At 47.1% G+C, this 71,203-nt stretch overlaps 2 protein-coding genes across 11 annotated transcripts; one reads left to right on the top strand and one right to left on the bottom strand.

The window, feature by feature from the left end:
• Positions 1-25,575: 25,575 nt before the first annotated feature.
• Positions 25,576-55,780, bottom strand: BLCAP (BLCAP apoptosis inducing factor). Of its 8 annotated transcripts, none has more exons than XR_011076853.1 (7): positions 55,647-55,780; positions 47,188-47,306; positions 40,252-40,454; positions 33,227-33,444; positions 31,874-32,071; positions 29,970-30,061; positions 25,576-25,725 (listed from the first exon to the last, which is right to left on the bottom strand). XR_011076853.1 is itself a non-coding variant. In XM_068565381.1 (2 exons), exon 2 carries the CDS (start codon positions 47,128-47,130, stop codon positions 46,867-46,869), a length of 264 nt encoding a protein of 87 aa, XP_068421482.1. In that variant the 5' UTR covers positions 47,131-47,306; positions 55,647-55,780; the 3' UTR covers positions 45,325-46,866. The 8 variants fall into 8 exon arrangements, 1 of the variants encoding a protein (XP_068421482.1); XR_011076854.1 differs by having other exon boundaries at positions 31,944-32,071; XR_011076852.1 differs by having other exon boundaries at positions 29,970-32,071.
• Positions 49,131-51,549, top strand: NNAT (neuronatin). 3 transcript variants are annotated; one of them, XM_068566113.1, is made up of 3 exons: positions 49,131-49,303; positions 50,235-50,310; positions 50,543-51,549. In XM_068566113.1, exons 1-3 carry the CDS (start codon positions 49,232-49,234, stop codon positions 50,770-50,772), a joined length of 378 nt encoding a protein of 125 aa, XP_068422214.1. In that variant the 5' UTR covers positions 49,131-49,231; the 3' UTR covers positions 50,773-51,549. The 3 variants fall into 3 exon arrangements, with proteins under 3 accessions (XP_068422214.1, XP_068422212.1, XP_068422213.1); XM_068566111.1 differs by having other exon boundaries at positions 50,235-50,315; positions 50,543-50,731; XM_068566112.1 differs by lacking the exon at positions 50,235-50,310 and having other exon boundaries at positions 50,543-50,731.
• Positions 55,781-71,203: the final 15,423 nt, after the last annotated feature.

Below are 71,203 nucleotides of genomic sequence, written 5' to 3'. Positions count from 1 at the left end.
CTTCACCTGTATCTCCTGTATCTTTACCTGTATCTTTGCCTGGCACGTGGGTGCTGCCGGTTAATATCTCCACTTGGATACATTTAGCCAATCAGAAAATACTTAGTGAGAGGGACTTCCCTGGTGGTCCAGTGGTTAAGACTCCGAGCTTCCACTGCAGGAGGCACGGGTTCGATTCCTGGTTGGGGAACTAAGATCCCACATGCCACAAGGCACGGCCAAAAGAAAAGAAAAAAAAGAAAAGAAAATACTTAGTGAGAATCTATGCTGGGGAACAGGACAGCCCCGGTCCCAGTCCTCATGGAGAACCCCATGTGCAGGTGAAAAGACCCATATTAACAAGCAATCTTATAAAAAATAAGATATGAAAGAGACAGACCAGGTGCTTGCTGTGGCCTTCAAGGAAGGCTCCCCCTGAGAAGTGATGTTTGGGCTGAGACAGAACCATCGTGGGTGTTAGCTGGCTGAAGCAGAGGGAGGCATGCACAAAGGGAGGTTTGTTCAAACAGTAGAAAGAGCATATGCAAAAGCCCTGAGGCAGGAAGAATAGGATAATGTGTGAGGGGTTAATGGGCCCTTGTGGTGGGAGTGTAGTGAGTGAAGGGCAGAGTGGTGGGCGATGAGGTTGGAAAGATGTCAGAGGTCAGAATCATGCAGGTTGGATTTTATGCTAAGAGCAGTGAGGAGCTACTGATTGTCCAAAGCAGTGGAGATTGTTTTAAGCAAGAGTGGACCTGGGGGAAGAGGTCTGGGGTTATTATAGTCATGGGCAGAGTGAGAATAACACCTGGACCAAGCAGTGGGGATGGAAATGAGGGGGTGGGTCTGAGAAATATCAGCAAGACTGAACAGGTTGGATTCGGTTCTGATTGTCGGGAGAGGTGTGAGAGGAGTGGGGTTGGTGACGACCCCTACATTTTAGAGCAAGCGAGACAGGTGAGATCAGGTGGGTGATGTTACATGGGTCTGGAGCCCAGCGCCGGGCTGGGTGGGCTGGATGTTTGGGAATCGGCAGCAGTGTGTAGATGGTCTTTACAGTGATGTGTGGAGAGGGTGCGAGTGAGCAAAGGGCTCTGGGTCACCGTGAAGGGCTTCAACACTGCGGGGCTGAGGGGAGAAGAAGTCCTGGCAAGGGACATGGAGAGTGAGGGGAGAGCCAGGAGAGGGTGGCACCAGGGACCCCAGACAAGGCTGTAGAAGGGACAACGGTTGATGGTACCAAAGGCGCCGAGAAGCCAAGTAAGGTGAGGGCTGAGAGGCGGCTGTGGATTTGCCGGGACCTGGATGGGAAGGGTTTCAGGGTCTTAATGGGAGTAGACCCGGCTTGCAGGGCGGGAGAAAATGGGAAATTTGCCACGATGTTGAGAGAGGCAGGAGCTGGAGGGGCGTGGGGTCCAAGGAGCAGCTACCCAAGCATGTTTGGATGGGGTTGGGCTCCTTCGCCCAGGGAGTGAGGGCTTGGAGATCCAGGAGGGAGGGGTGAGCCTGGGGGAGACCTGCTGACATCGGGTGGAAGGGTTCAGAGGCAAGGCGGTGCCCGCCCTGGATCAGGGGCAGGACCACCCGGTGGGAAGGGAGCAGGTCCAGGAGGAAGGTCAGTGTTATGTGGAAAGTGGAGAGTGTATGGAATAGTGGCTGGGAACACGGAGGGGAAGCTTCTAGAGGGACAAGGAAGGGTGAAAGGCCATTTGTTCCTGGTGAGATGGGGCCAGTCTGCTGGGTCAGGCAATGTCCCCCACCTGACGTTCCTGTCCCTCGGGCCTCCTGGAGCCCAAGATGTCCTACGTCGAATCCACTGTCTCCCAGTGAGAACCGCTCTTTATAAATGGTCCTCACAGGGGACGCTGAAGGTACCCACCGGGTCTCCCAGGTGGGGGCATCCCAGTGCTCTCCCTCCTGCACCCTCACCTCCGGCGGGCCAGCTCATCCAGTACACCTCCAGTCCCTCCCCTCCAGCCTGACCTCAGCCCCATGAGGGCCTCAAGATTCATAACAGCCAGGTGACGGGGTGGCCTCTGCGGAAGGAGCCTGGGGCACTCACCCTGTAGATGTATTCATTTTCAACTACAAATACTAAAATGTACGTAAAGAGTGTTAGTGTCTTAGAACATTTTCCCAGGTTCCTCCTTCTCAGGGGCCATGGCACTTAATGAGGCCCTCGAAAGCCACTTTCCGAGGCAGCGGGAAAGGGGGACTGGCATCGTGAGGGTGGCAGGGACTGCACTGGCCAGAGCTCCCATCATACCGTGAGGTGGTGTAAGGCCCCCCTGTGAACCCCTGAACCCATGGACTCTACCTGGCTCCCCAAGGATGCACCACCCCAGGTTCAGGAGGAACCCTGGGCCCAGTCCTCACCCCTCCAACCGACCAGAGGCTTGTCTTTGGGGATGCCCACTGACCCCAAAAGCCCCCTTGCTCTGGTTCCATGATGCTGGTGTGTATTGGACAATGGGGTCCTATGGACAGCGACCTGGGTCCTGGTGGCCTCCCGGGCATCACTATAGATAGAGAAGGTGGCCCATGGATCCTGAGAGTCCAACGTGGTCAGGGCTGAAAATGGTGGAAGCAAGGAAAGGTCAACCAGTGCAAGCTCTCCTCAAAACCCTACCCGCTGTTTCTACAGCCAGAGGGACTGAGGCCCAGCGAGAGGGGCCACCTGCCTGGAGTCACAGAATGAGGCTGGGGGAAGGCACTGGGGGACACAGTGGCCCCTGACCCTGAGCCCATCTCATAACCCCTTGGGCCTCCTCTCAGTCCAGCCCCTGCCTCTGCTGAATGGGGGAGGGGCGCTGCTAAGGTGAGGGGAGCAAACGCCCCCCACCAACTGTGAGAGGGGCCTGGCGGCCTTGGGAATGATGGCCCTGCTGCTGCAGCCTCACTTTCTGAGGCCACAGGCAGCCAGAGATTCAGGAATCTTCCGGGTGGGCGGCCTGGTCTCTGCCCTGCCTCCCCCTCCCTCTCAGCCTCCCCCTCCCCCTCTGCCTCCCATCCCTCAGCCCTAGAGGTTCCCTTCACGTCCCCTTGACACTCCAATTGGTTTCAGTAATTAAAAAAGAAGATTGAGCTGCATTTCAGACATTTCATTTCATGTCAGAAAACGTTTCTCGAGCAGCTGGCGGGATTAATTCAGCGGCCAGGTGTGGAGCGTTTCAAAGGCAGGGCCGGGGCTCCAGCTGTGGGGCTGGACAGACTCCGGAGAGCGGGAGCTGCCACCGGGCCCGGGAGCCCAGAGGGCCCAGGAGAAGGCCGAGCTCACGGTACTTGGCAGCAGGAGGACGATTTAATTTTGTTCCATTCAATGAAACACACATTCTCATCCAAAACTAATTTCCCTACACCCCACGAGCCCCCAGCTCCTGTGTCCCTCTGTTCCATCACTCACCCTGCAAGACATCCTTCCCCTAAGAGCTTCAATACTCTGAAATTTCTTTTTTCTGTGTATTTACGGCATTCCAGAATTCCACACAGTGACTTTTTCTTTTCTATCTCTGGAAGGATATGCTGGTTGCCTTTACGGAGGTGACCTGGGGGACAGGGGAAGAGGCACCCAAGGGAGACTTTTCACCTAGCATCCTTTTGTAGGTTTTGAATTTTGAACCACGTGAATGCATTTTCTAGTTAAAATTTTTTTAATTAAAAAAAACCCAATTTTGGGACTTCCCTTGCGGCACAGTGGTTAAGAATCCGCCTGCCAATTGCAGGGGACACGGGTTCGATCCCTGGTCCAGGAAGATCCCACATGTTGCGGAGCACTAAGCCCGTGCACCACAGCTACTGAGCCTGTGCTCTAGAGCCCACGAGCCACAACTACTGAGCCCGTGTGCCACAGCTACTGAAGTCCACGTGCCTAGAGCCCATGCTCCGCAACAAGAGAAGCCACCGCAATGAGAAGCCCATGCATCCCAGTGAAGAGTAGCCCCCGCTGGCCGCAACTAGAGAAAGCCCGTGTGCAGCAATGAAGACCCAACACAGCCAAAAATAAAAATAAATTTATTTAAAAAACCCCCCAATTTCCATTAAAAAATAATACTTTCCTGGACTCTGCATGTCTTCCTAGCTTCCCTCGTCCCTCCTTCCTTCATGGGCAGACACTCGATTGCCTCCTTTTTCGGGGTTCCCACGCGTTCCCCTGAGGCTGCTTGGCAAAGATCCACACGGTCAAGTCACCTCCCCTCACCCCTGGGGACAGGGCCCACTGTCGGCCACTCCACCTTTGGCAGTGGCACTCCTCTCCTCACCTGCCCTCTGGCCCTCTTGGCTTTGCCACGTGGCTTGCGGGATCTTAGTTCCCCGACCAGGGATGGAACCCGGGCTGCCCCCCAGTGGAAACATGGAGTCCTAACCAATGGACCGCCAGGGAAGTCCCTGGCCCTGCCTTTTCAATCTCCCTGGTGGGCCCCTCTTAATACTGGCGTGGTCTGGGCCACAGTATCACCCATTCCCTAAAGCTCCAACCCCCTTCTGGACCCGGTGATCCCCAGGGTGCACCCCTCACTGGCACCGAGTTGAGGCAAGTCAGGGCACTTCCCTGCCTGTGGCTGCTTCTACACCTCCCCGCCCAGCCCCCACCCTACCCCCAGCCTAGATCCACTGGCCTCCTGATCCCCATTTGTTTATCTTGGGGAAGGGGCGGGGTGCTCACACCAACTTGTCCAGTTTGCCCGGCTTCAAATCCGTACTCTGCCCTTCCTTGCCATGGGCAACTTTCTCAACCTCCTGTGTCTGTTTCTTCATGTGTAAATGGCGATATAAATGAGTTAGTAGCTACCTTATAGGATAGTTACAAGGATAAATGAATTAATATAAGTAAAACTCTTAGAACAGTGTCCAGCACATTGTCAAAGCCAAAATGTGTTTGTTAGATAAAAATGTCCCAGACGGAACTCCTGATCTTCCTCTTTCAGTGTTCTCCACGGCTGTCCAGTCCCTTCGGAAAGCCAGAATCCTGGGGGAGTCTTGCTTGACACTGCCCCCTCCTCCTCCAGTGTGCACCCCATCACCAACTCTGGTCCATTTTACCTCCTAAATCTCTTTCCACCTCCACCCCCTCACTGGCCCACGATCCCCTGAAGTTGTTCTTATTAAGCTCATCAATGTCCTACTAATTGCCAAATCAAAAGAAAAATTTCAGCCTTCATTGGTTTGGAATTTTCTGCTACATTTGGTCCTGCTGATCCCTCTCTCCTAGAAATGCTTCACTGGCTCAGTTTCCATGACAACCTGCTCTTGGCTCTGCTCATGTGGCCACGTGGCTCTGACATTTCCTTCTCTCCACTGCTTTTGTAGGCGCCCCGGGCTCTGCCAGCCCCTGAAATGGCGGGTTGGGGGTCCTCAGACTCTGGTGGGCTCTCTTTACCTCTCAGTCTTCCCAAGCCACAGCCATTGACATGGTGACCGCCTCTGCTCTGCGCCTCCAGGTGAGATGTCCACCTGAGAACCAGACTTCTAGCCCTGACTCCCTGCTGGTCATCTCCCCTAGGTGTCCACAGGCTCCTCAAAGTCAACTCTGAACTGTGGCAATGACCCCTCCCTGGTCCACCTGCTTCTCCAAGTCCCAGTGAGATCTCTGCAAAACAAAAATCTGGCACAAGCTGTTCCCTGTTGAATTTTCCAGTCTCGTTTTCCAGCAGTGCTTCTATCATCCCAAACTCCTGGGACACCCAACTGCCCCCAAGCACACACCTCACAGTTTCTGTCCTCCATGGAGTTCACGCTTCTCCCTCTGCCTAAGAACTCTTGCAGTCTCTTTTACCCTGGTCCCGAATCCTTGAGAAATCAACTGAAGTGTCACCTTCTCTAGGCATCTTTTTCGCGACCACCTCCCAATTCTGGGTCCCCAAGTGAGGGTTACAGTTCCCTTTATCTGTTCTTATAACACTCCAGGCATTATCTCCATGCTATTCAGAACACTTTGGTTGTAAGCAACAGAAACCAAGCTTGAAACAACTCAGGCAAAAAGGGAATTTATTGGCTCAGGAAGGGCAAAGGTTCATCTGGGTTCCAGGGAAATTGAATGCAGAGATGAGAGATTGGGGATAAGTCCCTGATACCAAGTTGCATCCAATACAAGTCCTATTTATTTATTTATTTATTTATTTATTTATTTATTTATTTAATAGCTTTATTGAAGTATAATTGACATACAAATACTACACCTACTTAAAGTGTACAGTTTGGAAAGTTTTTACCTATGTATACACCCATGAAGCCATCACCAGTCAAGATAATGAATATAACCATCACCACAAAAGATTTCTTGTGTTCTTTTGTCATCTCTTCTTCCCTTCTAACCTAACCCTCTCCCTCTATTCTCCAGGTAATCACTGATCTGCTTTCTGTCACTATGTATTAATTTGCAATTCCCAGAATTTTATGTAAATGGAGACAAATATACTCTTGTTTTGTCTGGCTTATTTCACTCAGCATAATTATTTTAGATTCATCCAATTTGTTGTGTATTGATAGTTTATTCCTTTTTAATGCTGAGTAGTATTCCATTGTATGGGTGGACCACAGATTGTTTATCCATTCGTCTCTTGATGGATATTCAGACTGTTTCCAGTTTGTGGCTATTACAAATAAAACTGCTATGAACATTCATGTACCGTGCTTTGTATGGATACATGCTTTCGTTACTTTGGGGTAAATATCAAGGAGAAGAATGGCTGGATCATACAATAGGTGTGTGTTTAACTTTTTAAGAAACTGCCAAATTATTTTCCAAAGTGTTTGTACCATTTAACATTCCCACCCACGATGTATGAGAGTTCCAGTTGCTCTGCATCCTTACCAACACTTGGTACGATCAGTCTTTTTAATTTTAGACATTCTAATAGGCATGCAGTGGCATCCCATTGTGGTTTTAATTTGCATTTCCCTAATGACTAATAATGCTGAGCATCTTTTCCTGTGTTTATTTGTCATCTGTAAATCTTCTTCGGTGAAGTGTCTGCTCAAATCTTTTGCTCATTTTTAATAGGGTTTTGAAAATTGATTTTGAGACTTCTTTATATATTCTAGATACGAGTCCTTTGTCAGATATATGACTTGCAAATATTTTCTCCCAGTTTGAGGTTGGTTATTTCATTCTCTCATCGGTGTCTTTCAAAGAACATAAGTTTTTAATTTTGATGAAGTCCAACTTATCAGTTTATTCTTTTATGATCATGCTTTTGGCATCATATCTAGGAAACCTTGCCTAACCCAAGGTCACAAAGGTTTTCTCAGATGTTTTATTCTAGAAGTTTTAGATTTTACTCTTTTAGTTTTTACTTTTATTTTTACGCCTGAGTTAGTTTATGTTGGGTGTTTGATATTGCAAAGAACAGAATCCCTGCTAATGTAATCTGTCTAGAAGGAAAAGCTTAAAAATCTTCAAAGGCTCCTCATTGTCTTTAGGATAATATCCTAACCCCTCTGGTATGGCTCAGTGGTGATTTCCTACCACTGAACTTGGTCCTTTGCTCTAGATGTACTGAACAAATTGTGATTTATTTTTTTATTTAAAAAAATTTTTATTGAAGTATAGTTGATTTACAATGGTGTGTTAATTTCTGCTGTACAGCAAAGTGATTCAGATATATATATATATATATATACATATATATATATATGTATATATATATATATATATATATATATATATATATATATATACATTTAAAAATATTCTTTTCCATTATGGTTTATCTCAGGATATCAAATATAGTTCCTCGTGCTATACAGTAGGACCTTGTTGTTTATCCATTCTATATTTAATAGTTTGCATCTGCTAACCCCAAACTCCCAGCCCATCTCTCCCCCACCCCACCCCCAAATGGCAATATCTTGAGCTCAGTGGCCAGTGCAACCCTTTCTTTGAGCTGTAGGGCAGGCTGAACCAGATAACCAGGCTGAAGCAAGACTCCACTTTCCTGCTTCTCCAGATACAAAGTTCTCTGAATTTGAGAAGACAACCAGGACCCCACCCTGCCATGTTCTATGGCTCAACTATTTATTTCCCTGTCCTCCACCAAAATTGTCCTGAGTTCCATGCCTTTGGGTTCAGGGTCCCAGCACATTTCCTTTTAGTCTTTTTTAAATGTTTTTCTGTTATTTGTTTGTTTCCATAGCTGAGATCATATCTGGCATACATTTTACACTCTGGTTTCTCACTTGCTGCTCCACTTTCATATCATAAGAATTTTCCAGATCTTTTGGTAAAAATCATGATTAATTGAATAATAGTCCATTGAGTGAATATAAAATAATTTGCTTAACATTTCCCCAACAGTTGATTAGTTTTGTTGTTTCAATTTTTTTTTTTTTTTGTCATGAACAAGGCCATACTACATCTCTTTGTACATAAATCTTTGTCAATTTGAGATTATTTTCTTCTGATGGAGTGCCATAAGTGTAATTACTGGGTCAAAGGCTGTAGTAATTTACATTCCCAACAGCAGTATTGTCGGTTTCATCACACCCTTGCCAGCATGGGGTATTCCCATTAAAATTTTTTTCTTTACTCTGTGATGGGCAAAAAGTGTTATCTCACTGTTGTTTTAATTTACTTTTTAAAAAATAATTAGATATTGGAAAATAGGTTCAACCTATGAGCCATAAAAAATTAATCTTCTGTTAACTGAGTGTCCCTCTCCCTTCACATTTATCCAGCAGTGATGTGAATTTTTAAAACTCAATTTGTATGGATTCTTAAACACCAAGGATATTAACCCTCGGCGTGACATCTTTAAAAGTTGCTTTCAGTGTTCGTATACTTAAGTCTAAAATTTCAAACCTGTTTTCTCTTTCTTTTCTTTGTGAATGCTTCCCTTGCTTTTAAACCTAGAAGGTAGCACTTATCCAGAGTTTTGGATGAATATTCACTTCTACTTTATTCAAGTGTGATTTTTAATTTAAATCTTTAATCCATCTGAACTTGATATTGATGTATGACATGAAGTGGAGAATAAGGTGGATTTGCTTTTCCAAACAGCTTAGTGATCATTCCAGCACCTTTTATTGACTAAGCCTTTCTTTGTTTACTGCTTCAGGGTGCCCGTTTTTAACTGTGTGGTGTATGGTAATACTTTTCTCTTGTACTGTGTGTGCGTAGAATTCCCTCTACCTCACCACCCACCCCACTGTCCAAGCTTCCTGGGTGCACTGCTTGTGGGGGGTCCTGGGTGACATTATATAGAGTCTCTGACTTGGCTTTTAGCTTCTGTGCTGTGGGTTTTTGTAAGCCCACAGCACAGAAAATGGTTGTGCAGACTTTTGTCTACAAGGGAGCCTACAGAACCAGAGCCATAGCTTTTCAGGGTGAGAGCTGAGGCTTGAGAAAGGAAAGACTCTGGATTCCACACAGCTTAGAGGATTTGGAGTCAAAGCTAATGCAAGAGGCATCCTGGGATAAATCATAATGGAAAAGAATATAAAAAAGAATGTATATATAGGTATAACTGAGTCACTTTGCTCTACAGCAGAAATTAACACATTGTAAATCAACTATACTTCAATAAAAAAAGAAAACGGCTAACGGAAGAGGCAAAAGTTTATGCATAGATGGTAGATTGAAAAGACAATTCACAAGGTTGTGCTTGGGTCCCATGAGGGGGGCGAAGGGTTCAACCTGTGGGCAGGAGAGAAATCTAAGGGGATTGACCAGAACTTTGGCCCCAGGAGAGGCTCAGCCCCTAAGCTGAGTCCCAAGGAGGAATAAGATGGGGTCCCAGACAAGTCTGGGGGATCCCAGAGCAGAAGTCTTAAGTCCAACATGGTGCTTACGTCACAGAGAACACTGGCAGAGCGCCTGGTGCAGCCTCGTGGGGGGCATCTGAGAATGTCTGGGGTGCCCACAAAGGGACTAGAGGGGCCGAGTGAGCTGGTGGGCCGGGGAAGTCAGGGAAAGCTGGGGAAGATGCAGAACTCGTGGAGACAATGGCCTGTGGCTGCCAGCATGTGAGGACGGGCCCAGGAGAGGTGAGGTCCTGCCGCGTAAAGCTGCGCTGCCTATTTGGCTGGCCTGCGATCACGTGACATTCCCTGAGTCTAGGGCCTGGACCCACACTTGGCCACCGCAGCCTCACTGATGTGGTTTTGAGTTATGTTTTGATGTCCAAGAGGGCTGGTCAAACCTCAGGCTTCAGGAAGCCTTCTGCTAAATGTCTTCTCTTGATGATCCACAAACTCTCTGTTCATCTTTCGTAACTTTTCCTTCTGATTCTGGACTTGATTTCTGCTAGCAGTCAGCTTTTGAACAGCAGCTCCCGTCGGAGCTCATCCTGGGATGGAGAGAGGCTGGGATGCTGGAATCAGAGGCAGGGACAGCCGGCCAGCAACACATTCTGAGGTTTTCCACAGCAAATGTCCCATGCTGGTCTCAGCTTCCTTCTCTGTAATATGTGCGGCGACCCATCCCTATCTGCCTCACAGCGTCTGTAGCAACCACATGGGATGATGGCTACGACCCCACTGTGTAAACTGTAAAGACCTGTGCCAGCCATCTCATCCATTCCTCCCCCGCCCCCTGCCAAAATCCCTCTCCTAACCTCTCATTCACTCTCCCATGCGGAACTCAGCACACACACACAAATGTTTTTCTGATTGTTCCATTGATCACCAACTCTTTTTGGCTAAAAGGTTTTGATCCTCCATTTCAGATGTTTTATTTCAAGTCAGAAAATAATTTATTCAGCAGCCCCCAGCCCCCAGGCTGGGGGTGATTCCAAAATGAATGAGACAGAGTCCCGGCCATGGGCAGGATGAAAAATTCCTGCTAATGTGAGACACCGTTAAGTCACAAAGGTCACATACAAATTCCCTGAAAGAAAGTGGGATGCAGGTAAAAGGCTGAGTATTGAATTCTCTCCCGGGGGTTGGATGCACATTGTTGCTCAGGATGGATCCCTCTTGTCCACGTGGCCTCGTTTCCTCGGAGGCCTCATTTAGCTAATTGCCCTGTTCTGCAATGGCTCACATCCCACAGGTGCCTTCCTCTGGGAAAAGTAATAGGCGGATATTGCTCTTCTATTAAAACCAAAGCCAAATGAAAAATCCTGCGCACTTTATCTACCCTTCCTCCTTCACAGGTAGGCCCTGGATCACCCTCAACCCTGACCCCCCCAAAGAAAACTGGCAAAGGGCCCGAAAGGCCAAGTCCAGAGTAGCCAATCAGCCTTTACCTCCCCTGACCCTCTGTCCGTGGCCCACGAGCAGCCACTCTGTCCTTCCGGAAACTCTTCTCCCTGGGCTTCTGGGGACTCCCCCCATCTTACTTTTCCCCCTCCATCCCTCCTTCTCAGCCTCTTTTTTCTATATCCAGCCCCCTAAATGCTGATGCCCGCTGGGGCTAAGCCTCTGTCCTCTGCTCGTTCCCTCCATACTCTATAGTCTTTAATTTCACCCATTGCACGAGCTGCTTCAGTACCCCTGCACCCCCCATGCCGGAAGCCCCCTGCCAGTCCTCGTCTCCAGCCCAATCTCCAGAATCCAGAAGTCCAAAGGCACCTCATACTCCACATACTCAACAGACAACTCTGTTTGTCCAAAATCTGGTCCTTCACTAGAGTCCCGCGTCTCATGGAAAGACACCACCAGACACCTGGGCTCTTCCTCTCCTGCTTACTTGCACTTGTCCCCCATCTACAGGCTGGCCTTGTGCCTTGGAGACTTGACCTCCCAATGGCTCCTGAATCCTTCCTGCTCTCTTCAAGTCTACTGCCAACATGTTAGTCCAAGCCACAGCCCTGGTCTGGATCATGGACGGGAAGTTGCCCTCTACCAGGTTTCCCTTCACCCCTGCAATCCTTTCCTCACTAGAAGCCAGAGTGATATCTTCCACATGCAAGTGGGAACATGTCACCACTATTTTAAAACTCCTCCATCCAGTGGTTAGGACACCACGCTTTCACTGCTAAGGGCCGAGTTCTATCCCTGGTCGGGGAACTAAAATCCTACAAGCCGCATGGTGTTGCCAAAAAAAAAAAACGAAAAGAACCCCTCCAAAACCCCCTCCATCACTCTTGGGATCAAGCCTCAAACCTTCCCAGCCTGCTGAATTCTCCAGCTGATTTCTCACCCTCTTCACCATCACTCACCCGCCTTCTTTCCCTTCCCTTCGCCCGAGTCCTGCCCCTCCCACTGCAGGGCCTTCACCTGGAACACTCATTCTGATTCCCCTTAGTGGTCGATACCTGTTCATCTTTCAGATCTCTCTAGGAAACATCAGCAGACCCTCCCATCCCTGACTTCGGGCCCCCGGGCTGCTCTCGGCACCAGGCACCTCCCCTTTGTGATTATCATTTTTGTTATTATCCACTTACTCCTATGACTGCTTGATTCATGTCTGTTTCCCCGTTTAGACGATCAGCTCCACGTGGGCAGGCATGTGTCTGCCCTGTTCACACCATCTCCCCAACAGCCAGCCAGCACATAGGAAGGAGATACTCAGAAAATATTTGTTGACCTGAGTTGAAAACCTTCCCCTGAGTCCACACTTCACTTTCTAGCTCCCAAACAATCCTTGAAACTTTTCTAATTATCTAAACTTAATTATCTAAACTTCGGCAAGAGGGGCGTCTTCGCCAACTATCTATTATCCTCAGGCGCTGCAGTCAGGGTTCTGCTCCATCTCACCCCTGAAACCACTCTTGCTGAGGGCTCCGATAACCTCCTAATTACCAACTTCAGTGGGTGTTTTTCCATCCCTGTCTTATTGGAATTCTCTGCAGGGTCTGATATTGTTGATCACCCTCGCCTTCTTGAAACGCTCGGCTCTCTTGGTTTCCATGACAACACCCTCTCCTTGTTTTTAACCCGTCTCTATGACGCCTTTTCCTTCCCAGTCTCATTAATCAGAGCCTCTGACTCAACCACCCTTGAAATGTTAGGGTCCTGAAGACTCGATATTGTGAAGATGTCAATTTTCTCCAAATTAATGTACAAATTCAATGCCTTCCTAATCAAAATCCCACCAGGGTTTTCTAATGGGAACTTAATAAGCTGATTCTAAAGGTCATAAGGGAGAGGAGATGGGCAAGAATAGCCAAGATAATTTTGAGAAAGAAAAACAAGTGGTGGGAACACAGTAGGAGGAAAAGGATTGAGTTTGCCCTACTAGGTAGCATAGGATAAAGCAACAGTGATTAAACAATGTGGCCAGGAACAGACACATTGATCTATAGAACTGAAGCGTTCTTACCATATTCTAGGACGGGCATTTCAAATGATGGGCATTGGTTGCCAGGAGCACGAAGCCCCCATTCCTCGACTCTTTGACAGGGGCCCTCCCAAGCAGCCTCCCTCACGCTGGACCATTTTCTTTCCTTTTCTGATCATCCCTCCTCCCTACCTTCAAAACTTGTCTGATGCAGGTACCATTCCCTTAAGACTTGTTTTTTTTCTTTTTTTCTTGGTTTTTGTTTTCTTTTTTCTTGGTTTTCCTATTATAAAAGTAATATATGATCTTGGAGGGTGAGTATATTGTATACGGTGTTCATTACGCTATTCTTATTCTCGTCTGTATTTTTGAAATCTATTATCATAAGAACAGTGGTACCTGATCATTGCAGAAAATGTGTACAGTGACTAAAGCATGAAGAACAGAAACATCTCGAATCCCAGCACCCACAGTCATGTTCTGTGAAAACGCATCTGAAAAACACATCTTTTCTTAGCCTTTTTACGCGTTTGTTTACAATAAATACTTTTATTATATATATAATTTTGCGCCATCCTCTTACACTGATTATATGCTAAGCACTTCTCTGTGTTAGTCAACATTCTTTGTAATTATTATGTTTAATGGCTGCCTAATAATCTATTTAATGAATGAAACATAATTTGGTTAACCATTCCCCTGGGGATGGAGATTTTGATAGCTTCTTTTTTTTTTCCTTTTTATTTTTTTCCCTCTCATAAATAAAGCCACAGTGCAAATCTTTCTGCACTAATCTTTCTTTCCTTTAGATCATTTTCTTGGGATGAGCTTCCTGTAAATGGAATTCCTGAGCCAAACAGTATGAACCTTTCTGAGGCTCTTCACACGTCTTAAGCAAATTGCCTTCTAGAAAGGTTTTGCCACTTCACAGTCCTGCCAGCTGTGCATAAGAGGTCCCATGCCACTAGGACCGAGCCAGCACTGCCAGCCTCTTGTTTTGTAGTGCCTCCTTCAATGGGCCCAAAGTGGTATCTCTCCATCCTAATTTACATTTATTTTATTATGACTAAGTTCAACATTTTCAACTGAATTTGCCTTTTGAACTTCATCTTTCATAAATGGACTCTTGCTGCCTTTTATTGCCCCAACATTTCATTATGAAAATTCTTACTGCTCTGTGAATGTTTTATTTATGAGAATTTTCAACACACAGAACCTAACATTTCCTATAGTCAATTATATTTGTATTTTCCTTTATAATTCTCTCTATGACTGTGAAGGCTACAATGGCCTCCCTCAGTCACAGTTTAGATAATGAATCATTTCTACTTTTTTTTCTAGTTAGTAGTATAATTTTTCGTTTTTTTTTTTTTTTTTGCATTGAACTCTTTAAATCACCTGACATTGATTTTGATCGTTAGGACAGAGGGAGGGTAAAAATTGCTCTGGGTTTCCTAAATAGAATAAAGATCATTTTGCTGCCCCACTTAGTGACAAATCCTTCCATTCTCCATTAATTTGTGATGCCTCTGCTCTTCTCAGAAGGCACAGTGATATTCTAGGGATCTCCATCTGGGTTTTCTATTCTATTCCACTGAGATGTTTTTCTATTTTTGAAAAAAATATTGTTTTGTTTTATACTGCAATATCTGTTAGGGTTAGAACCCTTGAAATCTCTGTTTATTATCAGATCAGTTGCCCAAGCATCCAACCCCCACGTCCAACTTCCTTTTGGGTATCTCATCTTGGGTTTCCCACAACACCACTTGTCCACACATATACACGTTTTTCTAGCTACTTCTTCTCCCTGGAAGTCAAATTGTATCATTGTGCTCCATAGGGGCAGGCCAGTGGCGGGTACGGCCCTGAAATCTGGAGGCGGGGTCAGGAGATCTGGATTTAGCACTGCCCCTGACAGTTAGGCACTGTGACTCTGGATGCCTCAGTTTCCTTTTCTGTAAAATGGGCTTGCCATAACCAAATGAGGTGGAGAACATCAACATAGCTTCATTCTCCACTCAACAAATGTGTGTGAGGAGCAGGCACACCAGAAAGGGCAGGGAAGAAATGGTCTCTGAAGTAACGGCCTTCAGGGAGCTTTTAGGAGAATAAGTAAGAGTAAGGACTCTTTCAGGGGAGAGCCTTTCAAAACAGAGGAAAAAGGCCACTACTGAAGAAGTGGTTACCAGGCCCATGAGGGAAATGAATGGAACGTTGAGGGAGGAAGTGGGGCAGGGATCCTGCTCTGGTGGCCAGAGAGGGCCTCCTCTGAGGGGACATTTAAGCCCAAAAGGCTGAGAGGAGGTAGGGGAGAGCTTTCCTGGGACGAAGGACGAAGTGAGCAAAGCCTGCAAGAGAGGACTTGGAGGAATTCGCTGTAGCCTGAGGATGGTGAGTTGGAGCAGCCAAGGGGATTGAAGAGATGGATGGGCAGATCGGGCCTTGCTGGCCTCGAGAAAGAGCCCGGGTTTTGTTCTAAGGGCGCAGGAAGTCACAGAGGGCTGCTGATGGGGAGGAAAATGACGTGACCTCTTTTACTTTTTAAGCGTCTGCTTTTACTTCTGTGTGATAAGTGGATAGGTGAGGAGCAAGAAACAAGGCTGTTTTCCTCTTTCTGACTTACTTCACTCTGTATGACAGACTCTAACCGAAAAACAAATACAGTATGCTAACACATATATATGGAATCTAAGGGAAAAAAAAAGTGGTTCTGAAGAACCTAGGGGCAGGACAGGAAAAAACACACAGACGTAGAGAATGGACTTGAGGACACGGGGCAGGGGAAGGGTAAGCTGGGACGAAGTGAGAGAGTGGCATGGACATATATAAACTACCAAACGTAAAATAGATAGCTAGTGGGAAGCAGCCGCATAGCACAGGGAGATCAGCTCCGTGCTTTGTGACCACCTAGAGGGGTGGGATAGGGAGGGTGGGAGGGAGGGAGATGCAAGAGGGAAGAGATATGGGAACATATGTATATGTATAACTGATCCACTTTGTTATAAAGCAGAAACTAACACACCACTGTAAAGCAACTATACTCCAATAAAGATGTTAAAAAAAAAAAAAAAGAAACAAGGCTGTGAGGCCCTTGCGGCAAGGAGATGGCAGGCGGGGGGGGAGGCGGGAGGTGGGGGGAAGCAGGTGGGGGGCATGGGCGGAGGTAAGGGTCAGACTGGGGATGATTCTGGAGACAGAACGGCCAGGATTTCCTGGGACTCCGTGGGAGGTGTGAGGGCAGGGGAGACTCAAGGCTGACTCGAAGGGCCGGGTTTGGGGAACTGGGTCGAAGCCCGGGCCTTTGGCAGAGAAGGGGAAGGCAAGCGGGGAGAGAAAGTTTTGGGGAGAAGGAGGTAGCATCCTGATTGGCTGTGGCAAGTTTGGGGTGTTGGTGAAGGACATCTGAGTAGAGATGTCAGCCAGGTAGCTGGGCAGGCCAGTCTTAAAAGGGCAGGGCTGGGGTCATTAGTGCCCACCCAGGGTGAGAAGATAGAGGAAGATGGAAAGGGCCCAGATGTGAGTCTTGAGGGAACCCTACACTTAGGTGGTGGGTGGACGAAGCCAAAGAATAGACAGTGAGGAGGTAAGTTAACTGGGAGGTCTTGGTGTCATGAAGGCCAGGGAAAGGTGTTTTCAGGAGGGGGTATCAGCTGGGTCAGTTGCTGCCACAAGGCCGAGTGATGTAAGGAGAGAAAAGCTGGATCGGGCAATGGGAGTTGTTGAAAAGAGCAGGTGGGGATGACACCTGGCCAGTGGGCAATGCCATCACCTGTGAAGAGCTGGGTCCACGTTGGGAGGAGAAGTCCCAGCCCTTCCTCCTGTGCACATCCTCTGAGAGCCTCTCCCAGCCTCCAGCCATGGAACTAACCTGGTGACATTTCCAACCCCCAACCCTTCCACCCCAACCTACACTAACAGCTTCTTTTGCCTCTAATCTCACTCCCTCAGAAGTTCTCCCAATGTCTTTTTGGTAGAAAGAAAAAATTCGGAACCTCCACTTCAGACATTTGATTTCAAGCAGAAAACAATTATCCTGCCTCTACCTAGCTCGCCGCCTGTTGCTATGTACCAAAAGGCACAAAAAAAAAAAAAGAATAAAGACGTGGCCCCAGACACGAGGCAGGATGAAACCACTGCTAATTAGAGCTGTAGTACTACTCAGAGGGCAGAGACAAAGCCTCCAGAAAAACATGGAGATCAAGTTACTTGGTAATATGTACATTATTTAATTTGCCCCTTTCCACAAACACAATTAATCCCGTCACCTATACACTTAATCCCACTGCTCTGGGACCCCTTTTACCTGTCCCTGCTTTTCAAACTCAGGCTCATACAGCCCTCCGCTCTCCAAATGTCAACTTGAAAGAAACAGCACCTTCTAGAACCTTCTTTCCCCCCCCAGGTCCCCCTTTCCCTCCTGCTTTCTCAGCCAGTCTCCAGGTCATCCTCCACCCAGCTGGGCTTTGCCTCTTCCCCCAAAGTTGCAGTGGCAGAGGTCCCCAAAGTCCAGGTCCAGGGCGTGCCCTCACCTCCCCCGATATCTGTGCACCTGGCCCACCAGTGGCTACTCTGTCCTAGAAACTCTCCTTCTTTGGCTTCTGAAGCCCGTCTTTCCTTATCTTCTCTTTCTTACACTCCACTTCCATGTCCAGACCAGCCCCGTCCAATGTCAGTGTTGGCCAGGGCTTAGTCTTCTCTTTCACTGAGTACCTTTCCCCTCAATCCTATGCATCCCTAATGCTTTGCAGACCTCCTGGGAGCTGATTCTCCGAACTGACTGTCCAGTCCAAGCCTCCTTTGAGCTCTAGACCAACGCATCCATCCTTCTCTTTAATGACCACCCTCCCATGTGCAGTGCAGAGCTCTACCTTGAGCTCCAGAACCCGAGAGCCAAACATCTACCAACATCTCAGACATCTCAACCCTGTGACCGAAACGAAACTCCTGGTCTGTTTTGAATCACTTGATTACCCTTTTTGAGTTCAAATTCCTAATCCTTCTTCCCCACAGTGATCCTCATTTGCTGTTTCCTACTTTTTAAAAAATTAATTAATTAATTTTTAATTTAAAAAAGATTTTTTTGGGCTTCCCTGGTGGCGCAGTGGTTGAGAATCTGCCTGCCAATGCAGGGGACATGGGTTCGAGCCCTGGTCTGGGAGGATCCCACATGCCGCGGAGCAGCTAGGCCCGTGAGCCACAATTACTGAGCCTGCGCGTCTGGAGCCTGTGCTCCGCAACAAGAGAGGCCGCGATAGTGAGAGGCCCGCGCACCACGATGAAGAGTGGCCCCCGCTTGCCGCAACTGGAGGAAGCCCTCGCACAGAAACGAAGACCCAACACAGCCATAAATAAATAAATAAATAAACCCAAAGTTTAAAAAAAAAAAGAACTTACCTGATAAAAGTAGAGCAATAATTTAAAGCAAATCTGATTATTTGTGAATGTATTTAAATAAATAAATAAATAAATAAAAAAGATTTTTTTGGTGGCATTGGGTCTTTGTTGCTGCGTGCGGGCTTTCTCTAGTTGCGGCGAGCAGAGGTCACTCTTCGTTGTGGCGCAGGGGCTTCTCACTGCAGTGGCCTCTCTTGTTGTGGAGCACAGGCTCCAGGCGTGCGGGCTTCAGTAGTTGCGGCTCGCGGGCTTTAGAGCGCAGGCTCAGTAGTTGCGGCGCACGGGCTTAGTTGCTCCATGGCACGTGGGATCGTCCCGGAGCAGGGATCGAACCGGTGTGCCCCGCATTGGCAGGCGGATTCCCAACCCCTGCGCCACCAGGGAAGTCCACCTATTTTGGAGAATGACAATGCCGCTATGGTAGGAGACACTTGGCAGTCACCTAGAATCTCCTCCTACTTCACCTGAGACATCCCATTGTGAGGCTGGTGTATCTTACCTCCTAACTCTTTCCGTCATCATCACCAGTAGCTTAGTCCAAGCCATCATCTCTCATTTGGTCCACTGCAGTTGCCTGCTAATTGGTCTCCTCAAATCCACCCTTCCTTCCAATGATCCAATCTTCACAGAGCAGCCAGATGTGGTCTTTTAAGAATACACACCTTTTTCATGCCCACCTCCTACTTGAAATCATTCAATGGCTCTTAGAGAAAGATCGACTTTGATTTCTCCAGCTTCACCATACACCACGGTCCCTCGCTCTCTGACATTGTTCCTACCTGAGAGTCATTTCTCTTTGGTTCTTGCTAACAGAAACCACTCCAGGTGATATGGACTGATCTATGACAGTCACGAAGGGCAGGCCTATTTCTCTCGTCAGGGACTGGCTTCTGAGTGGGCATGTGGTGCAAATCTAATCAATAAGAGTTGGTGGTGGTAGAGTCTTCTGGGAAGGGTTTCTTAGTCCTCAAAAAGAAATATCAATTTAAGGAAGAACCACTTTCTTTCATCCATCTCTGGATGTTGGTATCGTGGATACAATGCCTGGAGTGGCTGCAGCCATCTTGTGACCAGGGGGACAGGAGCCCATAAGCAGAGGATGGGAGAACTGAAAGATGGACAGAAACTGGGTGCTTGATGACATTAGAGCTGCCTCCCTTGGGATTCCTCATTATGTGTGATAATAAATCTCTTACTGTTTAACCATTTTTGAGTTGGGTTTTCTGTCACTTGTGTCAAAATCGTTCTTCCTGATAAGTGCTGCAGCCATGATGGCCTCCAGTTTCTGGAACGTACCACCCTCCTAGCACAGGGCTTCACACATGCTGTATCCTTATATGCAAAGCTCTTCTCATTTCTAGTTAACGTCCACTCCTCTGATCAAATATTACTTCTCTGATCTAGGAAGATTTCTCCATGGCATCTATCAGAGTTTAAAATTAGGGATTTCTTTATTGTCTTGATTAATATCTGGCTTCCTCGCTGGACTGGCAGTTCTATGTGGGGAGAGACAAGGTCTGTCTTTGCTCAGCATTGTGTACCTTCCCACACATCTGTCCCAGTGCTTCGATGAACCACTGATTCAGTCAAGATTCTGGTAGGGTGGTGCACCCAAAGGATTTAACTGAAATTATTTTAATGAAAGGACTATTCACAAAGTGTGGCAGGATTAAGGGTTCCAAGAGATGACAAAGGACCCAGAGATGAGCGACAGTTGGAAGCCATCAGTACCTCTAGGCCTAAAGAGATGAGAGGAGGGTGTGGGATTTCAGAACCTGGAGAGACAGCTGTGGCTTTAAGAAAGGGACCCCACCTGTGGCCATGAGTAAAGGATGGTAGTCACTGCCAACCCACAGCCCGTAGGAAGGCAGCCAGGAGAACCTCACTCTCCTTTCCCCTCGACTCTCCCACTGGTTCCTCCATTGGTCAAACTCAACTAGAAACCAGAGGGCAGAAAGCATGGGTGGTATAAAGGTTGGCCATCCAGGGCATGGAACAGGATGCAAAATGAGGATGGCTCTGGAGGGGCCAGTGAAGAATATCCAGAACAGTCACCAAATGACCCTCTAGCTACTCAGTTCAATGCACCTTTCCCCTTTCTTATCAGTCTTAACCACCCTGCAGAATTTGACAGTGTAGACAACCCTGCCATCAAGTTTTTCAGGATCGGAAAGGGCATCACAGGGAGTCTTCTCCATGGCTCGCTCTCCTTCCTCAAGACATCTCCAATCATACCCACTTGCTTCCTTTCAGCTGGGTTCAGAAGATGGATCCCAGCTCACAAATCATTCCTCTTTTCATCCTCTCCCTCTCTGCTGATGCCCTTTTTCAAGAAGAGAAAATTCTAGGGTCTCTCATTTTCAAAACTCCTCCATTGATCCCTCGCATTTTTCTTGCTGCCACCCAACTCCTCCCCTAGTCATCCAGCCTCAGGAGAGGTCTGCGTCTCCTCCACCCATTCACTCCATTGCCCCTGTAAACTAGCTTTTACCCCTTCACCCCCCAAAACAGTACTTGCTGAGGTTCATAATAGCCCCCTGATTGCTAAATTCAAAGGGCTTTGCTTCTTATTTTTCTGAGATTTGGGCCATATCAGAGTGTGGATTACTTTCTCCTTGAAACTCTTCACTACCTTGGTTGCCTTGGCAACCCCCCTTCCTAGTTGTTTATCTCATCCCTCAGGTCCTTCCTTCTCTCTCTCCTTTGTCGACCACCCACACCTCAGTCAGCCCCTCAGATGTCACCATAACTCACGATTCTGCCCTGCGTCCTCTCCCATTCTTTCCCTGGTGATCTTACTCCTAGAGTCCCTGTTATCCTCTGTCCCTGGGTCAGCCCCTCCAGTCAAATCTCTTCCTGGACTGGGATCCAGCTGCCTGTTGGGCCCCACCTGGCTGTGCCCCCAGCCCAGCTCTACCCGAGACTGAGCCCATTGTTGCCCCCTTCAAACTACCCCCCATGCTGTGCTTCCCCTCCCAAGCACCTCCCCACCATCCACTGAGGGCCCCACCCAAGAAACATGGGAATCACCCTTGGTTCTTTCATCCCAACAGCCAACCATCACCATGCATTTCTGACTTTACTTTCTAAAGTTTTTGGGTTCTGTCCATCCCTCTTGCCATTGCTCCAGGTCAGGTCTCATCCTATCTTACGCGGACCATAACCAGAGTCTCTTAATTGATCTCCCTACCCAGAGACTGTCACTTTCCAAATCTATCCTTCACACTGGCTCCCACAGTGATTTTCCCACACCACAAATCCGAACACATCCCTGGTGTAAAAATAGCACCCACTGGCTGCAGGATGGTGTCCAAACTCCTTGATGCGGAGGGCATCCAAGGCCCTGAAGGGTCTGATCTCTATCCACTTCTGCAATCCACTCTTCTCATTCCATCTTTCTTCTCTAGTATTCCAGGAACACCAAATGCCCTGAAGCTTACTCTTGCTACTCCTCACTTCTGGGGCTTTGCTTGTGCTGCTTCCTTTGCTTGGAATGTCCTTCCAGTCCCTTCTACCTTGCTTATTCCTACTCATCTTTAAGAAATCAGACCAGTGGTCACCTGCTCTGGAAAGTTCTGTACATATCTATGTTTCATTATTGCACTTACCATACTGTATTATAATGGTCCACTTACATGCTGTGTAGTAGGACACTATTCTGTACGTTTCTCAATGTGTTTCCCACCCCCCCCACACACACTTCCTTGCCTGTCACTGTTTTAATGCATAACAAACAGGTCCAAACTTTAGTGACTTAAAAACACAATTTATTATTTCTCATGGTTCTGGGTGTTGACAGGGCTCAGCTGGGTGGTTCTTGCTTAAAGTTACTGATGCAGTTGCGGTCAGAAGGCAGCTGGGGCTTGAGTCATTGAAGGCTCAACTGGGCGTACTGTGCAAGATGGCTCATTCACACAGCTGGCAGCCGGGGCTGTTGATCGGAGCGCTTACATGTGGATTCACCATAGGGGTTGGACTTCTCACAACATGGCAGCTGGATTGCAAGAGGGAATGTCCCAAGACCAAGTGTTTCAAGAGGCCTGTGCGGAAGCTACAAAGCTCCCAATGACCTAGTCTCCCAAGTCACAGAATGTCTTTTTTGTTATTGGCTCTATGTTCTAATGGCCAAGTAAACACTAAGGGCAGCCCAGATTCACAGGGAGGGAAAGTATATAGACTCTACCTCTTGATGTGAGGAGTAGTAATGTGCATACAGGGAGGGCAGGAATTGATGGTGGCCATCTTTGGAGACTAGCTACCATGGTCACTCTCTCCCCATTCCGTCAGAGCTTTGGGGGAGGATTTGGGTTGTTACAGCATGAAGGCAATAAGAAAGACAGTCAGTGGTTTCAAATAGTCTCTTGAAACCTACAACAGAGACACGGTGTTTGGTTGTGGTCACTGGTCTTTTGTAAAGAGAAAAGAACCCAAGAGACTCAGAACTTGAAACTGATGCCATGAACAGGAAATAGGGAAGAATGCAGAAGCTGTCTTTCTGCCTGTAAGGGATAAAAGTTTGACCACCTAGAGGGAGGAGGGGAATCACATGGAGACAGAACAGTAGATGCTAGATCTCCCAAAAGAAATTTGGGGGTATCCCAGAGTAGAAGGGGATATTGCCTGGTTCCTCATGGTGTTTCCCAGGAGACCAACACCTCCCAGCAAGGGCTGGAGAGGTTCAGAGCCCTGATGGGAGCAGGTGTTTGACAGATGGGCCTGGGCGTGTCCTCCACAGTCCTCTGTGTCCCTGTAGCAAGGTGATCATGATGAGGGTATAGGGTAGAGAGTGAGTGTAGCTGGTGGACTTGGAAATGCTTTGTGGTCAGGGCAAGGGTTCGGTGGGGACGTCTTGGTTCAGTGGATGGCAGTAGATAGAGCCTGATGATCCAGAATCAGACGTACACCATGGGACCAGGGCAAAATAGGAGAGCCCAGAACATGGACCACCCTCAAGGAGAAGGGAAGCAGCGGTGGAAAGCGGAGAAGCTGGAAGTGGACCAAGAATCTACTTAAGAGAGACTCAGGGAACGTCCAGATGCGACTGCATTTACCTCAAACCGACTAAGTTTGTGCTACTGAACAGAAAAGGAGGGGGTGGGGTAAGAGTGACCTTGAGTCATGGAGAAATAAAGAAACTGTATTTTGGCAATACAGCTGTATCTGTTTGTGGCAGTTTCTGGGCCAGCAAACTGGGGCTATCTTCAACTTTTCATCTTCTCTCATCTCTTGTGCTTGGTTGGCCTCGGGGCTCCTATTTCTTTTTTTTTTTTTTTTTTTTGGGCCTCCTATTTCTACTTCTAATCGTCTCTTCAATCCACCTCCTCGCCACCTGCCGCGTTGTTTAGCTCAGCACTGCATCCCTTCTCACCTGGACAGCTGTGGCGGCCTCTTAGACATTCTCCCTGCCTCCAGGCTTGTGGGGGGCCCCTTCAAACCCTTTTCTGCAGGCAGCCAGAGGAGTGACAGGACATATTTATTGTTTTCTTTACCTAGACCAGTGCAAACTCTCCTGGAAAATCATTTTGCTGTCCCATTTTGAATGAAGTTCACCTTCTTATTACATTACCCACCTTATTGACCATCACTGATTGACTCTTAACCAAATTCCTGCACTCTCACCTCGGGATCTTTTGGTCACGAACTTGAGGGATGCAAAACATCGGTAGCCATGAATGCCAGCATGTGGAGAAGCAGGTCTGGGTGGGTGGGGCTGGCATGCGGCGAGACACGGAGACATGGAGATGGGAGAGGAAGGGTCTGACAGTCAAGTCTCTGGCTTCAGAGGACCTGGATGCCCAACTAGCCTGCCTATGGTTTGGCTACAGAAGCCAATCAAGTTCTGTTTCTGTCTGAGCTGGTGTGAGTTTTTTTCCACTGGCAAAGAAACATGACTAAATGAAAACGTGATCACATCGGTCTCTCTGCTTAAGCACGTTCACTGGTTCCTCACTACCCTTGGGATAAAAGCCCAAATTCCTCGGCATGATGCACAGGTCCTGCTCTCCCTCGTGTTGCATCCAGGCCCCAAACCTGTGTGCCCCACACATGCTGGACTCATTTCTGTCCTTGGTGTATCCCATGGAGGTTGCTGGCCTCATGGGGACCAGGTGAGAGATGAGATCCACGCCTATTCTGCCTGCTCCCCTCACCTCCCCCCAATCACGCAGCTCTCAAGTCTTTTGAATCCAAGTCTTTACCTAGGATTTCACCTTGGCAGTCTCTTCTAAACTCTGGGCCCTTCCTTCTCCTATATCAAAACTTACCTCTCTCGGGCTTCCCTGGTGGCGCAGTGGTTGAGAGCCCGCCTGCCAATGCAGGGGATGTGGGATCAAGCCCTGGTCCAGGAAGATCCCACGTGCTGCGGAGCAGCTGGGCCCGTGCGCCACAGCTGCTGAGCCTGTGCTCTGGAGCCCCTGAGCCGCAACTACCGAGCCCGCGTGCTACAATTACTGAAGCCCTCGTGCCTAGAGCCCGTGCTCCGCAACAAGAGAAGCCACCTCAATGAGAGGCTCGCCCACTGCAACGAAAAGTAGCCCCCGCTCGCTGTAACTAGAGAAAGCCCGCGAGCAGCAATGAAGACCCAATGCAGCCAAAAATAAATAAAATAAATTTATTAAAAAAAAATACAAAAAAACCCCAAAAAACTTACCTCTCTCATGTTTTATCTCCTAAGAACTTGGGTCTTTGCATTTTTTTAATTGCAAAAATAATTTGTGGACATCTTAGAAAATTGCTAAGTACCCAAAGTACCCAGAGGCAACCACTGTTCACATCTTGATACACTTCTTATCAGAACTGTTTTAAAACAAGTCTTCTGTTTCTTTCCATGTAATACATACACATTGTTAAAAAAAAGAAAAAAACCAAGAGGATAGAAGAGCAGCCTTCTCTGCCTTCTCCCCATCCCCAAACTCTCACCCCAGAGTATGTGATCTGTTCCTTGAGGTCACCTCTCAGCTCTAAGAAACAATTAGATCCCTTGCATTAGGAAGGATGCTTTCACCAGCAACTAACAAAACACCCGAGAGTGGCTTAAACAGTAAGACCATTTTATTTATTTCAAAGAAAGTCCAGAAGTCAGTGGTGCCAGGTGTCCGAACTGAGTCAGCACAGAGTTGCATCTCCTGGCCTTCCCCTCCTGGTCACAAGATGGCTGTCAGAGCTCCAAGTATCACGTTTTCACCCAACAGCACCTAGGCAGAAAGGAAGGGGCAGGACCAATAAAGCTCTCCAGATGCATCTCTTTAACCAGGGAGGAAAGTGCTTCCTTGAAGCTGCCTGACAACGTCCACAAGATCCTAGTCAAAATCGGGTCATGAGAGTTTTCTGACCAGCATCTAGGATACCCTATTTCTAAATAGTTCATAAGACCCACTGATATCCCATGGGGCAGATTAGGCTGTGGGTCACTTGGAAACTACTCCCCTCCATCCCTGCTTCTCCCACCACAGTTGTCAAGTACCTCTGTTGGTTATCTTTTTAATTTTAAGAAACCTATTTGCCCCTTCACTCCTGACTCCACTGTGTGTCCACAGACGCTCCTGTGCCTCCCACTACCGTCCCTGTCAGTCCTCTGACCCCTTCCCTCCACTGCTATCTCCCAGCTTCTACATCTTTACTTTCACATCTGCCTATGGTTTGGCTACAGAAGGTCACTGGTCATCATATCGTGATGGATGATAATACTGACATTCCGTTCTGTAACCATAATAAAATCCAGGTCAATACAAAAATTGAGTATCAATGAAAAGTGAAAAGGAAAAGATAAAATTCTCGTTACTTGAGACAACTATACCATGTAACTTCCTGTGGGTACCTACCTATGCATTTACAAATTTTTAGAAAGTCTAGAAAAGTGTACATTGGGCCCATTACAGTAGCAGCCTCTGGGTAAGAAGGAAATGGGATGGCAGTGGGTGGCCAAAAGGGACTTTAGATTCATCTGCAATGTTCTATTTCTTAAAAAGGAGAATATATTCATGTTGCGCTTGTGTCATTAAACTTTAATTTGAAAAATTCCCATTCATTTTCAGCCAATTATGCCAGCTCTGTGTGTTTGGCAGTGCTGGCACGTCTGTGTCCAGGAAGGAAGAACGTTTACTTTGTGTGTGTCTATGAATGAAGTACAGTGATTAGTGGATTAAAAAAAAAATGTAGCAAGCAAAAGAAAAACAAAACAGGGGGTGCAGAGAGAACTCATTCACAACAACAATAAAAACTATAGGAATAAACCCATCAGGAAATTGGTAGGTTCGTTATGGAGAAGACCATAAAATGGGACTAAAGGGCAGACAAGATGATCAGAATGAGTGTAGGGCTATACTGTGTTCATGGATTGAAAGACTCAGGATTGTATTGATGTTGATTTTCCCCAAATTAATCTTTAAATTCACAGAACTTGACAAGCGGGTTTTAAAATTCATGTGGAGGAGTTAACGTGCAGTAATAGTTAGCTGAGTTAATTGAACAGGAAGCACAATGAAATGGAGCATTTTACTTAACAGATATCAAAAGGTGGTCTCAAGCTAGAGCAGATAAAACAGTCTGATGAAGACAGAAATATATAGACTGGTGAAAGAGAACCAGCGCCTCAGACCTACCTAGACATGGCAATTCAGTATACGAGGGAGTTTCACTTCAGATCAGTGGAGAGAGAAGGAACTAGACAGTCTGTCATGTTGCAATAATCAGCTGTATGTTTGCAGAAAGGTTAGATCATATCTCATTTCAATCATAAACATACATTCCAGTTGCATTCAAGACCCAAATAAAAACAAAATTACTAGAAAGGAATACAGAGTATACTTAAACCTTAGGAGTAAGAAAGGCCTAAACATGATATATAAATACAAGGAATAGAGGAAAAGATGGATAAATTTGATTACGTCAAAATTGATAACTTCTAACAAAAGCCCCTACAAAATTTGAAGGCAACAGACAAGCTGGAAGAAAACATTTGCCATATATATATATATATATATATATATATATATATATATATATATATATATATATATATATATATATATATACACACACACACACACACATACACACACAAAAGATTAATATCCAGATTATATTAGGAAACTCAAAAATCAATAAGATAAAGACAAACAACCTAATATTTTCAATGAGCAAAAATAAACAGATCATTCAGAAAAGAGAAAATACAAATGCCTAAAACACATATGAAAATCTCACTAGCAAACAGGTATGTATAAACTTTAAAAAATGATTCAATTTTTCACCCAGCAAATTGGCAAACATTTAAAACAATCGCTGATGGTGTGGGGAGTCCTCCCATACCCTCTGGCTAGAAGTTTAAATGGTACAGAAGTTATGGAGGACACTTTGGTAACGTCTAAAACTAAAAATGTGGAAACGCTGAGAACACAAATTCCACTTCTCAATCACTACCCTAGAGAAACATTACAGAAGAGGCACGTGTAAGGCTGTTTTCTGTGGCGCTGCTTATGATGGAGGAAAGAAAAGGATGCAACTAGATGTCCATGGATCTTAGGAAGGAAAAATGTAGCACATTCATGGGAATGAATGTAACACAGCTACTAAAAGGAACTGGCAAGAGCTATTTGTATCAGTATATCTTAGAAATATAAGATGGAATGAAAAAACACAGCTTACAGTAAAATCTTTATAGAGTGGGATGATTCATTCAAAATACCTCCATCGATACTTACATTTCTACGGAAGGAGACACATAAAACTGTGAGGGAGGGAGGGAAACTAGGATTTCAGAGGGTGGCAAAAGGAAACTTTAGTTACATTCGTATTGTCCTACTTTCAAAAGGAAAATGTATTCATGCTTTACTTCGTTAATTAAAGTATAATCTGAAAAGATTCTAATTTGTTTCCAGGCAATTATGCCGGCTCTGTGTGTTTGGTGGTGCTTGCATATTTGTGCCCCCGGAGGAAGAATGTTCACTTTGCGTGTGTGTCTGCAAGTCAAACCCACTGATCGGTAAACAGGTTGAAATGAAATATGGAAAAACAAGGGCCAAACAAATAAAGGGAGAGGAGACCCTATTCACAGTTGACAACAAAACCTGTAATAAACCTAGGAATAAATTTATCAAGAAATATGCAAGACTTTAGAGAAAACCATAAAACTTCCCTGAAAGACATGAGAGTGACCGGAACTGAGAGATAATAGCAACGAACATTGGCAGAAGACTCGAATATGATAAAGGTGCCAATTTTCTTCAAACTTACCTAAAACTCAATGTGATCCCAATTAAAATCCCAGCAGAATTTTTCCTGAAACTTGACAGGCTATTTTAAAATTCATGTGGTGGGACAAATATGCAAGGATGATCAAGGCAATTTTACAAAAACAACAAAGAGGGTGGGATTTGTCCTGCCAGTTAGCAAAGCATATTATCAAGCTCAGGAGTAGACAAATAGATCAGTGGACCAGAAAGAGCTCTGACATAGACCCGCATTGGAATTTAGTGTCAGGCAGAGGCAGCAATTTTAAATTACTGAAGAAATGACAGATTATCCAATAAACAGTATTGAAAAAATTGGTTATCAGTTTTGAAATTTATTAGAATAAAGCACTGATATCACACTTAAAATTAGTTTCATATGCAGTAAAGACTTAAATGTGAAAATAGTAAAATAATGTAAAATATATATGCAAGAAAGAAAACTACAAAAGCTTTAGAAAAAATACAGGAAAAATGGTTGTGATCTTAGTACAGGGAGGGACTTCTTTTTTTAAAAAATATTTATTTTATTTATTTGGCTGCATTGGGTCTTAGTTGCGGCACATGGGATCTTTAGTTGTGGCATGTGGACTCTTAGTTGCGGCTTGCATGTGGGATCTAGCTCCCTAACCAGGGATCGAACCCAGGTCCCCTGCATTGGGAGGGTGGAGACTTAACCACTGGACCACCAGGGAAGTCCCCAGGAGGGCCTTCTTAAGGCAAGATAAGATTCTAAATTTGACAAAGAAATGAAAAGTTCTGTAATGAAAGATACAACACAGCTAAAATGACAAGGGTCAGAATGGTAGAGAATTATGTGCAATGCATAGAGTAGACAGGGAATTAATATAAAAAATACATAAAGAAATCCCATAAGTCAATAAGAAAAAAACAACACAGAAGAGAGATGGACAAAGGAGATGCACAGATGATCCCAATGAGAAGAAATATAAATGGTCAGGATACCCAGGAGGAGACCACAGCGTGACCAGGAAAACACAAATGAAACCAAGAAGAAACCACTTTCTTTCATCCATCAGATCCATAACCTTTAAAAGCTGGCAATGGTCTGGAAAAAGGAAGATTTACATTTACTTGTGGAAGGAGCTTAAACTGGCAGTGCAACTTCAGAAGACAACCTGGGCTGTGTCTATTGAAACTAAAACAGTGGACATCATAGAGACCAGAGTTCCACTCTCAGTACCTACCCTATAGAAACATTTCTGGAGCAGGCAGGTGCCAAGATGTTCCCAGCAGCATTCTTCATTATAGGGGGTGGAGGGGAGGAACCGCTCAGGGTCTATGGATGTCAGAGAAGGGGAAACATGGTACAGTCACAGGAAGGAGTACTATACTGTACGGCTGTTAAAAAGCATGAAGAGCTGCTACATCACTGTCATGGGTAGATCCCAAAAATATAAGATTAAGTGAAAAACACAGGATACAGTTTAAAACCTATGACATGGTATAATTTATTCAAAATACCTCCATAAATACTATCTATACATTTACTATGGAAGGCCAAACATAAAGCTCTGAACAGTGGCCACTCTGTGGAGGGGGAAGGCACCAGGATCTCACGTGACCAAAGGAAACTTTAGTTACATTCATATTGTCCTATTTTCAAAAGGAAAATGTATTCATGCTTTACTTCATTAATTAAAGTATAATCTGAAAAGATTCTAATTTGTTTCCAGGCAATTATGCCGGCTCTGTGTGTTTGGTGGTGCCTGCATATTTGTGCCCCCGGAGGAAGAATGTTCACTTTGCGTGTGTGTCTGCAAGTCAAGCCCACTGATCGGTAAACAGGTTGAAATGAAATATGGAAAAACAAGGGCCAAGTAAATAAAGGGAGAGGAGACCCTATTCACAGTTGACAACAAAACCTGTAATAAACCTAGGAATAAATTTATCAAGAAATATGCAAGACTTTAGAGAAAACCATAAAACTTCCCTGAAAGATATGAGAGTGACCGGAACTGAGAGATAATAGCAACGAGCATTGGCAGAAGACTCAAATATGATAAAGGTGCCAATTTTCTTCAAGCTTACCTAAAACTCAATGTGATCCCAATTAAAATCCCAGCAGAATTTTTCCTGAAACTTGACAGGCTATTTTAAAATTCATGTGGTGGGACAAATATGCAAGGATGATCAAGGCAATTTTACAAAAACAACAAAGAGGGTGGGATTTGTCCTGCCAGTTAGCAAAGCATATTATCAAGCTCAGGAGTAGACAAATAGATCAGTGGACCAGAAAGAGCTCTGACATAGACCCGCATTGGAATTTAGTGTCAGGCAGAGGCAGCAGTTTTAAATCAGTGGAGAAATGATATATTATTCCATAAATGGTGTTGGGACAATTACCTATCCATTTGGGGGGAATGGGGAGGAATTAAAGTTAGATCCTAAGATTTGTGCATATGGAATTTATTGTTTGTATATAGTATAAGGGCTTAAATACGTATGTATACAGAAACTATAAATTTTAGAGAAGGAAATACAGTAAATACTTATGACCTTGATACAGGGAACACTTTCTTAAATAAGACTGTAAAAATGGCCTAAAAGTAAGATTAGCAAATTTGATCGTATCAAAGTTAAAATTTCTCTAAGACAAAAAGATACTACACAATTAAATGACACAAATCACAATGTAGAAAACATCTGCAATATACATGACAAAGTATTAATATTCAAATAAAGAACTCTTAAAAATCAATAGCAAAAAGACAAAAAAAACCTTAAAAAAAAAAAAAAAACAGGCAAAGGATATGCACAAGCAATCCAGAGGAGGAAATGAAAACGGACAGTAAACACATGAAGACTTTAGTCTTGCAGGTAATTCAGAAAAATGCCAACTAAAGCAAGATACTATTTCTCACTCATCAGACTGGTTAAAAATGGAAAACTTGGACATGGTCTGGGGAAATGAACACACACACGCTGCTAGCAGGAGATTACATTAGAAGGCAATTTGGAGAACACTTCAGAAATTTCTATTAGAATTTAAGATATGAATACCCTATGACCCATCAGTTCCATTTCTAAGTATCTATCCTGGAGAAATACTTGTACATGTGCAAAATGAACAATTATAAGATGCTCTTACAGGTTTGTCTTAATGGAACGACACCGGAAACATTTTAATAGTCAATCAATAGGAAACAAGAAAATCTAACATGGTGTAATCCTAAGGCCGCCAGTCGCCAGCTGCAAGGAACACTGCGGCAGAGCACGTCGGCTACACCAGGAGTCCCACAGGGCGCACTAAGCTGAGAGCAACACCTCCAGCTTGTACCCATCATGTCTGTGCAAACAAACACAAGAAAAGAGAACAGAAGATGTGTTTCAATGGGCATTGGAAGACATTTTGGATGAACAGCAAAAGCCTAAGAGCAGCTACCTCGGGAGGGGGAGAGGGATCTAAGGGCAGGGGGGTGTTCAGTAGAGACTTCTTTATCTGTAATACTCTAATTTTATTGAAAGGAAAATGTATTCATGTATTACTTGCATAATTAAATTTTAATTCAAAAATTCTAATTCATTTCCAGCCAATTAGTTCTACTTTATATGTGTGCTGTGCTCTCATTTGTGTGCCCAGGGACAAAGCACATTTACTCTGAGTGTGTGTCTGTGAATGAAGCATCGTGATTAGTAAATTGATTAAAATTTGGAAAGAAAAAAGAAAAAAAAAAGAAAAACCTTTTACACTCACAAAAGGAGCAAAACTGCTAAGGTACTCAGGAATAAACCTAATAAGAAATGTGAAAAACCTTCATGACAAAAGCGACCAACCTTTATTAAAAGGCATTAAAAATCAAACCAAACAAATAAGACGTTGATTAAATGGAGACAGATACCATGTCACGGATGGGAAGAACTGATATCCTAAAGATGTTATTTCTCCCTTCAATGAAATCCCACACAAAATTCCCACAGGATTTTTTTCATGGAACTTTGACAAGCTGATTCTAAAGCGTATATGAAAAAGTAAATGTGCAATACGACCAAGGTAATTTTAAAAAAGACTAAAGGACAAGGAAGGGAGGGGTGCTTAACTTACTGGGTAGTAAGATAAAGCTTTTGCTCATTAAAATCTGGTATTGGCCCAGAAGTAGACAAACAGATCAACAGACCTGAACAGAGTGTACACATAGGGAACTGGGAGAAAAGATAGTGTTGGGACAATAAATGGTGCTTAGCCAACTGGTTATCCATTTGGAAAAAGATCAAATTAGATCTCTGTGCCACACCATACATGGAAATCCGTTTCAGATGGGTTAAAGATAAACATTTAAAAAAAATACAGAGGGCTTCAATGTAAATACAGAATGTATGTATCATTCATGTGGGGGGGAGGTTTCTTAGACAAGAGTGCTACCTGCTCTAGTGCTAGCACTGCAGATGTTATCACCACAGTTTGATATGATGCTTTAATATCCTGTTTCCAGTCGGACCGTACCTCCAACCTCCCGCACGTGCCTGCGGAGCGTCTCCACCTGGACCTCACAGACCCCTCTTCCTCTTCCTCTCAGCTCAGCCTGGTCCTGGGAAGAAGGACTGTGATCCTGGATGGGCTGAGGTTGAATCCAGCTCCTGCTACTTGGGCTCTATGTCAGAAAGGCACTTGCTTCTCCAGTTTCTGTTCCCTCCTCTATGATGTAGGGTGATGCTCTGTTGCTTGTGGGGGAAGGTGAAGTTCACATGAGATGATGAATGTGAACATGCATAAATGGCACAGAGCTTATAAGGATGAGGAGAGCCGACTTCTCTACTTTTTCTCCACCTACCCACCCGCGCAAACCCCTGCCACCATGACTTAATACCCCAATTCTTTCCTGCATCATAATTCCAGAGAATCGTCACAGATTCTTTCTGGTCAAAAAGTGTGAATGTTGACTTCAGATTTTTTCATTCCAAGGCAGATAATATTGATTCAGCACCCAAAGAGCTTACTGCATGTTGCTAGGTGCTGAGAAACACAAAAAATAAGAAGACAGGATCCCAGCCATGAGACAGGATAAAAATGGTGCTAATTAGAGCTGTAGTTGGTACATAGGTCAGATAAAAGCTCCCAAAAGAACATGGAGATCAAGTTACTCTCTAAAAGGTAAATAATTAAATTTTGCCCCATTCAGTCAAATACACATTATTGCCCCAAACTAATTTATCCATCACCACACTTGAACCCAACCCCTGTGGGAACTCATTTCACTAATTGTCTCCATCCTTAATCACCCCATTACTCAGGCTCCCTTCCCTCAGAATATTCATATGCCAGCACTGCTCTTTCCTTGAAGACTAAAATTTAATTTAAAGGGCCTAGACTTTGCTGCCTCTCTCCTTCCTGCCTAGACTTTGCTGCCTCTCTCCTTCCTCTCCTTAATCACCCCCTGCACAAGCTGCCTCCGTTAAGGTCCCCAGAGGTCTCCCATGGGCCCTGGGGGTGGCAATCAGCAGGGACACCAGGCTGCCCAATTCCAGGGGCACTATGGTGATCGTGCAGTTGCACATCGGAGGGGCTTGTGGATGTGCCCTTGACCCCTGACCTTTCTGCACATACCCACTGATGACCACTCCATCTTTCTGCTGAAAGACCTCTCTGGCCCTTTCTTTTATGTACCTTAGGAGGATCGTTCTTTCCTTTTACAGGCTCCACTTGTTGGTGCCTGGCCTCTTCTTCCTCAGCCTCCCTCATCCCCTCAGAATGCTCCAGAAACCTGATACCACTTCAGTTCACATTTCCACTCAGGATCCCTCAGGAATTCTGAACCGGTCTCACTCAGTGTTCCAGGTCCATGCATTTCATTCAACCACCTCCTCCCCATCTCCCAGCTTGGATGCCTCAGCTGTCTACCACCAGACTTGGGGGCTGCCTCACAGGCCTAGTTTCTTTGTAGAAAAGCACTGCCACGCCACCAGTAAGGCAAGCCAGAAACTCAGGGGACTTCTGGAATACCTCCTCCTCTCCCTCCACCTCTTCAATCCATCCAGCACCAAGACTGACCAGAATGTGTTTTGTCCAAACAGACAGAAGCTTCCTAACTGGTCTCCCTAAGTCTACCCGTGATTCCTCTAATGACTTCTCCATGGACCAGCCAGAGTCTCAGATGACAGGAAATACTAGGGCAGGCCTCAGGCACACGTCCCTCACTCTCAGGATGGACACAGGAGCTCAGCCCTGGCCTCTAAAGCTCTGCCCAGCCAGCAATGCCTGCCTGCCTCTCTGGTCTCACAGCACCTCGCTTTGCACACACTGTTCCCTCTGCCCCGAATGCTCTTCTCCAATTTATTCTGTCCAGTTAACTCTGTCTCCTTAGCTTGGTTCAAGTGTCACCTCCTCAGGGAAGCCTCCTGGAGTTGGCCTAGGGCAGGTCCCCTTGTTGTGCACCCTCCAGCACTTGGTACCTTTCTTTTGGAGCGCCTGTCAAAAGTTATACATTTATGTGTGTGATTATCTGATTCACGTCTTTCTCCCCTACTACCATACAAGCTCCATGAGAACAGGAAATCTGCCTATTTTAACTCATTCACCACAGAATCCACAGTGCTAGGCACAATGCCAGGCACAAAATAGGTGGTAAACTAGACTATGCAGAACGAATAAACTTTTGTCGTCACTAAACAACACGTCACATTTGAGCGTTGACATCTGCCTATGAACTTGCTCCTGTCTTTCCTACGCTCAACTTTCCCACCCCTGTCCTTCACATCTCCAAGTCTTCTTTCCAGATTCCTCAAAGGACTCTTGGCGACAGATTCACCTCTCCCTCACATCTCAACATTATTTAAGCTTATGCCCCATCACTCCTCCAAAATGCTCTTATTAAGGTCATCAAAAGCTTACTCATCATCAAATCTAAAGAAAAAAATCCTGTCTTTATCTTATTGGAATTCTCTGCTGCATTTGACAGTGTTGATTACTTTCTCCTTGAAACTCTTCACTACCTCGGTTTCCATGGCAACCCACTCTTCTGGTTGGTTGTCACACGTCTCAGGCCTTCCCTTTTCTTTCTCCTTTGTCGCCTACCCACACCTTGATTGGTTCTTCAAATGTCACTGTAACTCATGATTCTGCCCTGGGCCCTGCCCCATTCTCTGGTGATCTCACTCATTCTCCGGGTTCCCATTACTCAAGTGGTCATGGCCCTGGGCCAGTATTTCCAGTAGAATCTCTTCCTGAGCCCCAGACCCTTGATCCAAGTGCCTGCTGGGCTCCACTTGGCTATGACCCTGACCCCTTGGCTGTATCTGAGACCACCGTCTTGCCCCTCAAACTGGCTCCCCATGCTGCGGTCCCCTTCCCAGAGGTCTCTCCACCGTCCACCCAATACACATGGGAGTCTTTGTCTTCACGCTCTCTCTCCCCCTAACAGCTAATGATCCATCATTTCTGGTTTTTATCTTCTACAATGGATCTACTGCCATCTCCACTGGTCTAGTTCAGGCCTCTCCCTCTCTTATCTGGACCCTGGCCTCCTAACAGGCCTCTGCCTGGTTACTTCCTATAATGGATGCCTGGGGGGGCTGGGCTTTCTAGCATCCCTTATTCCACCCTAACAACGCTTGTTACATTTAGGGAGATTTCCTGTTCCCTATTTTACGTGGCTGTGGTGGACACGGGATGCTCTCTCACACAGAAGCCACAGAGGCCTCTCCTTCAGGTCTTGCCTCTCACCACCCCAGTCCTGTCAGAGGATGGCATGAGGCCCGAGCTCAGCCAGTTAGACCAAGGCTCCCTCTTGACTTTGGAAGAAATAGAATTACTCGATGTCTAGGAGACACCACCAGGTAGTGGTGGTGAAGACCCTGAATGAAGCATTCAAGACTGTGCCCTATCCCCACCGACTTCAATGCCCATCATTCCTTCCCTCTATCCTGCCTCTCTGGGTCTCAGCTTCCTAACCTGAGAAATGGGACTAACGGTAGCTGTCTGCCTCACTAGGGGAAGGAGAGTGGGTTTGCCATGACCAGATGAGACAATGGTCACAACCTCACCATAAAATCTATAAAGAGCTGTGCCCACACCAGAGTGCAGAGTGCACTTCCTGAGACCCAGACAACCTCACATACAGACAGCTTGACTTTTATTTCCCTGTTTGTTAATTCCTTGGTATTTGTCACAAAATCTTTGTGGTTAAAAAATTCTGAACCTCCATTTCAGACATTTGATTTCAAGCAGAAAATAATTATTCTGTCTCTACCTAGCTCGCTGCCTGTTGCTAGGTACCGAAAGGTACAAAAATGAATAAGACACAGCCCCAGACATCAGGCAGGATGAAACTACTGCTAATTAGAGCTGTAGTCAGTACTCGGAGGGCAGAAAAACCACCTCCAGAAAAACACAGAGATCAGGTTACTTGGTAAAATGTACATGATTTAATTTTTCCCCTTTCCATGAACACAACTAATCCCTTCACCTATACACTTAATCCCACTGCTCCGGGGGCCCCTTTCATTACCTGTCCCTGCTCTTCTGTCCTCGCATAGCCCTCCTCCCTCCAAATGTCAGTGTGTAAGAAACAGCACCTTCTAGAAACTTCTGTCCTCTCAGGTCCCCCTTTTCCCTCCTGCTTTCTCAGCCAGTCTCCAGATCACCCCCACCCAGTTGGGCTTTGCCCCCTCCCCCAAAGCTGCTATGGCAGGGCTCCCCAAAGACCAGGTCCACGGGATGCTCTCACCTCCCCCGACTTCTGTGCGTCTGGCACATGAATGGCCACCCTGACCCCTGGAAACGCTCTCCTCCCTGGGCTTCTAGGGCCCCCACGTTTTCGGTCCTCTCCTCTGGCCACTCCTGCTCAGTCTCCTCGGCAGCATCCTCTTCCTGCATCCGTCTCTTAAGTGTCAGTCACAGCTCAGAGTCTGGCCCCGCCCCATGAACTCTGCACCTTCCCCTAGTTCTCCATCTACCCCCTAGGCAGATGTCCACACTTCCTCTGTGAGCTCCAAACTGGCATGTAGACTTTCTTGACAACAGCTCTAGTCAAGGTCACCAATAGCCATTTTTCCTCCTTACCACCCATGCCCTTTGATCTTGCCTCTGATTTATACAGACAAGAGGACTTTAGGTGACAGCCCTTTCAACCTCTTTTCCATCACGTCTATCCTTGTTTCCTCTCAGCCCAGCCCAGAATTTCGTCCTGACCCAAATCATAACCCTAGCAGCTTCTCCCCCATATTCCAAACTCCCCAGGACAGGTGCCATGCTGCCTGCTTTCCCTCCCTCTTTCACTTTCCTCTGCCCACCTTGTGGGGGCTTCTGACCCATCTCTCACAGGAACTGCTCCTGTGAGGATCTAGGGGGCCCCTAATTGCTCCATCCAGGGGGCCCTCAGTCCCTACCCAACTGGCTTTTCTCTTTTGTTGGCTGATTATTCTCTCTTGGAAATGCTCCACATCCCTGGGTTTCCATGCCAACACAGGCTCCAGGTGCTTTTTCCATCTCTTTCTGCTTTCTCTTTTGCCTTTGTGGGCTTTTCTTTCTCTCTGCCCACCCTTAAATGGGGGAGAGGTTCTCTGTCTTAGACCCCCTTCTCTTCTCAGCTGCCACATTCTCCTAGGGCAGCTCACAAAAGTCCATGGCTACAACTGCCATCAGTCACAACCCAAATCTTTCATTCAAATCTCTGCTGGGATCCAAGCTCTCTCCTAGCTCCTCACAGGCCATCTCCACCTGGATGCCCACGTTTCATTCAACTTGTCCAAAATTGAGCTCAACGATCCTCTTCTAGCCCCCCAAGCCTGCTCTTTCTCCTGGGTATTCTCCTATCCGCCCAAGACACAAACAGGGAAGGCATCCTTGACTTTCTTTTACCCCAGCAACAGTCAGTCAGCAGCTTCTCCTAACTTTACCTTCTCTTCATCCTCTTGGCCCCCACCCTAATTCAGGCCTTGCCCTCTCTACCTGGACCAAAGCAATCATCTCCTCACTGGTTCTCACACCTCCAAATGTCTCCAAGTAACCAGAGTCATCATCTTAAAACAGAAATCTAACCATGGCGCCTGCCCACTCAAAATGCTTCAGTGACTCCCTGTTGTCAAGAGGAAAAAGACCAAACTCTTCAATTAGACAGTCATGGCACTAGGTGATCTGGTCCCGCCTTCTCCATCCCCTGCCTCTTATTTCACACTTTGGCAACCCTGTCTATGAGTTTATCCGTGATGCCTCTCACTTCTGTCTCTGCCCTCTACCTGAATAACTCCTACTCATCCAGGCACCTCGTCTAGGAACCTCCCTGGATACTCCCATAAAGCTTCACACTTGTACCACCCACCCCAGCTGCTCCATGCTTTGCATGTGTCCCAAGCATATCTCTGGCCTTCTTACTACATATCATTTTAGAATCTGTGTGTTTTTCTACCTCTTTGACTGTGTGCCCAAGAGCAGACAATATATCTTATTTATCTTCACATTTTAACACCCAGCACCATGCCTGACACAAAGTAGACACTCAATAAATGTTGTATAAATATATAGGCCATTTGCCCTTTCTTGAAACTTTCATCTCTCTCCTCTCTTTGACTATCATATTACTTTCCAAAAAGTTACACCAATTCACATTCCCCTTCGCACTTAGTGCCTCTTCCACTGTATCCTCACCAGCATTGAGTATTCTTAAATTTTTTCCCCCTAATTTGTTGGTGGCACTTCTTTTTCGTTTTTTATCATTGATCTTCTGATATTAGTGAAATTGAATATTTTTGCAAAAACTTTTGTCAGTTCTATCTCCTCTTCTGTAAACTGTTTACATGAATTACATACCTGTCTGTTGCATTTTTACTGTTAAGGTTTTGTGTGTGATCTTTTACACAGTATGGATCTGCAAATAGTTTACCCACTCTGCCTTTTGGTTCTGTTTGTGACATTGTTTGACTTTGGAAATACTTAGTTTTGATGTATTCAAATTGGTTGGTCTTTGCCTTCTTGCATTTTGTTGCTTTTTAGCTTAGAGGGGCTCCCCCTTTCAGACACGTTAAATATCCAATTCCTTTTCTCTTTGGTTTTTAATGGGTTTATGTCTCCTTTCTGATCAAAAGTTTTTGAATTTGGGGGTGTGCTCTGAGGTGAGGTTGAAAAGGGATTATTATTTTTCAATAGTCAGAGTTCCAACTTTGGACAAGTCTTCCCCTTGTGGCTCTGACACTGAGCTAAGTTATTCCTGGCTGATTATGGCATCAGGACCACAACATCCTCAGAGAATATGCCACCTGGACAGGGAACCAAAAGGCTATGGGAAAGTATGATTCTAGACACAGTAACAATGAAATGCAGGGAAGCATTTAAGGGGTGGCAGCAGAAAGCCTTTCTGCAAGCCCTGCCAGGACAGTGTGTGGAAAGATAGTTCACCCACTTTGCCTATATGAGTGGCTGAATCAAGCTGGCACCCAACAAACAGTCCTGGAAGCTTCTGACTCTGCAAGGAAATGTTACTCGGGGACCACGAGGGAGGGAGAGCCCAATCCCTCCCCTCACCTGCATCAACCTACCTGCATAGACTCTGCCAGGACATTTCACCATCAGCAAAAAAATCTCTCAGCCAGTTCCTGCCACGTTCAGCTTCCAGGGGGCTGCAGCCATCACCACGATTCCGCCATGCTCCAAGATGTGGACTGACCCAGATCCTGGGGTCACCATGCCCCTTGTCCAATTACTGTTCTGGGTACCAGGGCATCTGAGGGTGATGCTAGAGCTAGAAAGGAACTCAAGGATTATCTAGTCCAACTGCTTCATTTTACACATGGGGAAAAACTGAGGCCCAGTGAGGGGAAGTGACTCACAGCCACCTGTTGCCACAGGAAGGATACCAGGCTATAGAGCCTTTTACAAGGTTCTTCTCACATATCTTTTGTGACATATTAGTGTCTGTGATATCTGTGTGTAAAATATTAGTCTAGAGGCTGGAAAATACTGCCACCTCAGAGTCGCCAAGAGGAGACTTGGGAGGCAAACTGAATTCCCTCACTTCTAGGAGAGTGAGGGCCACTTAATTCCTTAGGGAGTCTAGAGATTGACTGACTGAGCCTTCCACCCATCCACCCCCTTGGCCAGCCAACCAGCAGGTTCTATGCCAGGCCTGGCCAGGCAGGTACTGTGCCTGGTCAAGGGACAGAGATCAAGCCCCCACCCTCAAGGGTGGTACAGGGCTCTGACAGCCAAGCAGGACCACAAGCAACAGGGAACCACGGAAGGGCCGTGTTTGTCTTCCTCCCTCAGAGACCCTCCCAAGTCTGCTTTGACTCTAAGATTCTTGACACTTCTGCACCCCAGAGATGTAAAGTTTATTCTTTAATGCAAAAAACCCTTTGATTAAATGCTTGCTTAACATACTTTCAACCAATACCTTTAAGACTGAAGTAACAAGGATAAAGTTCACTGATATTTCAGAGAAGATGGCTTTGGAAACGTTAAAGACTTCCTGGGCCAGCCCCTCCTAGGTGAACAGATGTGGAAACGGGGCGGGCGTGGGGGGCGGTGCCTGGAGAAGAATGAGCAGAGGAGAGCAAGGTCACATGGAAAGGGGGTGGGGATCAGGCCCAGGGCCTCAGCTCCCCGCCCTGCCCTAGAGGGCGGCCACTAGCAGTGTGGGGCGGGGATTGGAAGAATTTAGCTTTGGAAGAAGCAGCGAGGCGTCCCCCTGTAGACTCTCCACAAGTTGTCCAGGAAAAGAGGTGAGGGGCCAGAACCGCTCAAAGGGTTAGTCTGTGGAGAAGATTCGTGCTTACCCCGTACCTGACGGGGCACTCTCAAACATCCCCACACCAGTTCCTCATGAGGAGGAGGCCCAATAGGCAGTGATTTCTTTCCAAGAGGGAAAAATCCATGGACGGTCCTAGGCGAGCTGGTGGCCAAGCAGGGGTGCAAAGCCAGGGTTCTGGCCTCTCAGGAAAGAGCACCATCTAGGTGCTCCTCTCCCTTTTAGGATCTTGTCATTTCGGGGCTTGTAAAAAATAATTAAGGGAACTCATGTCGAGGTGCTGACATACGGCCTCGCAAATGAGGTCTCTCCCTAACTCCGCACAGCCCCGATGACACAGCACGGTCATCATGCGCCTGCAGGACTGCCTCGATGCCCTGCCCCCTGCTGCAGGAGCTCCTCATGGAGGGCATGGTCTTACCAGGTTCTGGGCTGGGCACAGGGCCTGGCAATGCTCCCTGCAGGAATGAATGAGTGGGAGAGCTGGATGATCAGACCGCATCCCTATGAAGCCTGAGCCCAATAAGGCTCGGTGGAGGGTGGTAGGGCACAGAAGAGAGGCAGTAACATTCGTGAAGACCTGGCCTTGAGCCAGGCTACAGGGGGTGTTACCACCTCTGTTTTGCCAGTGAGGAAACTGAGGCTCAGAGATGTGTGGTCAAAGAGGCAGGGGCGTAGGGCCCGGGCTCCCCGAAACCTCGTCTCTCAAGGTTTGCCGGTCCTAAACTGTTCCCCAAGCCCACGCCCACTGAGTCCCGAGAGGGAGACCCAGGGCTTCTGTCTGAAGCCTCCAGCTGCTGCTCAGCCAGCTCCTCCCCTTCATCTTGAGCCCGCTCTATAATCAAAGTTTTTCTCGCGATATGGAATTCTCTCCCTGAAGCCTGGCAGACCAAACTCTGCCCTTCTTCTGGCTTTTAGTCAGGATCACCTTCCCTGGCTTGCTGAGAGCACTGCTTAGTTCCTCCCTCTTTTCAGAGCAGTGACCCTTTCTCCCTTTAGGGGGCTGGGGGATGAGGGGTGAGCTTTGCAACAGACGCCAGGAGACTGGGTTCTGGCTCCGGCAGTCAACTGAACACAAGGGACGACCCCTCCCTGACCTCACTTCCTGCAGCTATTCAACGGGAGTCTCTCATCTTTCTCTGTCCTCCCTCCCCAGCCTGCTCTTGCTCCTGCCTTCCCCTCCTCACCCACCATGGCTCCTTGGATCTACTTCTCCCCATTCCCAATGATCTAGACAGGCCAGTGGCCTTCTTGACAGTCCTGCTGCTGTTACTGCTCAAATGCTATCCCGTTCCCTACTGAAAAAAATCCCACCTTAAATTAAGTGCTGCTCTGATTGGGCCACCCCCTACTCCCATCAGATCCTTGTCTATGATGGTTCCAGTCAGTTGGAAACTGAAGACTGCTCACTCAGGACTGAGTTTGGGGGCCCGCCACCAACACGTCAACCTTAAACCCCCTGACTATCTCCCAGTACAGCCCTCCAGGGCAGCCAGATACTGGTGGTCCTTCATTTTACTTTCAGCCCAGTCTCTTTCGCTGTAAGCAGAGATGCTTGATTAGATGGTGAGAAATAACATCTCATTTATTATTTCACTGCTCCAGCATTTACACTTGTCCTCAGGTCTCAGCCTGAACATCAATCCTCCCCAGCCCACACCAGGTCCCCCTAGACTCCCCTAGACTCCTCTTAGGGCACCTGCCACAGTCCATATTCTGTCTATCTGTGGGATTACCTGCCCAAGGTCACCCCCTTTCCCATTAGCTTGGATGACTCCCTGAAGGCAGAGACGCTCCACCCTGTCCACTGTGTGACCCCAAGGCCTGGTCCTGTACAGGATTCTGACAAGCACCTCAGGTTAAACAACAATGCAAACCCCCTAGGGAGGTGGGGGGAGCCCAATCACTGCGGAAGAGAAAGTCTGCATGACCACTAGCACTAGCACTCAACAGAGGGCTGAGTGAAGTCATCTAGGCAACTGGATCTCTAGGGAGAGGGAAGAGTCCAGGAAGGCTTCCTGACAGAGGCATATCCAGGCTAATGTGGTACAATCATTAAAGCATAAAGCATACGCAGGCTGCCCTGCAAGGGCAGTGCCACCTTCCCAGAGCTCAATCACCCTCCTCAAATGTATCCAGGAGGACCCGAAGATCCTCGGAGAAAGGATTCCCAGTATATTAGGGGTAGGAAGACTGTGTTTGCTCCAAAGCGCACATCTTACCTACAAGGAAACTGAGGCGCAGAGCAGGGCACAGACCAGTTCCTAAAGAAGCCCAGACCTAGGCCTCATGGGATCTTGTGGTTACCAGGTGCCACGTGAGCAACATTTCACACTAGGAGCCACGGCGACTGGCAGAATTGCAGGGTGTGGTTTTCTAAGACCTGGTACCCTGCTCTTTTCCAGAAGAGGTATCATCCACTTCTCATTTTCCTGAAAGGCATTTCAGGAAGAGGGGGCAGGGTGCTGCTGGTGCTGCCTTGGCAGGTGGAAAGCAGTGCTGGGCAGACAGAATGCTGACGTGGCATCACCTTGGGAAAGGGTGGGCTGCAGGCTCCCTGCTGGAAAGGGCCACAAATCTTTCAGAGGGAGGCCTGTTTGTGACTCTTTAGTGAGCTTGACCTATGACAGAAAGCTGCTTTCGGAGGGAGAGCAAAGTAAGCAATAATCTTGGCTTCATTTATCATCCAGGTGCCTCCACGGGAGAGCGTGGCCACAAAAGCCTTGTTTGTTTGTTTTGTTTTTGGAACTTGCAGTTGTCTATTTTCTTAAGTCTTCCCACTAGGCTAGAGTCATGCGCTCCTGGAGAGTCAGGCCTGGGTCTTGCCCCTGAAATCCCCAGCAAGCCCAGTACAGGGGCTCAATGTTTGCTGAACAAACCATCCTTTCCACGTGTAACACTCCTCAACTTGTCAAGACTTTGCTGAACCACAAAATACATCCAGAAACACACACACAAAAAAAGAATGCAGAGGTAAAAACACAAAAGCATCAGAAAGGAAAAATACCCAGCAGACATAATCAATAAGTTTGGTTCTCTGAAAATACCTTTAAAATGAACAAACCTTTGGCAAGTTTTGACCAAGAAAAGGAAAAGCACTGATAGGCGATGGTAGGAACGAAAAAAGGGATGCACTGACAATGGGGAGATTGCAAAGGGCAGGAGAAAACTACACAAAACTTCATAGCAATAAATTACCAATCTAGGTATAACAGATGACCTTTTATGAAACAACCCAAGCCCTTTTACAACAATAAACTCTCTCAACAGCCCTGTGCCTTGGACAGGCAGTGCTCCTGTTGTTTTCTAGAAGGAGAAGAGATGGAGAGGTGGACACCCAGCACAGGGCCCTGGCAAGCCACCCAGCTTTGTCTCAAAGGTCACGGCCATGGGAGCACGTGCACATTGACGGCACAGAACCACGCCACTCCCGCACTTCCAGCCATCGCCCGGAGCCCCCTGCGTGGACGGCCAACCTTATTTATTTTTCCACTTGAAATGCCATAAGGGGTTTCACTTTATTTTTACTTCAAAAGCAGCACCATAAAAATTCTTGATGATTAGAGCTCCAGCTGTCTTAAGTTGTTTGTCAAGGGATCGGTTACTCAAATCTCCTACGGAGGGAAACAGTTTCAGGCGAGAAGCCATGGGAGCTGAGAAACGCAAATGTCTCATCTCTGAAAACTTTCAGACTCCCTCCTGTTCACCGCCTGGCCTGCCCCCTGCTCCCCCTCCCCCAATCCCACCATCTGCTCTCCAGAGAGCAGATCAAATTTTCAGCCTAAGGTACTGTGGCGCCAAGGACTCAGCCCCTCCATGCTACCCCCTGCCCCCCACCAACTTAGAAATCCAACACCACGACCCAAATGGACTGCAGCCACATAAAACCACAGAGTAAAGTTTATAAAGCTTTATTAAACATTTCAAACAGCTGTGCAACGAACACACCAGAAATAAAAGCTCCAGAATAGCAGTCCAAATGTTCCACAAGTGTGGCCTCGCAGTCCCATTCCCTAGATGGACTGCCTCCAGTTCTGTCCTCTGCCTGGCCCACCTCCCTCCCCCCCCTTCAGGCAAGAGAAAGATGGATGGTTTAGACTGGAAGGACAACCATGCTGATCCCCAGCGGGCAGGGGCCAGGAGACAGTCTCATTTGCCAACACTTTTACTGAAGCGCAGAAAAAGAAAAAAGCAAGTGACAGTCACAAAGTCTTCCCGTGTATTCTTCATAACGTATACAGTCTATACGCGCAGGACCGGAGAAGCTCCTGGCACGAGGACGATGGCCACTGCTCCCCTCTGTCTCGTCTGAACCACCTCGGAGTCCAGTGTGCTGGTCACTCTGCAATCCCCATACTAAATACCAACTGTAGCGGCCCCTACAAGCTAGCTATTGCTACACCTCAAAATCAGAACACGTTCGATAAAGCTTCTTTAAAAAGGATTTACACATGTACTTGTACACGTACGTATGTATACACACACGCGCACGCACGGCACACCACACCAAAAAATATCCAAACACCTATCAGGGGATCATGGCTGTTATGAAACACACAATACTCTCCCATTCACTCGGCTGGGGACCGCTAGATCTACGTAAACACACCACACGTCAATCCTGCAGAGCATGCATGGGAGACAAAATGAGGCCCCCTCCTTGCGACAGTTGAGAAAGGCAGGAGGAAGGGCAAAGGAAGCGAAGCTGGGCTGCTGAGCAGGAGCCCAGACCCCCAGGTGAAAGAGCAACATGTATCTGTTACTTCTTCCTTCAAAATGAAGTGGGGAAAATACTGAAGATTTGTGGACAGCAGTCAAGACACAATTCTGTCTAGCCTGCTGGCCAGGGAAGAAGGATGAAAAAGCGAGGCTCTCGGGCATCAGCAATCTCTTTATATTCGAGATAAGTGCAAAACTGAGCCCTGTCTTGGACAGGTGCTCCCCAAAAAAGGAAAGGGCTAAAGAGAACTAACAGGAAGCCAAGAGAGGGACGGAGGAATCAGTAACACTCTGAGAAGGGAGGAACCCCTGACAAGGAAGGGTCACAGAGGTGACAATGAGACTGGCATTTTATCTGCCCGGATCATGCTGGCGCAGTTGACCAGGATGGGTGCAGGCTCCTCGTGGGAATGAGGCGAGGGGGGTGGCCATCCTGCCAGTCGGGGGCCAAGATGGGGACAGAACACATACAACCACAAGACCACCCACGACTACAGGACTCTACGATAAAAGCACCGGTCAGTGCTATTATTCACATTATAAGGATAAAACGTCACAGGCCAAAAAGGCGCCATTAGGAATGTGGCACCCGCAGGGCCGCGGGATTTGAAACTCCAATGCTTTATGACCTATGTCAGTGCCTCCCCTCCCGTCTTCTGCTTCCTTGGAAAGCTAAATGGGCTGGCTGTTAGGTGCCCACAACGCCGGGGTCGTGTGCCGATTCCGGAAGCGGGGAATCGGAGCAGTGGTACAGGAAACAGTTTCCCCAGCAGCTATAGCAGATGAGGAACAGGGCTGCCAGGAAAACCAAGGCACAAATTGTGCAAGGCTTCCGTTCCAGGAGGAAGCTGAGCAGGTAGAAGCCCATGAACATGGAGTGGCTGAACCACAGGGCGGGGTTGAGGGGCTTGGGGATGAGGAGGACGGGCAGCAGCCACTGGAGGCAATACATGATCTCTGCTGGACAGGGCCTTCGCCAAGGCCACCGGGCACCGCTGCAGGAACCGACCTAATGGGAGCCAGCGGGCGCGGGCGGCTGCCCTCTGCTTTCTTCAACCCTCGCTCTCCAGGAGCTGAGCCGCTGTGGTCTCTGGCTGTCAGCCCGGGATCACCAAGGCAGCAGGGATCCTGAAGAGAAAAGTCAACACAACAGACAAACAGACACAAAACAGACAGACAGACAAAAAAAAAAAAAAAACAGGAACAGAATGTATACTTATTTGGAAAAATGGATCATGGTTAACAACAGCAAATGTGAATGCCCTTTCCTCCCTGCCCACCCATGGAAGTCTACTCCTCTCCAAGTCACCCTTTCCAGAAGCATCCTGGGTGTCTCCCCTTCTTGGGGGCTAGGCCAGAGGGCTCTAGGCAGGTCCGGCACAGTGGCCTGGCTTTGCCTGGGCCCTGCCCAGCAGAGATCATGTATCGCCTCCTGGGGCTGCGGCCCGTCCTCAAGGGACCCAGACCTCACAATACCGCTCTGTGGTTGCCACTGGACGGCCATGGGCTCCATGCTGTGACCCCTGAGGAGTGAGAAAAGGATTCTGTGTCTAGTATCTCTCACAGCAGGTGCTCGGTGGAGAGTTAAAGTAGCTAGCGGCGCACTGCCGGCGGGAGATTGCCGGCAACGGATCCTTGCAAGCTCTGGGAAGCCGCCGCGGCAGCATCACCGAATATTTTGTTTTCAGATGGCAGCCTAGAATGAGCTTGCCTTTTTCAAACAATCCGGCGTCATTGTGCCAAAATCAGCCAACTTCTTCGAAAGTCAATGTAGGGGAGAAAAAAAAAATCACCATGCTACTTCGTCCAAACTGACCTCTCTGGGTTCACTTGCGCTCTCCAGCTGCTGCCGGCACTGTATAGAACTTGACCTCTATGAGCTTTTAATCAAAATTAATTTTCTATCCACATAGGGGCAAATGCCAGTTGGCCCCCGTGCCAGGCAGTTTGCTGGAGAGAAGAAGTGCTCTCGAGCAGCGGTCCACCGGTGCGCCAGGGCCGCGCTCGCAGACCGCATTCCGGTCTTCGTGCCGCGCCAGGAATCGGAGCGGCGGCAGCCACGACCCTCTGGCAGCGGTAGCAAAACCCTCCTCCAAGCTCCAGACGCCCAGCGCAACGGGTACAAAGAACCTCGCTGGCTGAGGAAGACCTACCAGCGCCTGGGGGGTAGGGGAGCAGAGGTTGAATTACCCGCCTAGCAGAAAACTATCCCAGAGCGCATTCAGACCACTTCTTTGGAGAGCTCATCCCATCCCTTCCGCGCATACAAAGGCGCCATCCCTCCTACAGGGTAGACACCCGGTGACTATCGCTTCTGCACCTAGGGCTCAGTGCCCTGGCTCGGCTCCCTACAGCCGCCACCGCTGTAGATCTAGCAACCGTAAGAAGCGGGATGCGGGCATCAGGGAAAGGTTCCGCGCTCAGAGGCTCTCGCAAAGCAGAGGACGTGGTCTTCTAATACATCGAATATTAGAAAATGAGTGCTGAGCGGGGAGCCTGTGAAGCCAAGGCTTCTGGAAGGGGCACCTGTTTTTGCTCCGTGGGGCAGATGATCCCTCTCTAAATTAGGTCCTCCTTCTTTTCCATCCTTGCCCAGGTGTGATCTGGCGCGGCACCGGACACTGGGCTCGAATTTGCAGGCCCGGGCTCGGAGAGATGGGCTCCGCTACCAAGCGGTGCGCACCCCTACTCTTACCCTATGCGCTAACTCAGAGTTGCATTTCCCCTCCATTTTACATTAAAATTCAAACGCGGGCACAGCGGAATCTTCTGGAAAGGGGCTAAGATGAACTCAGGAGGCGGGGGTCGGTGTGGAAAGAGCAGATGGATTATTTTTTTTCCTCTCCTGACGAATGAGGAGCGCCCCCGGCCACCCCTCCTCACGGACCCCCCCCCCCCCCAATAGCGCGCATGCGCACTTGGGCGGTGGGCGGATACTTAAGGCGCGGCCACCGCGGCTGCGGCAGTGCGCCCAACAGCGGACTCCGAGAGGCCAACGGACCTCGGAACCGGCAGCACTCGCTCCCAACCACCCACCCACCACTCTCGGAACCATGGCGGCAGTGGCAGCAGCCTCGGCTGAACTGCTCATCATCGGCTGGTACATTTTCCGCGTGCTGCTGCAGGTAAGTGTGCCCGGGTTCTGGGTGGGAGAGGGTCGCGATGTGCGCCCCCTGAACCGGCAAGTCCGCGTCACAATTGCCGCATCCCGACCCGTCCTGTCCTGATTGCCGCGATCCCTGCCCACCCAAGTGCCGCGGCCGGCACCGCACGCCCCCGCCCGTCCCCTGCGTCCTCCTCCTTGCGTAGACCCTTCCCAGTGCGCCCGCCCGGGAACAAAGAGTTGGGGCGCGGCGGGCGCCAGCCGCGGACGATCGCCGAGGCGCTTAGCGACCAACGTGGTAAGAAAATACCGCTACGTGAGACTCGACCCCAGGAGGGAGGCGGGGCACTTCTGTTTTGCGAAAAGAGACTTTACCGCTCACACAGCGGAATTTTTCCGCCTTAAAAAAATTGCGCATTGCGGGGAAATTTTCCTTCAGAAAATACAGTACTTGCGGGGGTGGGACAAAAAATAAGTTAGAAAAAGGCACTTCTCAGGGGGAAAAAAAAAACCCAGCACTCCGCCATCAAGATTGTAACAAATCAGAAAAATTCGCGGGAAAAAATGAATTAGAGAAAATGCGCATTGCAGGAAGAATAAATCAGACAAAAGCACTTGGCAGAAAAAAATGCATTAGATAAAAAGCGCCTTGCAGAAAAAATATTAGACAAAGGAGCTAACAAACTATGAATCGATAAGAGCGCTTTGAAGAACAATTAGAGGAAAAGGTTCTTTGCAGGAAAAATAGAACAGAAAAAAAGCCCTTCCGAAAAAGGACAGTTCGCTTTATTAAAAAAAAAAAAATCAAATACAGCAAAGCGCTTTGTGTAAAAAGCAATAAATCAGAAGAAATTGCTTTGCCCATAAAATCATCTACCCTAAAAGCACCCCTTGCAGGAAGAATTCCCTGCTAAAGGAATCCTTTGCCAAAGGAATCGCATATTTCCTTCAAGGTGTTCCTGGAATGCTGCATTTACTGGGTAGGATTCGCTTTTCGAAATCCTCCAGGGACACAGCCCATTGCGAGAAGTGAGGTATACCTAAGTTGTGGGTCCAATCAGCTTGCGGCCATGCAGCCTTCAGCACAGTTGGAAAAGCTCCAGCTGCCCTGACTCGTGGACAAGCTGCGCCCGCACCCGCCTCTCCTCATTGGACAGGCGGGCGGGGCAGGGGGCGGGGCGGGGGCGGGCACGGCAGCACTACAGACACGCTGCGGGTGCTCGCCTCTAAGGGCAGGTCCTGGGTCTCTCTCTCGCCACAGGTGTTCAGGTACTCCCTGCAGAAGCTGGCATACACCGTGTCGAGAACCGGACGGCACGTGTTGGGAGAGCGCCGCCAGCGGGCCCCCAACTGAGGCTCCAGCCCCCTCCCCTGGGCGGCCGTGTCACCAGGTGCTCCTGTGCAGTTCCACCAGCATGGGAGCCAGTGCCGCGCAGGAATGGGGCGTCCCCTGTGCCCTCTCGCCAGAGGAGCACTTGCCAAGGTCAGTGAGGGGCTGGTAGGCCCCCGGAGAAGCAGCACCGACAATGACGACAACACCAGATCCCTTCCCCGCCCCTTTGCACCCGTCCTACTGCGGGTGGCGTAGAGGGAGGAGGGGGGAATGGGGGAGCAGACCCCTGAGATCTGGGCACAGGCAACGCATTCAGATCTGGACCAAGTCGGGACAGCGCCATCCCAGCCCCACAGCCACGGCCATGCCAGCAGGCCGCACCACAGAGATCCAGACAACCACACCAGCCAGCAGAATGGACATTCCAACTTCACCAGCCGAAGCCCTGAATCTCCGTGCAGCAGACAAGTGACAACTGCGTGCCTGTGTGGCGGGACTGGAGGGCAGAGGGTGAGGGAGGAGGGTTAAGAAAGAGAGCAGGGCCCTCTCACTGTCCCTTGCCTACGGCATGTGCATTCCAGCCTTGCTGCCTTTGCTCCCTCAGTTCCTCTTTCCCCCCACTCCCACCCAAAAGAAATGTCACTCAATTTGGACCTACTGAACAAGAAAACGAATCCCATCGTTACCAAAACACCTCCTCCAAGCCCCCAGCCCCTCACTGATCTTGTATCCCCCAGGTCTCACGCAATTGTGGTCAATATTGTGGTAATCGCTAATTGTAATGATTGTATAAGTGTGCATTAGTTGTGTCTCCCCGGCTAGATTGTAAGCTCCTGGAGGACAGGGACCGCCTCTACAAAAAAATTAAAAAAGTACCTCCCCTGTCTCGCACAGTGTCCCAGAACCCTGCGGGGCGGTGGAGGCGCACCAAAAAGTTTTGTCTCCTGTGACTTCTTTTCCGGCTTCAACACATACTTCTAAGACTGGGCTGATGTGCCCATTGTGGAGTGGGCACTCTACTTGGGAGAGGGACGGAGGGGAAGCAACAAAATGGGAATAAACCTTCACACACCCAGTTCCTTCTCAACACTGTCCTGAGATAAAGGACCACATCCCCGCACCACCACCCAAAGAAAAAGGTGGACATCTTCACTTGTGGTCTCGGAATAAGGGACCACTTATACCTCCCCAAAGGTGTGGGTGCCTTCAGTTTTCCTGGGATAAGGGGCCTTGGCAAGTAATCAGTGGGAAAGATGGAAGGAGGGAAAAGATAGGAGGGGGAAAAGTGGGAAGAGCCCTCAAAATGGAGGTACTAGGGGCCAAGAGGGTGATCAGGAATTCAGAACACAGTCTTATCTCCATCCAGGATCCCCAAGGAAATGAGCACGGGGGTGGGGGGGTGGGGTGGGCACTGGTTTGGACAATGACTATGGGGTAAAAGGTGTGGTGTGGCACCTCCCCCGCCCAGTTCATCCCTCCAGGCCCTATAACCTCTACCAGGACCACTACAAGGGCATCCTGCCAGGCCCGCCTACTTTCCCAGGGTCTCCTCCCCCACCCTCAGGAACCTCTCTCCAGCTCACTCTCCCCACTACTGGGTCCTGTGCTTCTCCCAGCACTAGCCTCCATATCCTTAAGGGTGCTTACCGGGTCCCTGGCCCTGGGCTCTCCCCTGCCATCATGCCAGGGTGGTGGGGTGGGCTGGCTGCTCGGCTCCCAAGGTCTCTCTCCCACTCCTCAGTGAGTCAAGGCTTCTTTTACGTGGGGTCAGCTGACTGCCTCACCAAATGGCACTGCCGCCTGGCCTGTTCAGCCTCGTCTCTGGCTTTATGTGTCCCTGTCACCACACACCTGTTCCTGGGTCAACATCCAGGGAGTGAGTTGGAGGGCTATAAATCTTTCTGCCACTTCCTCAAATCCCTTAGTCACAGCTGTCACAAACAATTTTGGAGCACAAAGGACCTCAATCCCTTGAGCCTGATGTTACCCGCCCCTGCGCCAGACCCTAGCGTTTCTCAGCCCAACCACTAGCACCTTTAGAGGCACCTATAACTTCAGTTCAAGATAAGAGAATTATGGGGGTGGGGGGTGTAGACCTCAATTCCACTATTGGCTTTGCCATCAGTCAGCCCAGGGAACCTGGTCAGGTCACTCCTAGCCACCTTCGGTTCCCCTCTGTAAAAGGACTGCTAAGATCCCAGTGAACCCCAACACACTAGAAACATTCTGCCATCAAAGTGGCAATCAGGACTCAATGGGACTAGGGTGCGGATGTGCGATCGGAGCCTCATCCTCCTCAGGCTGGGCGGTCCCAGCCCCTACCGTAGCCTGTAGGTGGGGCAGGTCTCCTCTTGCCCCAGGGTGACTCAGCAGCAGGCAATGCCCACACCTCCCTTCTGAAGCCTGTACCTTGGCAAGCCTCAAGACTGGGAGTTTCTGTGGTTTTCCACACTAAATGCATAGAACCATGAACATATTTCAACATGTGTTCTCAATAAAGGGTGCCCCTCCCCTCAGAGCCCTCAAGGGGCGTGCCCACGGCCCCACTGCCCCAGATGCTCTAATCTCAGCCCAGTTATAAGGTAGCTGGGTTCAGGGGGACAGGCTGCAGTAGCGTGGAATGTCTGGCTGCTCTCGACACTGTAGGCCCCCTTTTAAAAGGCAGGAGGCTGCTGGCAGCCCCAGGGCTTTCCAGTTGATCTTGGCAAAGCCCAACTGCAGGGCTTTCTCCATCCCTCCATCAGCAGGGCTCTGAGTGTGGCATGATGAGATGACAGACTTCCAGGCAAGGGCCGCCCTGATGGGCTGCACCCGCATGGGTGGCTTGAATGTGCAATGTCCACTCCCCCCTTCTGTGCCCCATCCAAACCCTCATGTTATGGCAGGAAACACAGTCCACCAAAGAAGATGGAAGGAATGTGTTCACTTTCTATTCCTGTGCAATGCTTAGAAGTCTAGTCCAAACACATCTTGTTTATAAAATTTTTTCCAGAAGCAATACCATTAAAACATTTTATTCTGACAGAGAGCAACAAAAAGAGTTGAAAATGACTACAGTTTTGTTGCAAAGCCCTTAGTCCACAGGCCCCCCCCTTTGCTTAAATTTTCTCTACCACATCCTCAAGACTTTGCCCCCACGAGGCCAAGGATAGAGCAGTTGAGTTATGAGGGAACTGGAATGGCTTTGTGAGACTCCAGAAACAGGCAAGACTCTTGGGACTAATGCCCCCGAAGGATGTTAGTTTCTTAGCCTAACCAGTTGAGGTTAAACCGCAGAGGGGTTTAGGTACCATGACTGTTGGAAGTGTGTGGTGCTATGTGACACTGTTACCTCTACCTGTGGAATATTCGGATTGCGACTGAAGGACAAGTTTCTTGAGCTTCAGCTGCAGGACAGCAACAGCTTATTACATGTGGGTTGGATTGGATGAGGGAGCAGGTGTGCTGTGAGTCATTTGCTAGACATTTATTTTCAAACTTCTACCTACTCAGAAGCCAGTACCCTACAGTGAGATTCTGAATTTGCAGTGAGTTTTACCCCCAGAGATTTAAACATGCACACATATACAAAACATTAGTCTAACAACAGTCTCTTTTTCCCTGGAGACCTCTGATTTCCTCTATATACCCCAGAGACATGTCACCATCTTCTCTGGTTATGATCCTGCTCCCCCTCCCCCTCCCTTTCTCCCTCCCACGGGGCCCATTCCCCAGCAGGATCCAGATTCCAGAGCATTCCCAGAACAGGAAGTCAGAGAGGCAGGCAACACATGGTCCTTGGTATATCACACAGGGACAGGCTTGAAATGGGATGCATATGTTTCAAAGATAAGAGAACAACAACAGAAAAAGACAGCCAAACCCAGACTTCCAGATTCCTCTTTGAAACAACATGTTACAGATAAAAGGTTAAACTGTTTTTGGCAGCAATTCTAACAAGACCAATTTCAGATACGGAAGCGATCTGGTCACTGGAAACCGACCAGGGCTCGGCAATCTTTCAACAGATTTGCTGACATTAATTAGTCTCTGATTTAAAACAAACAAACAAATAAACAAGATCTAACACTTGGCATTAGCACTTAAGCTGGAACTTTGTGTGTGTGTGTGTCCTGGCTTTGGTGTTGCCGTCCAGAAGGCTGAGGGGATGGTTGTACCATGTCAGGCAGGGCAAACAGAAGCTGTCCCCAAAACACCAGTTCCCTGAAAGGGATAAAACATGATCCGAACCTATAAACAGAAAGGCCGTTTCTTTCCCAGGACAGACCCCAGTCTGCCCCAACATTTAGCGTTGAAAAGGGACACGGAGGCCTGGAAGGAAATTAAATAAGGTGTGGAAGAGGGAAGGAAAAAGCAACTGTCCCCTATCCCCCATTCTTCTCTCCAGGCCATTAGTGTTCCAGGCAATCCATTCCTTCAGCTGCCCTTGAGGGCCACTCCCCACATATATTGTAGGAAAGGGAACGGGTGTCCAGACTTGGTGTAAAATTAGAGGGAGTAAGAAGCACCCGCGACCCAAAGCAGAGCGTCAACCTATCACCCCAGACACCAAGGCGGGGACACGGGGAGGGAGACCCTTTTCTCCCCTCTCCCCCACGCCCCTTCTGGTTTAAAAAAAAAAAAAAAGGCAACTTAAGTGGCGGGGACAGAGTGACAGGCATCTCAGAAGCTGGGCCCCCTGCCACGGGTACCGGGGCCGGAGAGAAGGTTGTCGCACCCCCAGCCCCGAGCTCCCCAGCTCTGCCTGCCCCATCCCAGAAGCAGACAGGCGAGTGCTGACCTTGGAGGCCTGAACGAGAACCCAGGAGTCCAGTGACCTGCCCTCGGGCCAGGAAGAGACCCCCAAGGCCCAGGCTGGGGGCCAAACAGGGCAATCACGTGACACCGGACAGGGGCGGCCCCCAGGGTGCGCGGAAGGAAAACCCCAGAGAGGGACCGGACGACGCCTAAGGTGACCCCGAAGGGACAACATGGCGGCGCGGCCGCATTGAGGGCCTCTCATCCCGCCCCCAGGAGGCCGACGCCACGGTACCTGCGAGCCCTGCCATGGCGCCGCCGCCACCGCTGACGCCTTCGCAGCTGCAGCCTGCCTCCGCCTCAACTCGCCTCCGACGCCGCAGGAAGCAGGGGAGACGCCCCCTTCGTCTTCTAGTCGAGCCGACCGAGGACCCCTTCTGGGATCGGGCTGCCTACGGCAGATGCCTGATAATACGACCTAAATTGGGGGCGTCTTCTATGCCCGATATCCTCCTAACATGTGCCACAGATGACTATTTGAAGACTCTTTGCTAACGTGTTCAGAAATCTGGGGGTTCTGAAGTCTTCAAATCCGAAGAATTTTTGATCAGGCGCATCCAGGACAGCCCCTAATCACGCCCCCCCCCCTTGGTCCCCTCATACATATGCAGTAGATTGTGATCTTTACACATTTAGAGCGGAGGGGGCGTACCCTAGTCTCTGTAAGTGAACGTTTGCTCGCTTTGATTCTCGTGGATGACCCATGTAATCTGTGAAAACGTTCCCGTGGCTCAAAGTCCGCCTCCTCCCTGGCCCCTTTACCAAGGCCAAAGGTCAGGAGCGGAAATATTCCGGCTCAGAATTTAGGATTTGACTTGGGTCAGGACCTGACTCTTCTTCTTGCCCTGTACTTTGGGCGAGCCACTTGCCCACCCCGGCTGTTAGCTTCCCCGAATCTGATGAAATGCCTACTTCACAGGGTTGTTATAGGGATTAAATGAGTCAATGTATCGATTTATTAGCTAAGTAAGCACATTCCTTGAGCGCTTACTATGTGTAAATGCAGTGCTGAAGACAAGAGGATAGAATGGAGCGTGAAATAGGCACTGTTCTAATTCAAGGCGATGCTCGGCTACTGGGGGAGAGTGGGGGAGGGGTGGAAAAACAATCATCAGATTACTTATATGTGGAATCTGAAATATGACACAAATGAACATATGTACGAAACAGACTCATAGATATAGAGAACAGACTTGTGGTTGCCAAGGCGGAGGGGGTGGGGGAGGGATGGATTGGGAGTTGGGGATTAGCAGATGCAAACTATTATACTGTATATAGAATGGATAAACAAGGTCCCACTGTATAGCACAGGGAACTGTGTTCAATATCCTGTGATAAACCGTAATGGAAAAGAATATGAAAAAGAAATGTATATATAGGTATAACTGAATCACTTTGCTGTACAGCAGAAATTAATACAACATTGTAAATCAACTATATGTCAATAAAATAAAAAATTTTTTAATCATCAAATGATCACTATCTGTTAATAATTTTAATCAAATCAATATATAATTATGCATGATGGGAAGTGCTGTGGGGGAAGATGAAGAGCGCTATGAAAAATTAATGGAGGGGAATTCCCTGGCAGTTTGGTGGTTAGGACTCCATGTTCTCACTGCCGAGCGCGCGGGTTTGATCCCTAGTTGGGAAATTAAGATCTTGAAGGCCACACCGTCTGGCCAAGAAAAAAAATTAATGGAGCCCTCATGTAGTGCGAAGGGTAAGGGTGGAAATTCCTTGGGAAGCTGGCATTTAGGCTTAAAAAACAAAGATAGTTTTGTAGGGCAAGAGTGAGAGGGGAAATGTTGTAGGCAGAAAGAACCACTTGTCCCAGATGTGGAGGTGGGAAGGAGCAGCTGAGGGTGAGGAAGGAGCAAGTAGGGCAGGTAGTGCTACCTAATGAATTTAGATTTTATCTTTATCTTTTTATCATTTTCATCAGGGGAATGATACCAGGTTTGGGTTTCTGAAAAACCACCCTACATGGCTTGGAAAGCACTTTCGAGTGGGTGTGGGGAGACCAGCTAGAAGGCTGTTGCAGGTTTCCAAGTGCAAAGGAATGGTGACCCTGGCAGGGCGGTGGCTTGGGAAGGTGGAGAAGTAGAGAATGTAAGATGGAATGTGGGTGGGTGCTGAGGCATTGGCAACGACACCTAGATCTTTGCCTTGAGTATGAAGGACTGAAAGAGCCCTTGACTAAGGTGGTAAAGCCTGCAGAAGGCTCAAATTGAGGGGGAAGATCAAAGTTTGGCTAAGAAGGTAAGTTTGAAAAGCCTGGGCAATGATTGGGTGGAGAGGGTCAATAGGCAGCTTTATATGAGACTGGTGCTCAGAAGAGAGATCTGGGCTGGAGATACATATTTCAGTAACATCAGCACACAGTACACACATCATGGTGCTGGATGAGGTCCCAAGAAAGTGAAGGTAGATTAATAAGTAGGCAGAGGAGGAGGAGCTAAGAAAGGAGGCTGAGAAGCAGTGACCCGTGGGGTCGGAGGAGGACCAGGTGAGCATGGGATCCCAGAGAGGAGGTTTCAGGAAGGAAAGAATGTTCAGTGGAGCTGACTGCTATGGAGGACAGAAATGGCACCATTCGGTTTGGTTACAAGGGGGGGGCTTATGGACTGTGTCCTTTATGATTCAAGTTCCAAAAACAAGACCCTAAGTCACTTGGCTTAAAAAAATAAGTACCCTGCCACTCAGTGGCAGGTTAGTTGAGTGGCTTGACCATATCATCACAAACATTCCGTCTCTTAGGTTCATTCCATCTCTGCTGTGCTGTCCTCATGTTGGTTTCATGCTCATGGTCATAAGATTGCCACCCCAGTTCCTGGGGTCTCATCCACATCAAGGAGATGACCATTCCTCCTGTAGCTGAGACTCAAACAAACTAGATGTGACCTCTGTCTTGCTGCTTCTGGGCTGAGGGATCTATGCACTCATGCCAGGCACACCCAATATCCAACACTGGAGGAGAAGAGGTAGATTCCTCATAGTGGAAACTCTTGTTTAGAAAAGAGAAAGGCTAAGCGTTGGCAAGGATGTGGAAATTCTTGCACACTGCCTGTGAGGAAATTGGTACAACCACTTCAGAAAACTGGCAGTTTCTACTAAATGTAAACAGACACTTACGCTATGACCTAGAATTTCCACTCCTAGCTTTTCATTCCAGGAGAAATAAGTGGCTATTACAAACAGACTTGTGCAAGGATTTTCATAGCAGATTTATTCATAGCTCAACGTGGATACAGCCCAATGTTCATCAACAGGAGAATGGATAAACAAATTATGGCATGTCCATCCAATGGACTACTATGTTTTACATATAAAAGTACAAATTGCTGGGAGTTCCCTGGTGGACTAGTGTTTCAGATTCCAGGCTTTCACTGCCGTGGCCCGGGTTCAATCCCTGGTCGGGGAACTGAGAACCCGCAAGCGGTCCGGCGTGGCATAAGAAAAAAAAGTACAAATTGCTGACACATGTGACACTATAGATTATACTCACATATGGTATGTGGACTAAAAGAGTCCAGACACAAAAACAGTACATATTGTATGATTCCATTCACAGAAAGTTCAAGGGCAGGCAAAACTAATCTATGGTTCTAGAAATCAGAAGTCACCTGGGTCGGAGGGGGCATAGATATGGGGGAGGAGCAAGAGGGACTTTTCTGGGGTGCTGGAAAAGGTCTATATCTTAGTCTGGTTGGTGATTACATGGGCAAAAATTCAAGTTGTACCTTAAGATTAGAGGACTTTACGTACTTTATATATGTTATACCCCGAGAAAAATAAAACATAATAAGAGAGGAGGAGGTCCTGCCATCCATGGCGTGTGATGTGTGCTGCTGAGCAAGAATCAGAAGGTCTGTTTTTGGAGGGACTTCACCCTCCAGTAAACTTCATGCCAGGTCTGGGCATTGACAAAGTCATGGTAGCCAACCCTCTCCCGCTCAGGGCCCCAGAAAACAGGAGAAGGTGAGGCAGGGCCTCTTATTCACATGGAACTGACTTCTCTTCCCTTCCCCTGGACCCACAAGACTGCTCCACCACCGCCCCCAGCTCCGTTCCAGGTGGGAGAAATGACACCAGAGCTGAGCTCTGACTTGAGGGATCTGGAAGTTCCTTCTGCCCTACAGTTTTGTTCAACAGACCTTAACTTCCTGTCAAGGCGTCTCCAGCCTGCCCCCTCCCCCAGACAGCTGGACGCACCTGTGACTCCTGCCCTCTCGTGCTCTGCGCTCCCCATGTCTTGTCCATCCCTTCAGAATCCCCCTTTGGGCCTTTTCTGTCCCCACTCCCAAAACCTTGGTCCAGGCCGCAACCCTCTCTCTCCTCGGCCCTGTACCAGCCTCCTTGTTGGTCTCCCTGCCCCCCGCATCTCCCCCAGAACCATTGTCCTCCACACAGCAGCCAGGATGATCTTCCTAAAATGGTCCTGTCACTCTTCCTCTTGAGGGAGTGTCCCCTCTACCCTGTCTTCCCCTGTCAATAGCCTCTCCAGCGTCCAAGCCCCAGGTCAGCGCCACCTCCTCCATGAAGCCTTTGCATTCATTCAGCAAACATTGACTGAGCACCTAAAATGTGGCCAGGCACTGTGCTAGGCATGGAGGATAGAGACGTGAGTAAGACAAACTCGGTCTGTAGACAGTCTGGGGAGACGGGCAATCAAGCAACGCCTATGTGTGTGCACTCCCTGTGTCTGTTAACTCTGACTTGGCTATGAGCTCCTTGAGGGCAGGGCTCATTCTGAGGTCACTCCTTGGCCTCAGAGCCCAGTAGAGGGCCTGGCAGGGAGGAGGGGGCAGTAACTGTTGAATGAATGAATATGTGAATGAATGAATGAAAAGCTAGGCCAACCTCCTCCCTGTTTCACTTTCCTCCAAGCCTCCAATTTAGCTGGTAACCAGGTCCATGGAATTCAGTTGGAACTGGATGGCAAATTTGGAGCTAAATGATAGAGAATCAACAAAAGGTTGGTATTTATAGAACAAGGTTTTGTGAAGCCATAATACCTACTTTCCTACATCATCACTCCATTTGACAATATTTTTTTTTTTTTTGACCACACTGCACGGCATGTGGGATCTTAGTTCCCCGACCAGGGATCGAACCCACGCCCCTTGCATTGGAAGCCTGGAGTCTTAACCACTGACCTCCAGGGAAGTCCCTAACAATTATGTTTTTTGAAGATCAACATTATTTCCTTACCAAGACTTAGGTTCAGGAAATTTTACTGTAATAGAACAATAGTTATTTGTTAGATCAGCAAAGAAGCTAGACGATATCAAAAGATTTAAAATGTAATGAGAAACAAATGAACAAATATAACAAAACAGAAACAGGCCGACAGATATTGAGAACAAGCTAGTGGTTATCAGTAGGGAGAGGGAAGAGGGGAGGGACAAGATAGGGATAGGGGATTACGAGATACAAACTACTATGTATAAAATAAATAGGCAACAAGCCTGCTCGAAGCCATGAAGACCCAACGCAGACAAAAATAAACAAATAAATAAATAAATAAATTTAAAAAAAAGTGTATATTGTACCACACAGAGAAATACAGCCATTATTTTGTAATATCTTTAAATGGAATATAATCTATAAAAATGTTGACTCATTATGTTGCACACCTGAAACTAATACTGTAAATCAACTATACTCTAATTAAAAAAATGTAATAAGAAACATTGTTACCAAGGTGACCAAAGAGGTGAGCTCTAGGGTAGTACATACTGCAGCCAGAATGACTTTTTGTTTTTTTTGGTTTAATAGTTAGCCATTCTTTTAAAAAGAATATTTATTTATTTGGTTGTGTGGGATCTTAGTTGTGGCAGGCAGGCTCCTTAGTTGCGGCATGCAAACTCTTTGTTGAGGCATGCATGTGGCATCTTGTTCCCTGACCAGGGATCAAACCCGGGGCCCCCTTCATTGGGAGCACGGAGTCTTACCCACTGCACCACCAGGGAAGTCCCCAGAATGCCAGGGTTTTAATCCCACTCTGCATTTACTAACCGTGTGTCCTCAAGCAAGTTACTTAACCTCTCTGTGCCTCACTTTTCCCATGTGTATAATGAGGAAAACTTGAGACTCTACCCCAAATGTTTATTTCTGGGAATTCAGTAAGTTCATGTTTTAAAGAGCTTAGAATAGCACCTGTCACAAAGTTAGCACTCAGCGGGCTACCTATTAGTACAAATGGATAAAACAGGCTTTCCCAAGGGCTGGATGAGCTGTGGGCACCCAGAAGGGGAAGGCCCCTCCCAACCATGGCCCTTAAGTTTGCCATCCTTAAGGAGGCAGGACAAGTAGGTTCAAATCCCGGCCCTGCTTTCACGACCTCGAGAGGTCCCTGTGTCGCTGTCTTCAGTTTCTCCAAGGTCCTTTTGTTCCAGACTTAGGGCTTTTACATTTGGGAAGTTAGTGCTGTCGTTTTAGCCTAGTCCGTGGCGACATCTAGTGGTAATATGGGGAAATGCCTAACATTCTTGTTAAAGTGTCTTCAACCTATTAATGATATGAACAATAACAGTACAGTATATTAAGTTCTTCCTATGCTAGACACTGAGTGTTACATGAGCTGTATTAGTTAATTTTAAATGTAATTCTATAAATAATAGACTGTTATTAACCTTATTTTACAGAAGTCAGTTGCCTAAGACTACACAGCTATAGGTGACAGAACTGGATTTGAATTCAGGCCATGTGGACCTGAAGTTTGCATTATTAATCCCTCTATGTCAGGCCCCTGCATGAGTACTGGGAAAACACGAAAAATTATATTCCTGCCTCATGCAGAACATAACTATAATCTATAGTTATTTTAGGGAGAATAAATGAAACTTAGACTTCCATGTTTGAATAAGCTGTAAAATGTCTCCCTAATAATCCTTGGAGAATTTAGGACCTAGGGAGCTCTTCCTTCCCAATTGGCTAAGTCAATCCCAGAAGATTATGGGATCCTGGCAAGGACTATCTATGAAGCCTAGGTTCCAGAGTCCCAGTTGTCATTCATTCATTCAAGCCTACAACAAACACTTATCGAGTACCTAGTGTAAGCCAGGCGTCGTGCTAAGCTCTAGGGATACAGGGGTGAACAAGAAAGAGAGAGAGCCCCTGACTTCACTGAGCTCACAGTCTGACGGCGGAGGAGCCAGACATGGAACATGAGATTATAAACATGTCACTGTATCATGGCGAAAACTCGTAAACAGGGGAACCTAAGTTAGTGTGGGGATGGCCAAGGAAGACTTCCTGAAGGTGATAATATCTAACCTGAACCCTGAGGATGAGTAGGGAGTTTTCTGGATCATGAAGGTGGGAGACAGCATTACAGGGAAAGAGAATAGAATTTGAGACAGCCTAGCAGTGAGAGATTAGGGCTGGCCCAGAGAACACAAACAGGTCAGCGTGGCTGGATCTCTGAGGGTGAGAGGGGATTGACCTGGTCGTGGTCATATCACACAGGGTCTTACAGGCCAAGGAGAGGGTTTGGATTTTATCCTAAGACAATGGAGAGCCAATGAAGGGCTTTAAGCAGAATATTTGTATATTTAAAAGATCACTCTAGGTGAAGTAAATGGATTGAGAGCCAGAGAGATTGTGTGGAGATGGAGGGGAGGCTGAGGCCGATGTCTGGGTGGTGGTGGTGGCTTCGTGGAGGGTAGAGGCAATGGTGATACAGGGGGGTGGACTAGTTTGTTTCTTTGGAGGCAGGGCTGTCAGAATTGACTGATTGCTTAAATATGAGGGGGAAAGGAAAGGAATTGAGGATGATTCTTGGGATTTGGGCTTGAAAAATGGATGGATTTACTGAAATGGGTAAGACTGCGGGAATAGCAGACTTGAGGAGACTATCTTGAGTTCAGATCTACCCCAGCAGGTAGAGATTCCTTTTGTCGTTGTTGTTTTGACTCAGGTTATGCTGTGACATTGCACCAGACACAGGGATGGGAGGAGGTAATGGGTGCCAAACGTGTGGCTGAGAGAGACCGCTGGGCTCTGATGCCCTGGTGTGTATAGGATCGTGCCAATGACTTCTTCTGAAGAATCAACGCAAGGAGAAAAGAAAATCAGAATGCTTTCCATACTTAGTTGCACAAAAGAATACTTTTTTGACTTTTCCTTGGAGAAGGTAGATGGGCCCACATGTCCATTAGCACAGGAACTTCTTTCTGACCAATGAGTCCATTGAGGTGAGGATTTATTTGAGACTCAAGGTGATGTGACTCTGAGGAAAGGGTGCAGACTGTGGCCCAAAATTCCCACCTACAATTTGAAGTGTATACTCCTTTGGTAGAAAGCAGTGCAATTTCAGCTACTTTAAGTAAAAAAGGAAATGTATCAGCAGAATCTTGGGGCTCATGGAATTGAGAGGCGATTGAAGAAGCAAGCGTCAAAACCTCCTTTACTGCCCCAGGGCCTTTGCACATGCCATGCCCTCTACCATTCTACTGGAATACCTCCCCTCCCCTTCTTCATCTGGCTGACTCAAACTCATTCTTTTTTTTTTTTTAATTTTTTAAAAAAATTATTTATTTATTTATTTATTTTAATTTTTTGGGCTGCCTTGGGTCTTCGTTACTGTGAGCGGGCTTTCTCTAGTTGCGGTGAATGGGGCTACTCTTCGTTTCAGTGCACAGGCTTCTCATTGTGGTGGCTTCTCTTGTTGCACAGCACAGGCTCTAGGCACGCGGGCTTCAGTAATTGTGGTGCTTGGGCTCAGTAGTTGTGGCTCACGGGCTCTAGGGCACAGGCTCAGTAGTTGTGGTACATGGGCTTACTTGCTCCACAGCATGTGGGATCTTCCCAGACCAGCGCTCAAACCCGTGTCCCCTGCATTGGCAGGCGGATTCTTAACCACTGTGCCACCAGGGAAACCCTCAAACTCATTCTTAAGGTCTTGGTTTTACTGTTGCTTCGTCGGATGTCTCCCTGGTTTTCCAGATGAATTCAGGTACCCTGATAGATGCTGTTCCCAGTAGCAAGTACTTTTCCACTGTAGCCCTTAACATAATATTGACTAAATAATTATTCATTTGGTTAGCGTCTGCTTTCCCCAGTAGAGTGTGAGCTCCGTGAGGGAAGAGACTAAGTGTGTCTTGGTCCCTGTTGTACTTCCAGAACCTAAGACAGGGGGTGATATATGAGGTTATGCTGCAAGGACAAACCAACCCAAGACCTAGGTAGCTGATGACCACAAATGTTTATTTCTCATTCATACTTCATGTCCATTGTGGCTCAGCTGTGGCTCTGCTCTAGATTGTTTCACTCTGGGACCCAGTTAGATGGAGCACCCCCACACTGGTAGGGACTGAATCTGACTCATCTGTGTGTGCTAAGGCCCTAGCACAGGACCAGGCAAAAGGGCGGTACCACTTGAAGTTGGTTGAGTAGAATTGTGCTGAGGTCCTGGCAGGGAATGGGGGTTAGTCCTAGGAGTCAGCTGAGTGGGAAGACCACAGACTCTCCCTTTGGGATCTTTGTCAGTCATCACACATGCCTCGTATATCCTTCCAATAGTAAAACTGAGTCTTAGGTTAAGCAATTTGCTCAAGGTAACAGCTAAGGAGCAGCCTGGAGTAGAGAAGAGTGGTTAAGACATAGGCTTTGGAATCAGAAAGATCTGGGTTCAAATTCTGCCTCTTGTGACAGTAAAACATCAGCTTAAATAATGACAGTAATACATTATTTCCCATGGAATAAAATAAGAATCCATGAGTCCATACTGTTAATAAAGAAATAAATGGGAGAGAAGGGAGAGCTCTTTCTTACAGCAGAATGCCAACTAATATGTATAGAAGGGATGATGGGGTTAGAAAAATTTTGCAACCATAATAGCAAAATACGAATCCTCTATGAATAAGAATAAGAATCATCAATGGATGCTAGACGGTCTGGGTGAAAGTTTGATGAGGAATAGTATATTCACAGTCTCGAAATGTCTCCTTCCAAATGGCTTATTAGTTACAAAGGAAAAAATGATGATAGTGGAGAAATCTGGCAGACCCCCACCTTAGCCCAGGGATCAAGGTTAACGTCACAGTGACAGGACAAACCGACATGTGTACCCCTCAATGAGATGCACCAAGAAGGGTACCACTTATGTGGTCTTCCTGCCAAAAGGGCAGAACCTGAATCTGATCATGAGAAAACAATTAGACAAACTGAAATTTGGGACGGTCAACAACGTAACAGACTCTCCAAAAATGTCAATGTCAAGAAAGAGAAAGAAAAGAACTTAAAGGAGGAGAGGGAGATGTAACAACTAAATGCAACATGAAATTCTGTATTGAATTCTGCCCTGGAAAAAAATGGCTATAAGGGACACTATTGGGGAAGTTGGCAAAATTTGAATGCGGACTATGAATTAGATAATGGTCTATTTTTCCATGTTAAATTTTCTGATTTTCATAATTATACTATGATTATGTAAGAAAATATCTTTGTTCTTGGGAAATTTAGGGGGGAAAAAGGCATGATGTCTGTAATTTACTTTCAAATGATTCAAGTATACATGTGTATATAAAGAGAGACAGCGAGAGAGAGAGACAGAGAGACAGAGACAGAGACATAGAGAGAGAGACAGAGAGAGAGGGAGACATAGAGAGAGAACGGGAAAGAGGGAGAATTTTAAAGTAAATGTGGCAAAATGTTAATAATATGTGATTCTGGGTCAAGGGCATATGATAGTTCATTCCACTATTCTTGTGACTTTTTTTTTATAAATTTATTTTTAAATTTATTTTGGCGCATTGGGTCTTCTTTGCTGTGCACGGGCTTTCTCTAGTTGCGGCGAGGGGAGGCTACTCTTCGTTGCGGAGCGGGGACTTCTCATTGCGGTGGCTTCTCTTGTTGCGGAGCACGGGCACATGGGCTTCAGTAGTTGCGGCACACGGGTTCAGTAGTTGTGGCTCGTGGGCTCTAGAGTGCAGGCTCAGTAGTTGTGGAGCACGGGCTCAGTTGCTCCATGGTGTGTGGGCTCTTTCCAGACCAGGGCTCAAACCCGTGTCCCCTGCATTGGCAGGTGGATTCTTAACCACTGCGCCACCAGGGAAGCCCTTGTGACTTTTTCTTTAAGTTTGAAGTTATTTCAGAAAAAAAGTTAAAAATGAAAAAAAACCCTTTAAAAATCATGGTTTCCTCATTTTTTTTCTATATTTCATCAAAATCCTAATTTTAGCAATGTGAAAAAAACTGTATATTAGAACTGAATAAACATAGAAGTTGTGTGATCAGAAAGCAAGACAAACAGGAAGCAGTCGCTGCCCTGATGATCTCTGGGACCCCACACAACCCCCTGTGCCACAGGAGGGAGATCGCCAATCCCACACAGTCTGTCAGCCATAAGACAAATGCCGAAAACCTTTTTGTGGCCTCAGTGACGTGGTTATAAACTCAGCTCAAGGACTCGCTGATAGTATTTTGCACAAGATAAAGAGACACTTAAAAATTGAATTAAAAGATCGTGAGTGGGCTTCCCTGGTGGCGCAGTGGCTAAGAATCCACCGGCCAATGCAGGGGACACGGGTTTGAGCCCTGGTCCGGGAAGATCCCACATGCCGGGGAGCAACTAAGCCCATGCGCCACAGCTACTGAGCCTGTGCTCTAGAGCCTGCGAGCCACAACTTCTGAAGCCCGCGTGCCACAACTACTGAGGCCCGCACGCCTAGAGCCCGTGCTCCGCAACAAGAGAAGCCACCGCAATGAGAAGCCAACACACTGCAATGAAGAGTAGCCTCCGCTCGCCGCAACTAGAGAAAAGCCCACGCGCAGCAACGAAGACCCAACGCAGCCAAGAATAAATAAATAAATAAATACATTAAAACAAAACAAAACAAAAAGATTGTGAGTATTTTTCCAAGCTGGAAAGCAGCCCTGAGAGGCTAAGGACACTTCTCCCATCACTTTGCGGACATTGGTAAATAACTTGACACACTCCATGAAAGACTGATCCTGGAGATGGCTTCAGATGGTTTCCAGAAACAAAAGTTTGTTGTGCAAAAGTCATGACATCATGTTGATAAGGAATTAATTCTCAGTGTCTGACCCTACCAGAGAAGGGGGTTAATATCACTCTTCTGAACTGTCAGCTGGATACCATCGCTTGGATATCTGGCAGGCATGTCAAACTCAATGTCCAAAACAGGAATCCTGACCCTTCCCCCACCCCAGATCTGCTCTACCTGCAGTCTTTTCCATCTCAGCGGATGGCAAGGCCCTCCTTCCCTTTTCTCCATTTTCTCCTTAGAGTCATCCTTGACACTTTCCTTACCTCTGGTCAATCTCTGTGACTCATGCTTTGAAAGAGCTCCAGAATCCAACCATTTCTCACTATTTCTGCCACTAATATCCTGATCCAAGGTACCATCATCTCTTACCTGGATTATTGCAAATGCCTTGTTACTGGCCTCCTCGTTCCAGCCTAGCTCTGCTGTGGTCAAGACCCAGCAGCCATGGTGATTTTGTTAAAAATAAATCAGATTGGACTTCCCTGGTGGCACAGTGGTTAAGAATCCGCCTGCCAATGCAGGGGACACGGGTTCAAGCCCTGGTCCGGGAAGATCCCACATGCCTCGGAGCAATTAAGCCCGTGTGCCACAACTACTGAGCCTGCGCTCTACAGCCCGCGTGCCACAACTACTGAAGCCCACGCACCTAGACCCCGTGCTCCACAACAAGAGAAGCCACCGCAACGAGAAGCCTGTGCACCGCAACGAAGAGTAGCGCCTGCTCGCCGCAACTAGAGAAAGCCCGCGCACAGCAACAAAGACACAGCGCAGCCAAAAATAAATAAATAAATAAATAAATAATAAAATAAAATAAAATAAATCAGATCATGTCAAGACTCAAAATCCTCAATGTCCCTTTATTTCTTCCAGAGTTAAATCCTAAATCCTATAAGACTCTCCCTGAGCTGCCTCCCTGCTACACCTTGGGCATCACCTCTGCAGCACTCTAGCCTCATGTTTGTTCTTTGCAGATTCCACACATCTTCCCCCCACCACCCCCTTATGAATTTGCATGGGCTGTTCCCTCTGCTGGAATGTCCTTCCTTCAGATGTTTGCACGGCTTATTCCCTCACATCATGTAAATCTATATTCAAGTATCATCTATTAAACAAGGCTGACCTCACCATCCTATCTGAAACTGCAACCTACCCCACACTCAGATCCCTTTCACTCAGTTCTATTTTTTCCCATAGCACTTACCTTGTAACATGTTACCTTGAAACATGTTATGTAATTTATTCATTTAATATGCTTATTGTTTATTATCTGTCTCTTCCTCTTCCTGGGGGGCAGGGATGTTTGCCTGTTTAATTCACTGATGTAACCCTGTTTTCTAGCAGACTACCTGGTGAAATAGTCCATATTTGTTGAATGAAAGAATCTGCATACTTTCTGAGGTGTGTATATATATATATATCTGAAGAGGGATTCTCACTGCTGGATTTTTAAAAACTCTGAAAATGAGAATCATATAATTACCTTATTGTTTAGAACTTTATCTTCACCCCAAACTAAGTAGCATTGAAAGGAAGGGCTTGTTCTGATTGATCATAAATATTTCTTTCTCTTTACTGAGGAGCATATATACTAATATGCTATATTCTTAAATTTTAAAAAGTAGCAGAAGTAAAACTGGAAAATTCACACACTTGTGGAAATTAAACAGTGCATTTTAAAACAACAAATGATCAAAGAAGAAATCACAGAGGAAATTAGAAAAAACTTACAGGGGCTTCCCTGGTGGTGCAGTGGTTGGGAATCTGCCTGCCAATGCAGGGGACATGGGTTCGAGCCCTGGTCTGGGAAGATCCCACATGCGCGGAGCAGCTGGGCCCGTGAGCCACAATTACTGAGCCTGCGCGTCTGGAGCCTGTGCTCCGCAACAAGAGAGGCCGCGATAGTGAGAGGCCCGCGCACCGCGATGAAGAGTGGCCCCCCCTTGCCGCAACTAGAGAAAGCCCTCGCACAGAAATGAGGACCCAACACAGCCAAAAATAAAAATAAATTTAAAAAAAAAACAAAAATTAAAAAAAAAAAACGTACAGATGAATGAAAATGAATGCTTATACTAAAAAAAAAAAAAAAAACAAGAAAGATCTCAAATCCATAACCTAACTTTACAACTGAAGGAACTAGAAAAGGAAGAACAAATTAAACCCAAAGCCAGCAGAGGGAAGGAAATAATAAAGATCAGATCAGAGATAAATGAAATAGAGAATAGAAAACAAGAGAGAAAATCAATAAAACCAAAAGTTGGTTCTTTGAAAAGTTTAACAAAATTGACAAACCTTTAACTACATGGACTAAGAGAGAAAGAGAAGACTCAGATACTAACATCAGAAATGAAAGTGTGGGCATTATTACCAACTCTAGAGAGAAAAAAAGAATTATAAGATCATACTAAAATAATCCTACACCAACAAATTGGATAACCTAGAGGAAATGGGCAAGTCCCTAGAACACAAAGCCTTCCAAAACCAAATAATAAAGAAATGGAAAATCCAAATAGATCTATAACTGATAAGGAGATTGAATCAGTAATCAAAAATCTCCCAACAAATAAAAGCCCTGAACCTGATGGCTGTACTGGTGAGTTCTACCAAACATTTAAAGAAGAACTAATACCACTCCTTCTCAAACTTTTCCAGAAAATTGAAGAGGAGGGAACATTTTCTAACTTATTTTATAAGGCCAGCATTATTGTCTTGATACCAAAGCCAGATGAAGATACTACAAAAAAAAAAACCAAACCAAAACAAAACAAAACTACAGACCAACCTCCTTATGAACTATGACACAAAAATCTCAACAAAATACTAGCAAACCAAATTCAGCAGCCTATTTTTTTATTTTTCTATAACTGCTTCTATTTATTTTTTTAATTAATTTTTAATTTTATATTGCAGTATGGTTGATTTGCAATGTTGTGTTAATTTCAAGTGCACAGCAAAATGATTCAGCCACACACATACATATATCCATTCTTTTTCAGATTCCTCTCTCATATAGGCCATTACAGAATACTGGGTAGAGCTCCCTTCGCCACACAATAGGTCCCCGCTGATCATCCATTCTACATACAGCAGTGTGCATATGTTAATCCCAATTTATCCCTCCTCCCCACCCCTCCCCTTTGGCGACCACAAGCCTGCCCCTGAAGTCTGTGAGTCTGTTTCTGTTTTGCAAATAAGCCCATCTGTATCATTTTTTAGATTCCACATATAAGTGATAATCATACGACATTTGTCTTTCTCTGTCTGACCTACTTCACTTAGTATGATAATCTCTGTGTCCATCCATGTTGCTGCAAATGGCATTATTTCGTTCTTTTTAAATGGCTGAATAATATTCCTTTGTATATACATACCACATCTTCTTTATCCATATCTCTGTTGATGGGCATTTAGGTTGCTTCCATGTCTTGGTTATTGTAAATAGTGCTGCAGTGAACATTGGGGTGTATGTATCTTTTTGAATTATGCTTTTCTCGGGATATACGTCCAGGAGTGGGTTTGCTGAATCATATGGTAATTCTTTGTTTTTTTAAGAAACCTCCGTTCTGTTTTCCATAGTGGTTGTACCAATTTACATTCCCACCAACAGTGTAGGAGGGTTCCCTTTTTTCCACACCCTCTCCAGCATTTATTATTTGTAGACCTTTTGATGATGGCCATCCTGACCATATGAGGTGTGAGGTGATACCTCACTGTAGTTCCGATTTGTATTTCTCATATAATTAGTGATGTTGAGCATCCTTTTGTGTGCGTTTTGGCC

Source organism: Eschrichtius robustus, chromosome 16 (assembly GCF_028021215.1).
Source record: "Eschrichtius robustus isolate mEscRob2 chromosome 16, mEscRob2.pri, whole genome shotgun sequence".
Lineage (NCBI taxonomy): Eukaryota > Metazoa > Chordata > Mammalia > Artiodactyla > Eschrichtiidae > Eschrichtius > Eschrichtius robustus.
Note: the sequence above shows the minus strand (reverse complement) of the source record. Positions and strands in the feature narration are given on the sequence as shown.

What these genes read in the sequence shown, in the direction of transcription:
- BLCAP (XM_068565381.1), bottom strand. Translation starts at nt 47,130, where the DNA reads ATGTATTGCCTCCAGTGGCTGCTGCCCGTCCTCCTCATCCCCAAGCCC.
- NNAT (XM_068566113.1), top strand. Translation starts at nt 49,232, where the DNA reads ATGGCGGCAGTGGCAGCAGCCTCGGCTGAACTGCTCATCATCGGCTGG. An exon ending in TTTTCCGCGTGCTGCTGCAG is followed by an intron (nt 49,304 to 50,234) that starts GTAAGTGTGCCC and finishes ATTTCCTTCAAG; the next exon opens with GTGTTCCTGGAATGCTGCAT. An exon ending in GACACAGCCCATTGCGAGAA is followed by an intron (nt 50,311 to 50,542) that starts GTGAGGTATACC and finishes CTCTCGCCACAG; the next exon opens with GTGTTCAGGTACTCCCTGCA.